Raw genomic sequence first — 70278 nt, forward strand, 5'->3', positions numbered from 1 at the left:
AGACGTACTGCGGTACGAAGCGAGTGTGGAGTCCGGATCCGCGGTTCTGTAGTCCCGCGAGGGGCGCAGCTGGAGAAGGACGAAGCGAAAGGAAGGGGTGTAAGAAAAGTCTGTGTTCAGAATGGGAAATAAGGATTCTAGGCCTAGGAATGAAAAAGGGGATACTACTAAAGACCCTGGGAACATTCCCCCAGACAGTCCTTTAGGGGAGAATGTTGAGGTTTCGGAATGATTCTTCTTGTACATGGGATAAAGGTAGAAAGAAAATGATTTGTTTTGCTCAGACCACATCCTGGAGGGGCCGGGCGTGGATGGGGTGGCCGTGGACATTCTGGGAAGGGTCTCAGGGGTGTCCTAGGGGTCCTGTGTCTGTCTTAGAGGATCCCAGAGGTGTCCCAGGGGGGACATGTTTGCATTTGCATTTGAATTTGTTTGGACCAAAGAACCCATAACACCTCCTAGTATATTTTGGCCCAAATTTGGATCTGATGAAGACTGGGTCTGTCAGACTTTAAACATGTATGTGAATAATAAGGAATAATAAGGAATTAGAAGAAGGTGAATATGCTTTTTGCTGGGTCAAGATGAATAGATTCAGGATTCGGGGATGCCCAAATCCATTTTATATGTTCCCAGCCCAGACTGTCGGTGATGTTTCAATTGACAAAGAAACTGAATCCCCGAAGTGGGACCCCCTAGACTGTTACTTGGGGGCGAGGAAGAGGGGTGAATAACAGGGGACGAGGACTGCCCCGACCACTCCTACCAGCAGCTCGGGGTTCACCGGCAGGGTGTTATCATTGTGGGAAAATAGGCCATTTGAGGCGGGAGTGCTCTGACTTGAGAAGGGAGGAACGAGTGTTGTCGTTGATGGATTTTGATTATGTAGCATAGGGAAGTCAGGGGTTCCCCAGCTCGAGGTCCCACCGGGAACCCTTGATAAATTTAAAGGTGGGACCTCAGGAAGAGGAAGCAGTCGTCTTAGTCGATACTGGAGCTTCTAGAACTTCTTTGAATTTTATACCCCAAGGGGCAAAATTGTCTAATCAATGAATAGTTGTGTCAGGAATAAAGGGTGAAGGTCTCTCAGTCCCTGTTTTTGAACCCATGATTGTGGGAAGCGAAACTGAAAAAGTGATGGGAACTCTGTTATACATACCAGAAGCTGGGAGTAACCTCCTAGGTAGGGATCTTATCACTGGTTTAGAATTAAAGATAGAAACTTTAAGAGAACAGGTAACGGTATCTATGAAGTTGCTAACAGAACAGGATGAGCAAAAGATAAGTCCTGAGGTATGGGTGAGTGAAGGGAACCGAGGAGGGTTAAAAATAGAACCCCTCAGGGTAAAACTCATTCTGCATTCAAATGTGATTCGACAAAAGCAGTACCCAGTTCCCCTTGAGGGAAGGCAAGGGCTGCAGCCAGTAATACAAGCACTAGACAAAGATGGGTTAATAGAACCCTGTATGTTCCCTTTTAACACTCCGATCCTGCCAGTACGAAAAACGGATGGTTCATATCGCTTAGTGCAAGACTTGAGAAAGGTTAATGAAATAGTGCAGGCATGACATCTGGTGGTCCTGAATCCCTATACCCTAATGAGTAAAATTTCTCATCGTCATAAATGGTTTAGTGTAGTGGATTTAAAAGATGCTTTTTGGGCTTGTCCTCTAGATGAAGGGAGCAGAGATCTATTTGCATTTGAATGTGAAGATCCAAATACAGGGAGAAAGCAACAATATAGATGGACAGTGCTACCACAGGGATTTACAGAATCTCCTAATTTGTTTGGGCAAGTGTTAGAACAAGTGCTCGAACAATTCAAACATCCGTCGGGAATAGCCCTGCTTCAGTATGTGGATGATTTGTTAATCTCGGGAGAAGAAGAAAACAAAGTAAAAGAAGCTACCAATGAGTTATTAAATTTTTTAGGTCAGCAGGGGTTAAGAGTCTCAAAAACAAAATCACAGTATGTAGAATCAGAAGTGAAATATTTAGGACATTTGATTAGTGAAGGAAGCCGCAAGATAAGTCCTGAAAGGATTAAAGGAATAGTGGAATTACCCTTGCCTGAGACCAAAAAGGAATTGAGAAAGTTTTTAGGAGTAACCGGGTACTGCAGGCTGTGGATAGAAGGGTATGCACAAAGGACTAAAGGAACGTATTCTAAATTATTAGTAGATGAACCAAATATATTAAGATGGACAGAGGAAGAGAAAAATTTGATATGCGAATTAAAGCAAAGCCTAATAACTGCTCCAGTTTTAGCTTTACCATCCTTGGAGAAACCATTTCAGTTGTTTGTGACTGTAGAAAAAGGGGCTGCACTGGGAATATTATCTCAAGAATGGGGGGATAAATGACAGCCAGTAGCATATTTGTCAAAGCTTCTAGACCCAGTTTCTCGAGGATGGCCCGAATGTGTGCAGGCAGTAGCTGCTACTGCTTTATTAGTAGAAGAAAGCAGGAAGCTTACCTTTGGGGGAATGATAGAAGTTAGCACCTCCCACCAAGTCAAAACCATTTTAGCCCAAACCGTGGGAAAATGGCTAACTGATTCAAGAATACTGAAGTATGAAGGAATTTTAATTGAAAAGGATGATTTGATTTTAACTACCAGCCCTTGCCTTAACCCAGCGAGCTTTTTGTGAAAAAATAGAGGCAAAGGATGAAGAACTTACACACGAATGCATAGATGTAATTGAGTACCAGATGTAATTGAGTACCATACGATCTGACTTAAGGGAAGAACCCCTATCTGGGGGTCTTCATTTGTTCGTAGATGGTTCTTCAAGAGTGAAAGGAGGAAAGAGGTGTAATGGATATGCGGTGGTGCATGGAGTGAGTTAACTGTGGAATTTGGATAATGAGGTGAAGTCTCTGTGCTCAAAGAGCAATTCAGACTGGCTTTGCTATCTCTTGTGCAGCCCAGGGGAGTGAAGGCCTGTCTGGCTATCACAGGATTCATAAATGGTAGTCTTGGGGAGCCAGGACAGCCCTGCTTTTTGTCAGCAGAGACAGTAAAATCAAGATAACAGAGCCACCCCTGTCCCCGCTACGAACCCTCGTGCAAACACCTACCATCATCCATCCCATCCCGCAACCCCCAAATTCCCCTCAAATCCCTCCCCCAACCCCCCATCCCCCATGAACCCTTGTGCAAACACTCGTGTGAGCCCCTCCCCAGCCCCCCAACACTCCCAGCCCCTGACTCTTTGCACGAGGGTTTGCACGAACCCTGATGTGAATCCTCATGTGAGTCTCCTCACCCACCACCCCCCTCTCCCACCCCTAAATCCTCTGCAATTCCCCCCTGAAACCCCTCCCCCACCCTTTCAAACCACCTGCGAACCCTCCTGCAAATCCTCCTCCAAAAGCTCCTCATGTGCCACCCCCTCCCCACCTCCAAAATCCCAAATCCCCCTTCAAAGCCCTCCCCCACCCTTCAATCTCCCAGCCCCCCACAAACCCTTGTGCAAGCCCTTGAATCCTTGAGTGAATCTTTGTGCGAGCCCTTGTGCCAACACCCCCGTGCACCGGCACCCGTCCCCCTCTGCACTCCCCACCCGCCCAGCCCCTCCTCAACCCCTCCCCAACCACCCCCCAGCCCCCTACCACGAGCCCTCCTGGAAATCCTCATTCCAACCCTTGTGAAAAAAGCCCTCACAGGACACCTTCGCCCCTCCCCTTCTCCCAAATCCCCACTAAACCCCCTCCCCCACCACCCCAACCCCCTCCTACAAACCCTCCTGTAAATCCTTGTTCGAACTCCTGTGCAAGTCCTCGTGAAGGCCCTTCATGTGCCACCCCCAAATCCCCCCTTTTCCCACACCTCCAACCTCCCCCACCCGTACGAGCCCCTGTGCAAACCCTCGTGCAAATGCTCGCGTACCATCCTCCACTCCCTCCCCAACCCCTAAATCCCGCCTAACCCCTCCCCCACCCGCCTCCCATCCCTCCCCAGCCCCCTGCAAATCCTTGTGCAAATCCTCGTGTGAGCCCCCTTGTTATAGTTGAATTTAAAATAAATCAAGTCCGAAATAGATTCAATAAATATTTATTGAGGTAGGAAGGCAAAAGCAGCGCTGGGCGGCCGGGGAGTCGCAGCTCCACCAAAGGCTCGCAAATTCAAGCAAGCTGAGCAGCTCTTTTTATCTTCACGGAGGTCGGGTTTCGACATCTTCGGTACGCCCCTCTGTAGCTTCTTGCTTGAGGTAGTTTAGATAAAATGTTGGTCACAGAATCAGCTCAAAACAATACATTCTGATAACATTGTGGTTAAGCTTTTTGTCAAACAAGAGTTCCCATGTTGGTGTAGCAAGGTAATATTGTGGACATGTCTCTTCTGGTAAAACAGGGAGTTCTCAAGACTGCCACAATGGGTTCGTTCCTCTTGCTTAACTTGTTCGATCAGCAAATCACCTTTAGTTACTTATTACAATCCCCCCCTTTTTTTATTTATAAGTGATTTGCTGATCAAACCTAGACAATACCTCACAAGCTGCATCTAATTCAGGATTTTCGTTTGGTATAATTTTCATTTCCAGTTCTGATTGCTTCATCACCATTAGCTGCACTTTTTCTAACCTGCTTTCAACAAAGGTTACAAATTTATTAATGACACAGGGTCCAAAAGTCAGAGCCAATAGCAACATCATGAGGGGTCCCGCCAAAGTAGAAATTACGGTAGTCAGTCATGGTGACTGATTAAACCAAGATTCATTTTCTAAAGTCATGGTAATCAATACCATTAATAGGATACCAGCTTTCATTTCCCCACGGTTTAGTACCTCTCTGCCTTCCTCGTCTACTCCTTTGCAGAGAGCAACGGGATATCAAGATCTTCTCGGCAGCAGCAGATAGTCTTCAGGGGAATTTTGCTGTTATCCTGTCAATAATTTCCAAGGTCTAAAGAGTTAGTTATCTCTCAAATATATTTCCACCTATGTGGTTGTTGTGCCCGTTTCCAGGCGAATCTTATAGCACACTGTCTTAAAACTCCATACCAGTCTGTTTCATGTACTTCCCAAAGTTCAGGTACTGACAGTTCCCACCCACAAAATAATTTACGAATTTCCACTGGATCCTCTGGTCCCCTGGCACGTATCAAATCATTGCGACATTTCATACACTAAGGTTGTCTCTTAAATGAAACACAGGACCAATCTCTATTACAATTTAGACATCGGCAAACAACCCAACATAAATGTCCGGAAGTAGGGTGTTTTAAGCAGGGTATTCCCCAGAGATCTCCTATTCCGGGTGATTCGGGTATCTCCGTCTCTGTTTCACAACAAAATGGAAAAACCTGGGGAGTTCCTGTTAGTTTGTATAATCCACCCCCCCCGTTTGGTCCGGTATCCTTTCTTCACTCCAAGGTGCAAAATATACCTTTCGTAGAGTATTTCCTGGTGGTATTTGGAACCATCGATATAAACTATCTCTTAGTTCCCTTCTGGAGTGGTTCATTTACCAGTCTCGCTTTTCCTTATCTTTACTCGAAGATCTCCTGGTTCCGACGTCACAGTCCACTTCTCTGGGAAGATAGGTCCCTTAATCCTACTAGCGTGAGTCCATCCTTTTTCTGCTGTCCGTACAGCCGTATCTGTGGTAAGTAAAACAACAAAGGGTCCTTCCCAACGGGGTGTTAGGGAGGTTTCTTTCCAGGTTTTGATTAGTACCTGGTCTCCGGGCTGGATTCGGTGTATGGAAATGTCCAAGGGAGGTCTTTGTACTACCAAGCCCTTCTTTCTTAGTTCCTGTCTTCTTTTTGTAAGTTCTAAAATATATTCTGTTAAAAGTTTATCCTCGACTTTTGGGTGTTCCACTAATAACCCAAAGTCATAAGGCATTCCATACAACATTTCAAAGGGGGATATACCAGTATCTGTTCTTGGCTGAGTTCTAATGTAAAGCAAAGCCAATGGTAAACATTTAACCCAATTCATTTTTGTTTCCACCATAAGTTTGGTTAGGTGTTTCTTTATCTCCCCATTCATTCTTTCTACTTTCCCAGAACTCTGTGGGTGCCAGGGAGTATGGTATTCCCATTTTGTACCAAACAATTCAGTTGTCTCTTTAATTACTTTGGATGTGAAATGTGGACCTCGGTCTGAGTCAATTACCACAACAGTCCCATATCTTGGAATAATTTCTTCCAAGAGAATCTTAATAACTGTCTTTGCAGTAGCTCTTACCACTGGAAAGGCTTCTACAAAGTGCGTAAGGTGATCAACCAAGACCAATAAATACTGATATCTCCCCACCTTTGGCAATTCGGTAAAATCCACCTGTATTTTCTCAAAGGGTCTTTTAGCCAATTCACGACCTCCTTGAACCTTTTCCCTAAGTTGTCGTTTATTCACTTTGTGACAGGTTAAACATCCCTCTAAAATCCTTTTAGCTAGACCGTATATTCCGACACAGGCATAGTTTGTCTCAAACTGATCCACTAAAGCTTGAATTCCCCAATGAGTTTTATGGTGTAATTTATTCAGTAATCTCCGAGCTAATCCTTTTGGAAGAATGTCCCTGCCGTCTGGTAGCAGCCATTTATCACCATCTCTTTTTGCTCCAATTTGTTTTAGCTTCTCCAGTTCTTGGAGAGTGAAAGTTTTATCTAATTTTAACCTTTCAGGTTCCTCTCTCAAGGTCTGAAGCATTAATAATGCAGCCCGTTTTGCCTCCACGTCAGCTAGATTGTTTCCTCTTACAGTATGGGTTAGTCCCTTCTGATGTCCTTTTACATGGACTATGGCTATCTTTAGTGGACCTCTTAATGCCTTTAAAACTTCTAAGATTAGCTTTTCATGGACTAATCCTTTTCCCTGGGTGTTAATTAAGCCTCTCTCTTCCCAAATTTTTCCAAAAGTATGTACCACCCCAAAGGTATGCTTTGAATCTGTATAAATAGTTCCAACTTTATTTTCTAAGAGCTTTAATGCCCTTAGCATAGCATATAACTCACACGCTTGTGCGGACCAGGCTTTACTTAATGGTCCTGATTCTTTTATCTTAAAAGTATACCCATCCACAATAGCATAACCTGATTTCCGTTGTCCTTCAACCACTCGTGAGGAGCCGTCCACAAATAATTTTTCTCCTTTGTCTAATTCATCGTCTTCTAAGTCCTCCCTTATTTTAGTCTGCAAATTTATTAGTTGGAGGCAGTCATGTGTCAAATCTTCTTTAGGTTCTCCGTATAAAAATTGGGCAGGATTCTGAATAGAAGTGGTTTCCATTTCTAGTCGAGGGGAGTTAATTAAAATTCCCTCATATTTTAGCAGTCGACTATCTGTAAGCCACTTATCAGCCCGTTGTTGCAATACTCCTCGAATGTTATGGGGGGTGTATACTTTTAGTTCACCTCCCAAGGTGACTTTTCCAACTTCTTCCACTACTAATGCAGTGGCCACTATTGCTTGCAAGCAGGTGGGCCACCCGCGGCTTACAGGATCCAGTATTTTAGAATAATATCCTACAGGCTTTCTCTGCCCTGCCCATCCTTGGGTCAGAACCCCATAAGCTGTCCCGTTATCTACATTGATAAAGAGTTGAAAGGGTTTACGGATATCGGGTAAACTGAGGACAGGTGCTTCTACCAGATCTCTTTTTATATTTTCCCAACGATTCTCATCTTCAGGGGACCATTTTACCAACCCGTTTTTAGTTAATTTTTCGTACAAGAATTTTACTTTACTGCTGTAATTTTCTATCCACTGTCGACAATACCCTAATAATCCTAATAACTGTCTTATCTGTCTTTTATTAGTGGGAGCTGTTAGAGACAAAATTCCTTTTACTCTTTCGGGATCTAATTTCTTGTGTCCCTTTATGAGCCAATGCCCCAAATATTTTACCTCTTCTTCAGTAAACTGTAATTTGGACTTAGAAACCTTTAATCCCTTGAGGCCTAAAAAGTTCAATAATTTGATGCTCTCATTTCTGACTTCTTCTTGAGTTCTTCCAGCGATCAATAAATCATCCACGTATTGTATTAGAATTAGTCCCTGACTTAATTCATAAGATTCCAGTAACTGTTCCAGAGCTTGTCCAAACAGGTTCGGAGACTCTGTAAATCCCTGGGGCAAAACGGTCCACCGTAATTGTTGTTTTCTATGGGTCTTGGGGTTCTCCCACTCGAAAGCAAAATAGTCCCTACATTTTCCTTCTAAGGGACAAGCCCAAAAAGCATCTTTTAAATCTATAACACTATACCATTTATAATCTGGACTTAACTGATTAAGTATAGTGTGCGGGTTAGCCACCACAGGGAACCGGGTAATGGTTCGTTCATTTACGGCTCTCAGATCTTGTACTAAACGATAGGACCCATCCGGCTTCTTTACAGGCAATATGGGAGTATTGTGGGGAGACATACAGGGTTCCAAAAGCCCTTGGGCCAAAAGTCTCTCAATTACTGGCTGCAACCCTTCTCTCCCTTCCCTAGAGATGGGATACTGTTTTATCCTAATTGGCTGGTCTGGGTCTTTTATGGAGACCGTGATCGGTTTGATATTTAATTTTCCCACCGACCCTGGGCTATACCAAGTTTCTGGATTAATCTTGGCTTCATCTTCTGCAGTTAATAAGCATAATCTTACTTTTAATTTCTCTTGCTCTACTTCCAAATTGATTCCTAATTCCACCATCAGGTCTCGTCCCAAGAGGTTATACTCAGCTTCTGGGACCAATAAAAATGTTCCCACTCCATATTTATTTGGGGCTTCTATTGTTACATTCCTTATCAGGGGCACCTTAAAAGGTTCCCCCTTTGCACCAACTACTTGGAGTTTATCCTTTGATTCAACACATCCAGATGGTAACTTTTGGACTGTTGATCTTTCGGCACCCGAGTCCACAAGGAACTCGAACACTTCGTGCTGAGGACCCAATTTCAATTTTATCAAGGGCTCGGTAACCTTAGGGGTCCCCAGCAAATAGAGCCCCTGACCCCCCTAATCTTCCTTAAAAATCTCCTCATCCTGCCTTCTTTTCCGACAATTTCTCTGTAGATGTCCCTTCTTGTGACAATAAAAACATTCTATGTCCTGCGAACTAAATCTTCTTCTTCTCGGTTCTGCTGGGCCCTTCCGGGGACTTTCTCCTCTCCTGCCCTGATTTTGTCCTTCCCTTACAGCTGCCATCAGGATTCTGGCTTGTTTCTTCTGATTTTCTTCCTCCCTTCTCACATACACCTTCTGAGCTTCTCGTAATAATTCATCTAACCCCCTTCCCTGCCAGTCTTCTACTTTCTCTAACTTTCTCCTTATATCTGTCCAAGATTTAGCTACAAATTGAGTTTTCAGCAGGGCTTGACCCACTTGGCTATCGGGGTCTAACCCGGAATATAGCTGTAAACTTTTTCTCAATCTTTCCAGCCATTCAGTGGGGGTTTCATCTTTCTTTTGTTGTTCATTAAAGGCCTTATTAATATTTTGCCCTCTGGGTACAGAATCTCTAATCCCCTGAATTATTATATCCCGGAGATCAATCATGTTATTTCTATGTGCGGGGTCTTGATTGTCCCAATTGGGCCGCTGTAAGGGCCATTTTACATCTCCGGCGGGACCATGCTGATGCCTCTGATCCCAATGCCTCATGCCTGCCGTTCTGATCATTCCTCGTTCTTCGTTTGTGAACAAGATCTTTAAAATAGATTCCATCTCGTCCCAAGTATAAATGTTAGGCCCGAGGAATTGATCAAAACGTTCTGCTACCCCTAATGGGTCCTCTAACAAGTGTCCCATTTCTTTCTTAAATTCCCTCACATCCCCGGAGCTGAGGGGTACAGATACAAATCCAACTCCGGGTTGTGGTCCCCCCATAGCAGTCTCCCTTAAGGGATACAACAAGTTTTCCTCCCTCCTTTCTCTAGTTTGACTTCTAGTTATTCTTTGATTAGAAGGAGGAGCCTCTTCCCCAGGTTCTGTGGGGGCTGTTGGAGGGAGATCTTGCTCAGGACCTTGCGGAGGGGGGACATAGGGTGGGGGAGACGCTGGAGGTTCGTTTACATCCCACCTTTTCTTTTTATCATTTTTCTTTTCTTTTAATGGAAACAAATTAGCGGCCTGAGCCGTGCCCAGGATCCATAAAAAGGCGTATTCACTCTCCTCCTTATTAAATGGTCGTTTGTTGTTAACATATATGTTTAATTGTTGGCATATCCAATCCTCTAAGGATCCATGAATTGGCCAATATAAATCTTTTCTTATCTGTTTTCTTCCCCATACCTCCATACAATAATAGACCAATTTCTCCTTGGATTTCCCTTTTCGAGAAGGGGAACTATCCCAATATCTAATCATTAGGCCTAACGGGCTATCTTGGGGTATATCGGGGAGCCCACCCCCACCCCGTATCTCCTGCATGGAACCAGAAGTCCTACTTTTCTTCTGTCCCATCTTCCGAAAGTGCCTTCTTTCACTCAAAATTCACTCACTTCCCTCCGTTCGTGGCCCACGCCCTTGCGGACAATGGGAACCGCACTATTAGGAGGTCCACACTCACTTCATCTGGTGGGCTACTAAGCCCAGTGGACGTCTCAATCACTCGCACCCGGGTACCCAATCCCCGACCGAACGGAACCGCAATATACTTACTCACTCCCGAGTCTTCGTCTGGCTCTTCGTGCACAAAAATTACGGGGAACTGCAGTATCTCATTTCTCTTTTCTTTTTGCTTTCCTATCTCAGTTCGGAAAATCCAGGTGAGCTAAGTCGGAATCTCCTCCGGGACCATCCAAAGATGGGGCGCCCTCCCAGAGTTGAATTCCGAGTCGGCTGTCTGGATCCGAGTCACGGCACCAAATTTGTTATAGTTGAATTTAAAATAAATCAAGTCCGAAATAGATTCAATAAATATTTATTGAGGTAGGAAGGCAAAAGCAGCGCTGGGCGGCCGGGGAGTCGCAGCTCCACCAAAGGCTCGCAAATTCAAGCAAGCTGAGCAGCTCTTTTTATCTTCACGGAGGTCGGGTTTCGACATCTTCGGTACGCCCCTCTGTAGCTTCTTGCTTGAGGTAGTTTAGATAAAATGTTGGTCACAGAATCAGCTCAAAACAATACATTCTGATAACATTGTGGTTAAGCTTTTTGTCAAACAAGAGTTCCCATGTTGGTGTAGCAAGGTAATATTGTGGACGTGTCTCTTCTGGTAAAACAGGGAGTTCTCAAGACTGCCACAATGGGTTTGTTCCTCTTGCTTAACTTGATGGATCAGCAAATCACCTTTAGTTACTTATTACACCCTTGTTCCCAACCCCCAGCTCCCCAACCCCAAAATCCTGTACCTCTCCCAACCTGCGGCCCCCCCAGCCCCCCGCAAACTCTTGTGCGAGTTGTTGTGCAAGGCCTTGCACAAATTCTCCTGCGAATCCTTGGGAAAGTCCCCTCATGTCCTGCCGTCCACCCCCATTCCCACCCCCGGAGCCCCCTTAACCCCTCTACTACATCCTCCCACCCCCCATGAATCCTCGTGCAAATCCTTGTGCGAGCCCCCTCCTGTGCCATCACTCACCCTGTCCCCCCTCTTCCTCCCCTCGAACCCACCCTCAAACCTCTCCCCCACACCCCCTGAAAAACCCTCATGTGAACCCCCATGCAAAACCTGCTCTTACGCTCTCCACACCCCTCCCCCACCCCTAAAATCCCCCCCAAACCCCTACCCACCCCCAAAACCCCCTCATTCCTCTACGAACCCTTGTTTGAAGCCTCATGCGAATCCTTGTGCAAAATGCCCTAAAGTCTCACCACCCCCTTCCCCCCTCCCCAGCCTCTCAACCCCCCCAAACCCTTGTTTGAACCCACCACCCACCCCCCCATTCCCCAAATCCCCCCAAAGCCCCTCCCCTACCTCCAACCCCCTACAGACCCTTCTGTGAACCCTCGTGCAAATCCTTGTGCGAGCCCCCTCATGTGCCAACACCTGACCTCTCCCCCTCCCCACCCCCAAATCCCCCGTGAAACCCCTCCCCCACCCCTTCAAGCCCCCTGTGGAGCCTTGTGCGAACCCTCGTGCAAACCCTCACGTACCATCATCCACCCCCTCCCCAGGCCTCAAATCCCTGCCAGCCCCTCCCCCCCTCCACCTCCCCATGAACCCTCCTGCAAACCCCCATCCCAGCCCCCACCCCACCAGCCTCCCTGCCCCCTCCCTCCCACAGCCCCTCGCCCAACCCCCATCAACCCTCGTGCAAACCATGGTGGAAGGCCTTGTGTGAACCCTCGCACACCATCATCCACAGTCCTCCCCCTTCCCCCCACCCTCCAAATTGCCTGCAAACCCCTCCCCCAGCCCCCTGCAAGGCCTCGTGCGAATCCTCGTGTGAATCTTTGTGCAAATCCTCATGTGTAAATTGTAGTGCACCACACCCTATCCTCCTCTAAGGTCATGCCCCCCGAAACCCCCCCAACTCCTCCCCAAACCCCCCTGTCACCACGCACACCCCCCCACCCCACTCCCCAAATCCCCCTTCAACCCCCTCCCCCACCCCCCCCACATGCCCACCCCCATCCCCCCGTCCCCCCATCCCCCTGCAACAAGTCATCGTGGAGATCCTCGTGTAAACCCTCGTGCAAAACCCCCTCGTATGACCCCCCCACCCCCAAATTTTCCCTCAGACCCCTCCGCCACTACCCACATGCCCAGCGAGCCCTCACACAAACCTCCATGTGAAGCATCTTGCAAGGCCTTGTGTGAATCATCGTGCAAATCCTCGTACAAGCCCCATCATGTGCTGCCACCCAACCCCCTACCCCCTCCCCAATCCCTCTTCCGCCCCCCAAACCCTTCTGTGAATCCTGGTGCAAGGCCTTGTGCGAATCCTCATGCAATTTCTCGTGTGAAACCCCTCGTGTGCCATAATCCACCCCCTTTCCTCCTCCCCCACCCCCAAATCCAGCATCAATCCCTCCCCCACGCCCCCAGCCCTGTGAAACCCACGAGCGAGGCCTTGTGTGAATCCTCGTGCAAATCTTCATACGAGCCGCCTCGTGTGCCCCCGCCCCCTCCCCCACCTCCCAAATCCCCCCTCAACCCCCCAATCCCCCCCGCGCCCCACAAACCCTCGTGCGGCCCTCCTCGTGCACCACTACCCAAATAAAATCTCCGACACTCCACCTGAAATGCTGCAGCTCGTTATGGAGTCCGCCCGCACCGGGACCGTGCTGGGCACGGCTGGCGATGTTCAGAGTCCAGTGATTGCGGCAGAGCAGCTGAATGTCATGGGCATCGTCAGACCGTGCCACGAGTTCTTAGAATCCCAGCTGAGCTTGGAAAATTGCGTCGGCATCCGGAGACTCACAGATTATTATTAGTACTGCCCCAACCTGCGAGAAGCAGCCCAGGTGTTCACCCTCCGTGGCTTCGAGGAGACGACCAGGGTGTCTGCAGAGTTTCTGGAGCGTTCCGATGGGTGAGTGTGACAGGAGGAGAGATCCCCCGTGCACCCGGTGCTGGAAATAGACTAATGTTGGCTTTCTAAACTACAAACCTAGTTTGGAGAGTGATAGTTTTGTTACGGACTTTGGTAACATCATGAGGTGCCTGGTGCCTGCCCCGTGATGTCACAAAGGGGAGCTCTGACTGCCCCGTGATGTCACAAAGGGGGGTGTTTCTCCCTGCTGTACTGTGGCCAGCTCATCTTGGCTCCTGGGACGGCTCATGGAGGCTCCTACGTTGGCTCCGCAGGGTTCCTAGGGCCGGCTCAGCTCCTGGCGCTATCTCAGCCTCGTTCCGTGTGCCGGCTCGACACGGCTCCTTGGTACAGCTCTGCTTTGCTCCTGGGCCTGCACCAGCTTGGCTCCTGTGATGGACTCGCCTCGGCGTTTGTTGCCAGTGAGGCTCAACCTTGGCACTGTATTTGGCTCACCTCCCGGGACTGCCTCAACTCAGCTCCTGGGATGCCTCTGGAAGGCTCCTGGCCTGGCTCCACATGGCTCCTAGGCCACACTCCACTCAGCTCCTTGGACCAACTCAACTTGCCCCCATGTGCCGCCTCGGCTTGCCTTTTGGAGCCCGCTCAGCTTGGCTCCTTGCACCTACCTACCTTGACTGCTGGTGGCAGCTCAGCTCGGATCCTGAACAGCGCAGCTTGACTTTTGGGGATGCCTCCACTCGGTTCCTTGGACCGACACAGCTCAGCTCCAGGGGCTGGCTGCCCTCAGCATGCTCAGCATCTCAGCATGACTCTTGAGCTGACTCTGCTCAGCCCTCGCAGCAGCCTTGCCTGGTCTTTTGACACAAAGTCAGACGGACTCTTGTGCCAGCTCTGCCCAACTCCTTGGCCAGCTCATCTTGGCTCCTGGGACGGCTCACGAAGGCTCCTATGTTGGCTCCGCAGGGTTCCTAGGGCCAGCTCAGCTCCTGGCGCTATCTCCGCATCCTTCCTTGTCCCCGCTGAGCTCGACTCTTTGGTCCAGCTGTGCTCTGCTCTGCTCCTAGACCTGCATCAGCGTCACTCCTGTGACGGACTTGCCTGGGCGTTTGTGGCCAGCGCAGCTTGATATTTGGGCTCTGTTTGGCACCGTTCCTGCGACGGCCTCAACTCGGCTCCTCAGATGCCTCCAGAAGGCTCCTGGCCTGGCTCCGCATGGCTCCTAGGCCACACTCCACTCAGCTCCTTGGACCAACTCAAATTGCTTCCATGGGCCGCCTTGGCTTGCCTATTGGAGCCGGCTCAGCTTGACTGCTTGGTCCAGTGCTGCTCTGCTCCTAGGCCTGCATCAGCTTCACTCCTGTGACGAACTTGCCTGGGTCTTTGTCACCAGTGCGGCTCGACCTAAGGCCTCTCTTTGGCTCACCTCCTGGGACCGTCTCCACTCGGCTCATGGGAAACCTCTGTAAGGCTCCTGGCCTGGCTCCACATGCCTCCTAGGGAACTCTCAACTCAGCTCCGTGGACCAACTCCACGTGCTTCTATGTGTTGCCTCGGCTTGCCTTTTGGAACCAGGTCAGCTTGATTCCTTGGACTAACCTATCTTGACTCCTGGTGGCAGCACACCTCGGAACCTGAGGCCAGTGAAGCTCAACTTTGGGGCTGCCTCCCCTCGTTTCCTGGGACCAACGCAGCTCAGCTCCGGGGGCTTGCTCGTCCCAGCATCTGTTGCATATCGGCCCGAATCCTTAGCTTACACAGCTCAGCCCTCGCCGCAGCCTTGCCTGGTCTTTTGACACAAAGTCAGATGGGCTCCTGTGGCCAGCTCTGCCCAACTCCTTGGCCAGCTCATCTTGGCTCCTGGGACGGCTCATGGAGGCTCCTACGTTGGCTCCGCAGGGTTCCTAGGGCCAGCTCAGCTCCTGGCGCTATCTCCGCATCCTTCCTTGTCCCCGCTGAGCTCGACTCTTTGGTCCAGCTGTGCTCTGCTCTGCTCCTAGACCTGCATCAGTGTCACTCCTGTGACGGACTTGCCTGGGCATTTGTGGCCAGCGCAGCTTGATATTTGGGCTCTGTTTGGCTCCGTTCCCGTGACCGCCTCACCTCGGCTCCTGGCACGTTGCCATAAGGCTCCTGGCCTGGCTCTGCATGGCTCCTAGGCCACACTCCACTCAGCTCCTTGGACCAACTCAACTTGACCCCATGTGCCGCCTCAGCTCAGCTTTGAAACCAGCTCAGATTGGCTCCTTGGACTAAAACACCATGACAACTGGTGGAAGCTCAGCTCCCATCCTGAGGACAGCGAAGCTTGACTTTTGGGGACGCCTCCATGTGGTTCCTGGGACCGACACAGCTCTGCTCCAGGGGCTTGCTGCGCTCAGCATGCTCGGTATCTCAGCCCACCTCCTGAGCTGACTCCGCTCGGCCCTCGCCGCAGCCTTGCCTGGTCTTATGGCACAAAGTCAGATGGGCTCCTGCGGCCAGCTCTGCCCAACTCCTTGGCCAGCTCATCTTGGCTCCTGGGACGGCTCATGGAGGCTCCTACGTTGGCTCCGCAGGGTTCCTAGGGCCGGCTCAGCTCCTGGCGCTATCTCAGCCTCGTTCCGTGTGCCGGCTCGACACGGCTCCTTGGTACAGCTCTGCTTTGCTCCTGGGCCTGCACCAGCTTGGCTCCTGTGATGGACTCGCCTCGGCGTTTGTTGCCAGTGAGGCTCAACCTTGGCACTGTATTTGGCTCACCTCCCGGGACTGCCTCAACTCAGCTCCTGGGATGCCTCTGGAAGGCTCCTGGCCTGGCTCCACATGGCTCCTAGGCCACACTCCACTCAGCTCCTTGGACCAACTCAAATTGCTTCCATGGGCCGCCTTGGCTTGCCTATTGGAGCCGGCTCAGCTTGACTACTTGGTCCAGTGCTGCTCTGCTCCTAGGCCTGCATCAGCTTCACTCCTGTGACGAACTTGCCTGGGTCTTTGTCACCAGTGCGGCTCGACCTAAGGCCTCTCTTTGGCTCACCTCCTGGGACCGTCTCCACTCGGCTCATGGGAAACCTCTGTAAGGCTCCTGGCCTGGCTCCACATGCCTCCTAGGGAACTCTCAACTCAGCTCCGTGGACCAACTCCACGTGCTTCTATGTGTTGCCTCGGCTTGCCTTTTGGAACCAGGTCAGCTTGATTCCTTGGACTAACCTATCTTGACTCCTGGTGGCAGCACACCTCGGAACCTGAGGCCAGTGAAGCTCAACTTTGGGGCTGCCTCCCCTCGTTTCCTGGGACCAACGCAGCTCAGCTCCGGGGGCTTGCTCGTCCCAGCATCTGTTGCATATCGGCCCGAATCCTTAGCTTACACAGCTCAGCCCTCGCCGCAGCCTTGCCTGGTCTTTTGACACAAAGTCAGATGGGCTCCTGTGGCCAGCTCTGCCCAACTCCTTGGCCAGCTCATCTTGGCTCCTGGGACGGCTCATGGAGGCTCCTACGTTGGCTCCGCAGGGTTCCTAGGGCCGGCTCAGCTCCTGGCGCTATCTCAGCCTCGTTCCGTGTGCCGGCTCGACACGGCTCCTTGGTACAGCTCTGCTTTGCTCCTGGGCCTGCACCAGCTTGGCTCCTGTGATGGACTCGCCTCGGCGTTTGTTGCCAGTGAGGCTCAACCTTGGCACTGTATTTGGCTCACCTCCCGGGACTGCCTCAACTCAGCTCCTGGGATGCCTCTGGAAGGCTCCTGGCCTGGCTCCACATGGCTCCTAGGCCACACTCCACTCAGCTCCTTGGACCAACTCAACTTGCCCCCATGTGCCGCCTCGGCTTGCCTTTTGGAGCCCGCTCAGCTTGGCTCCTTGCACCTACCTACCTTGACTGCTGGTGGCAGCTCAGCTCGGATCCTGAACAGCGCAGCTTGACTTTTGGGGATGCCTCCACTCGGTTCCTTGGACCGACACAGCTCAGCTCCAGGGGCTGGCTGCCCTCAGCATGCTCAGCATCTCAGCATGACTCTTGAGCTGACTCTGCTCAGCCCTCGCAGCAGCCTTGCCTGGTCTTTTGACACAAAGTCAGACGGACTCTTGTGCCAGCTCTGCCCAACTCCTTGGCCAGCTCATCTTGGCTCCTGGGACGGCTCACGAAGGCTCCTACGTTGGCTCCGCAGGGTTCCTAGGGCCAGCTCAGCTCCTGGCGCTATCTCCGCATCCTTCCTTGTCCCCGCTGAGCTCGACTCTTTGGTCCAGCTGTGCTCTGCTCTGCTCCTAGACCTGCATCAGCGTCACTCCTGTGACGGACTTGCCTGGGCGTTTGTGGCCAGCGCAGCTTGATATTTGGGCTCTGTTTGGCACCGTTCCTGCGACGGCCTCAACTCGGCTCCTCAGATGCCTCCAGAAGGCTCCTGGCCTGGCTCCGCATGGCTCCTAGGCCACACTCCACTCAGCTCCTTGGACCAACTCAAATTGCTTCCATGGGCCGCCTTGGCTTGCCTATTGGAGCCGGCTCAGCTTGACTACTTGGTCCAGTGCTGCTCTGCTCCTAGGCCTGCAGCAGCTTCACTCCTGTGACGAACTTGCCTGGGTCTTTGTCACCAGTGCGGCTCGACCTAAGGCCTCTCTTTGGCTCACCTCCTGGGACCGTCTCCACTCGGCTCATGGGAAACCTCTGTAAGGCTCCTGGCCTGGCTCCACATGCCTCCTAGGGAACTCTCAACTCAGCTCCGTGGACCAACTCCACGTGCTTCTATGTGTTGCCTCGGCTTGCCTTTTGGAACCAGGTCAGCTTGATTCCTTGGACTAACCTATCTTGACTCCTGGTGGCAGCACACCTCGGAACATGAGGCCAGTGAAGCTCAACTTTGGGGCTGCCTCCCCTCGTTTCCTGGGACCAACGCAGCTCAGCTCTGGGGGCTTGCTCGTCCCAGCATCTGTTGCATATCGGCCCGAATCCTTAGCTTACACAGCTCAGCCCTCGCCGCAGCCTTGCCTGGTCTTTTGACACAAAGTCAGATGGGCTCCTGTGGCCAGCTCTGCCCAACTCCTTGGCCAGCTCATCTTGGCTCCTGGGACGGCTCATGGAGGCTCCTACGTTGGCTCCGCAGGGTTCCTAGGGCCAGCTCAGCTCCTGGCGCTATCTCCGCATCCTTCCTTGTCCCCGCTGAGCTCGACTCTTTGGTCCAGCTGTGCTCTGCTCTGCTCCTAGACCTGCATCAGCGTCACTCCTGTGACGGACTTGCCTGGGCATTTGTGGCCAGCGCAGCTTGATATTTGGGCTCTGTTTGGCTCCGTTCCCGCGACCGCCTCACCTCGGCTCCTGGCACGTTGCCATAAGGCTCCTGGCCTGGCTCTGCATGGCTCCTAGGCCACACTCCACTCAGCTCCTTGGACCAACTCAACTTGACCCCATGTGCCGCCTCAGCTCAGCTTTGAAACCAGCTCAGATTGGCTCCTTGGACTAAAACACCATGACAACTGGTGGCAGCTCAGCTCGGATCCTGAACAGCGCAGCTTGACTTTTGGGGACGCCTCCACGTGGTTCCTGGGACCGACACAGCTCTGCTCCAGGGGCTTGCTGCGCTCAGCATGCTCGGTATCTCAGCCCATCTCCTGAGCTGACTCCGCTCGGCCCTCGCCGCAGCCTTGCCTGGTCTTATGGCACAAAGTCAGATGGGCTCCTGCGGCCAGCTCTGCCCAACTCCTTGGCCAGCTCATCTTGGCTCCTGGGACGGCTCATGGAGGCTCCTACGTTGGCTCCGCAGGGTTCCTAGGGCCGGCTCAGCTCCTGGCGCTATCTCAGCCTCGTTCCGTGTGCCGGCTCGACACGGCTCCTTGGTACAGCTCTGCTTTGCTCCTGGGCCTGCACCAGCTTGGCTCCTGTGATGGACTCGCCTCGGCGTTTGTTGCCAGTGAGGCTCAACCTTGGCACTGTATTTGGCTCACCTCCCGGGACTGCCTCAACTCAGCTCCTGGGATGCCTCTGGAAGGCTCCTGGCCTGGCTCCACATGGCTCCTAGGCCACACTCCACTCAGCTCCTTGGACCAACTCAACTTGCCCCCATGTGCCGCCTCGGCTTGCCTTTTGGAGCCCGCTCAGCTTGGCTCCTTGCACCTACCTACCTTGACTGCTGGTGGCAGCTCAGCTCGGATCCTGAACAGCGCAGCTTGACTTTTGGGGATGCCTCCACTCGGTTCCTTGGACCGACACAGCTCAGCTCCAGGGGCTGGCTGCCCTCAGCATGCTCAGCATCTCAGCATGACTCTTGAGCTGACTCTGCTCAGCCCTCGCAGCAGCCTTGCCTGGTCTTTTGACACAAAGTCAGACGGACTCTTGTGCCAGCTCTGCCCAACTCCTTGGCCAGGTCATCTTGGCTCCTGGGACGGCTCACGAAGGCTCCTACGTTGGCTCCGCAGGGTTCCTAGGGCCAGCTCAGCTCCTGGCGCTATCTCCGCATCCTTCCTTGTCCCCGCTGAGCTCGACTCTTTGGTCCAGCTGTGCTCTGCTCTGCTCCTAGACCTGCATCAGCGTCACTCCTGTGACGGACTTGCCTGGGCGTTTGTGGCCAGCGCAGCTTGATATTTGGGCTCTGTTTGGCACCGTTCCTGCGACGGCCTCAACTCGGCTCCTCAGATGCCTCCAGAAGGCTCCTGGCCTGGCTCCGCATGGCTCCTAGGCCACACTCCACTCAGCTCCTTGGACCAACTCAAATTGCTTCCATGGGCCGCCTTGGCTTGCCTATTGGAGCCGGCTCAGCTTGACTACTTGGTCCAGTGCTGCTCTGCTCCTAGGCCTGCATCAGCTTCACTCCTGTGACGAACTTGCCTGGGTCTTTGTCACCAGTGCGGCTCGACCTAAGGCCTCTCTTTGGCTCACCTCCTGGGACCGTCTCCACTCGGCTCATGGGAAACCTCTGTAAGGCTCCTGGCCTGGCTCCACATGCCTCCTAGGGAACTCTCAACTCAGCTCCGTGGACCAACTCCACGTGCTTCTATGTGTTGCCTCGGCTTGCCTTTTGGAACCAGGTCAGCTTGATTCCTTGGACTAACCTATCTTGACTCCTGGTGGCAGCACACCTCGGAACCTGAGGCCAGTGAAGCTCAACTTTGGGGCTGCCTCCCCTCGTTTCCTGGGACCAACGCAGCTCAGCTCTGGGGGCTTGCTCGTCCCAGCATCTGTTGCATATTGGCCCGAATCCTTAGCTTACACAGCTCAGCCCTCGCCGCAGCCTTGCCTGGTCTTTTGACACAAAGTCAGATGGGCTCCTGTGGCCAGCTCTGCCCAACTCCTTGGCCAGCTCATCTTGGCTCCTGGGACGGCTCATGGAGGCTCCTACGTTGGCTCCGCAGGGTTCCTAGGGCCAGCTCAGCTCCTGGCGCTATCTCCGCATCCTTCCTTGTCCCCGCTGAGCTCGACTCTTTGGTCCAGCTGTGCTCTGCTCTGCTCCTAGACCTGCATCAGCGTCACTCCTGTGACGGACTTGCCTGGGCATTTGTGGCCAGCGCAGCTTGATATTTGGGCTCTGTTTGGCTCCGTTCCCGCGACCGCCTCACCTCGGCTCCTGGCACGTTGCCATAAGGCTCCTGGCCTGGCTCTGCATGGCTCCTAGGCCACACTCCACTCAGCTCCTTGGACCAACTCAACTTGACCCCATGTGCCGCCTCAGCTCAGCTTTGAAACCAGCTCAGATTGGCTCCTTGGACTAAAACACCATGACAACTGGTGGAAGCTCAGCTCCCATCCTGAGGACAGCGAAGCTTGACTTTTGGGGACGCCTCCACGTGGTTCCTGGGACCGACACAGCTCTGCTCCAGGGGCTTGCTGCGCTCAGCATGCTCGGTATCTCAGCCCATCTCCTGAGCTGACTCCGCTCGGCCCTCGCCGCAGCCTTGCCTGGTCTTATGGCACAAAGTCAGATGGGCTCCTGCGGCCAGCTCTGCCCAACTCCTTGGCCAGCTCATCTTGGCTCCTGGGACGGCTCATGGAGGCTCCTACGTTGGCTCCGCAGGGTTCCTAGGGCCGGCTCAGCTCCTGGCGCTATCTCAGCCTCGTTCCGTGTGCCGGCTCGACACGGCTCCTTGGTACAGCTCTGCTTTGCTCCTGGGCCTGCACCAGCTTGGCTCCTGTGATGGACTCGCCTCGGCGTTTGTTGCCAGTGAGGCTCAACCTTGGCACTGTATTTGGCTCACCTCCCGGGACTGCCTCAACTCAGCTCCTGGGATGCCTCTGGAAGGCTCCTGGCCTGGCTCCACATGGCTCCTAGGCCACACTCCACTCAGCTCCTTGGACCAACTCAACTTGCCCCCATGTGCCGCCTCGGCTTGCCTTTTGGAGCCCGCTCAGCTTGGCTCCTTGCACCTACCTACCTTGACTGCTGGTGGCAGCTCAGCTCGGATCCTGAACAGCGCAGCTTGACTTTTGGGGATGCCTCCACTCGGTTCCTTGGACCGACACAGCTCAGCTCCAGGGGCTGGCTGCCCTCAGCATGCTCAGCATCTCAGCATGACTCTTGAGCTGACTCTGCTCAGCCCTCGCAGCAGCCTTGCCTGGTCTTTTGACACAAAGTCAGACGGACTCTTGTGCCAGCTCTGCCCAACTCCTTGGCCAGCTCATCTTGGCTCCTGGGACGGCTCACGAAGGCTCCTACGTTGGCTCCGCAGGGTTCCTAGGGCCAGCTCAGCTCCTGGCGCTATCTCCGCATCCTTCCTTGTCCCCGCTGAGCTCGACTCTTTGGTCCAGCTGTGCTCTGCTCTGCTCCTAGACCTGCATCAGCGTCACTCCTGTGACGGACTTGCCTGGGCGTTTGTGGCCAGCGCAGCTTGATATTTGGGCTCTGTTTGGCACCGTTCCTGCGACGGCCTCAACTCGGCTCCTCAGATGCCTCCAGAAGGCTCCTGGCCTGGCTCCGCATGGCTCCTAGGCCACACTCCACTCAGCTCCTTGGACCAACTCAAATTGCTTCCATGGGCCGCCTTGGCTTGCCTATTGGAGCCGGCTCAGCTTGACTACTTGGTCCAGTGCTGCTCTGCTCCTAGGCCTGCATCAGCTTCACTCCTGTGACGAACTTGCCTGGGTCTTTGTCACCAGTGCGGCTCGACCTAAGGCCTCTCTTTGGCTCACCTCCTGGGACCGTCTCCACTCGGCTCATGGGAAACCTCTGTAAGGCTCCTGGCCTGGCTCCACATGCCTCCTAGGGAACTCTCAACTCAGCTCCGTGGACCAACTCCACGTGCTTCTATGTGTTGCCTCGGCTTGCCTTTTGGAACCAGGTCAGCTTGATTCCTTGGACTAACCTATCTTGACTCCTGGTGGCAGCACACCTCGGAACCTGAGGCCAGTGAAGCTCAACTTTGGGGCTGCCTCCCCTCGTTTCCTGGGACCAACGCAGCTCAGCTCTGGGGGCTTGCTCGTCCCAGCATCTGTTGCATATCGGCCCGAATCCTTAGCTTACACAGCTCAGCCCTCGCCGCAGCCTTGCCTGGTCTTTTGACACAAAGTCAGATGGGCTCCTGTGGCCAGCTCTGCCCAACTCCTTGGCCAGCTCATCTTGGCTCCTGGGACGGCTCATGGAGGCTCCTACGTTGGCTCCGCAGGGTTCCTAGGGCCAGCTCAGCTCCTGGCGCTATCTCCGCATCCTTCCTTGTCCCCGCTGAGCTCGACTCTTTGGTCCAGCTGTGCTCTGCTCTGCTCCTAGACCTGCATCAGCGTCACTCCTGTGACGGACTTGCCTGGGCATTTGTGGCCAGCGCAGCTTGATATTTGGGCTCTGTTTGGCTCCGTTCCCGCGACCGCCTCACCTCGGCTCCTGGCACGTTGCCATAAGGCTCCTGGCCTGGCTCTGCATGGCTCCTAGGCCACACTCCACTCAGCTCCTTGGACCAACTCAACTTGACCCCATGTGCCGCCTCAGCTCAGCTTTGAAACCAGCTCAGATTGGCTCCTTGGACTAAAACACCATGACAACTGGTGGAAGCTCAGCTCCCATCCTGAGGACAGCGAAGCTTGACTTTTGGGGACGCCTCCACGTGGTTCCTGGGACCGACACAGCTCTGCTCCAGGGGCTTGCTGCGCTCAGCATGCTCGGTATCTCAGCCCATCTCCTGAGCTGACTCCGCTCGGCCCTCGCCGCAGCCTTGCCTGGTCTTATGGCACAAAGTCAGATGGGCTCCTGCGGCCAGCTCTGCCCAACTCCTTGGCCAGCTCATCTTGGCTCCTGGGACGGCTCATGGAGGCTCCTACGTTGGCTCCGCAGGGTTCCTAGGGCCGGCTCAGCTCCTGGCGCTATCTCAGCCTCGTTCCGTGTGCCGGCTCGACACGGCTCCTTGGTACAGCTCTGCTTTGCTCCTGGGCCTGCACCAGCTTGGCTCCTGTGATGGACTCGCCTCGGCGTTTGTTGCCAGTGAGGCTCAACCTTGGCACTGTATTTGGCTCACCTCCCGGGACTGCCTCAACTCAGCTCCTGGGATGCCTCTGGAAGGCTCCTGGCCTGGCTCCACATGGCTCCTAGGCCACACTCCACTCAGCTCCTTGGACCAACTCAACTTGCCCCCATGTGCCGCCTCGGCTTGCCTTTTGGAGCCCGCTCAGCTTGGCTCCTTGCACCTACCTACCTTGACTGCTGGTGGCAGCTCAGCTCGGATCCTGAACAGCGCAGCTTGACTTTTGGGGATGCCTCCACTCGGTTCCTTGGACCGACACAGCTCAGCTCCAGGGGCTGGCTGCCCTCAGCATGCTCAGCATCTCAGCATGACTCTTGAGCTGACTCTGCTCAGCCCTCGCAGCAGCCTTGCCTGGTCTTTTGACACAAAGTCAGACGGACTCTTGTGCCAGCTCTGCCCAACTCCTTGGCCAGCTCATCTTGGCTCCTGGGACGGCTCACGAAGGCTCCTACGTTGGCTCCGCAGGGTTCCTAGGGCCAGCTCAGCTCCTGGCGCTATCTCCGCATCCTTCCTTGTCCCCGCTGAGCTCGACTCTTTGGTCCAGCTGTGCTCTGCTCTGCTCCTAGACCTGCATCAGCGTCACTCCTGTGACGGACTTGCCTGGGCGTTTGTGGCCAGCGCAGCTTGATATTTGGGCTCTGTTTGGCACCGTTCCTGCGACGGCCTCAACTCGGCTCCTCAGATGCCTCCAGAAGGCTCCTGGCCTGGCTCCGCATGGCTCCTAGGCCACACTCCACTCAGCTCCTTGGACCAACTCAAATTGCTTCCATGGGCCGCCTTGGCTTGCCTATTGGAGCCGGCTCAGCTTGACTACTTGGTCCAGTGCTGCTCTGCTCCTAGGCCTGCAGCAGCTTCACTCCTGTGACGAACTTGCCTGGGTCTTTGTCACCAGTGCGGCTCGACCTAAGGCCTCTCTTTGGCTCACCTCCTGGGACCGTCTCCACTCGGCTCATGGGAAACCTCTGTAAGGCTCCTGGCCTGGCTCCACATGCCTCCTAGGGAACTCTCAACTCAGCTCCGTGGACCAACTCCACGTGCTTCTATGTGTTGCCTCGGCTTGCCTTTTGGAACCAGGTCAGCTTGATTCCTTGGACTAACCTATCTTGACTCCTGGTGGCAGCACACCTCGGAACATGAGGCCAGTGAAGCTCAACTTTGGGGCTGCCTCCCCTCGTTTCCTGGGACCAACGCAGCTCAGCTCTGGGGGCTTGCTCGTCCCAGCATCTGTTGCATATCGGCCCGAATCCTTAGCTTACACAGCTCAGCCCTCGCCGCAGCCTTGCCTGGTCTTTTGACACAAAAGTCAGATGGGCTCCTGTGGCCAGCTCTGCCCAACTCCTTGGCCAGCTCATCTTGGCTCCTGGGACGGCTCATGGAGGCTCCTACGTTGGCTCCGCAGGGTTCCTAGGGCCGGCTCAGCTCCTGGCGCTATCTCAGCCTCGTTCCGTGTGCCGGCTCGACACGGCTCCTTGGTACAGCTCTGCTTTGCTCCTGGGCCTGCACCAGCTTGGCTCCTGTGATGGACTCGCCTCGGTGTTTGTTGCCAGCGAGGCTCAACCTTGGCACTGTATTTGGCTCACCTCCCGGGACTGCCTCAACTCAGCTCCTGGGATGCCTCTGGAAGGCTCCTGGCCTGGCTCCACATGGCTCCTAGGCCACACTCCACTCAGCTCCTTGGACCAACTCAACTTGCCCCCATGTGCCGCCTCGGCTTGCCTTTTGGAGCCCGCTCAGCTTGGCTCCTTGCACCTACCTACCTTGACTGCTGGTGGCAGCTCAGCTCGGATCCTGAACAGCGCAGCTTGACTTTTGGGGATGCCTCCACTCGGTTCCTTGGACCGACACAGCTCAGCTCCAGGGGCTGGCTGCCCTCAGCATGCTCAGCATCTCAGCATGACTCTTGAGCTGACTCTGCTCAGCCCTCGCAGCAGCCTTGCCTGGTCTTTTGACACAAAGTCAGACAGACTCTTGTGCCAGCTCTGCCCAACTCCTTGGCCAGCTCATCTTGGCTCCTGGGACGGCTCACGAAGGCTCCTACGTTGGCTCCGCAGGGTTCCTAGGGCCAGCTCAGCTCCTGGCGCTATCTCCGCATCCTTCCTTGTCCCCGCTGAGCTCGACTCTTTGGTCCAGCTGTGCTCTGCTCTGCTCCTAGACCTGCATCAGCGTCACTCCTGTGACGGACTTGCCTGGGCGTTTGTGGCCAGCGCAGCTTGATATTTGGGCTCTGTTTGGCACCGTTCCTGCGACGGCCTCAACTCGGCTCCTCAGATGCCTCCAGAAGGCTCCTGGCCTGGCTCCGCATGGCTCCTAGGCCACACTCCACTCAGCTCCTTGGACCAACTCAAATTGCTTCCATGGGCCGCCTTGGCTTGCCTATTGGAGCCGGCTCAGCTTGACTACTTGGTCCAGTGCTGCTCTGCTCCTAGGCCTGCATCAGCTTCACTCCTGTGACGAACTTGCCTGGGTCTTTGTCACCAGTGCGGCTCGACCTAAGGCCTCTCTTTGGCTCACCTCCTGGGACCGTCTCCACTCGGCTCATGGGAAACCTCTGTAAGGCTCCTGGCCTGGCTCCACATGCCTCCTAGGGAACTCTCAACTCAGCTCCGTGGACCAACTCCACGTGCTTCTATGTGTTGCCTCGGCTTGCCTTTTGGAACCAGGTCAGCTTGATTCCTTGGACTAACCTATCTTGACTCCTGGTGGCAGCACACCTCGGAACCTGAGGCCAGTGAAGCTCAACTTTGGGGCTGCCTCCCCTCGTTTCCTGGGACCAACGCAGCTCAGCTCCGGGGGCTTGCTCGTCCCAGCATCTGTTGCATATCGGCCCGAATCCTTAGCTTACACAGCTCAGCCCTCGCCGCAGCCTTGCCTGGTCTTTTGACACAAAGTCAGATGGGCTCCTGTGGCCAGCTCTGCCCAACTCCTTGGCCAGCTCATCTTGGCTCCTGGGACGGCTCACGAAGGCTCCTACGTTGGTTCCGCAGGGTTCCTAGGGCCAGCTCAGCTCCTGGCGCTATCTCCGCATCCTTCCTTGTCCCTGCTGAGCTCGACTCTTTGGTCCAGCTGTGCTCTGCTCTGCTCCTAGACCTGCATCAGCGTCACTCCTGTGACGGACTTGCCTGGCCGTTTGTGGCCAGCGCAGCTTGATATTTGGGCTCTGTTTGGCTCCGTTCCCGCGACCGCCTCACCTCGGCTCCTGGCACGTTGCCATAAGGCTCCTGGCCTGGCTCTGCATGGCTCCTAGGCCACACTCCACTCAGCTCCTTGGACCAACTCAACTTGACCCCATGTGCCGCCTCAGCTCAGCTTTGAAACCAGCTCAGATTGGCTCCTTGGACTAAAACACCATGACAACTGGTGGAAGCTCAGCTCCCATCCTGAGGACAGCGAAGCTTGACTTTTGGGGACGCCTCCACGTGGTTCCTGGGACCGACACAGCTCTGCTCCAGGGGCTTGCTGCGCTCAGCATGCTCGGTATCTCAGCCCATCTCCTGAGCTGACTCCGCTCGGCCCTCGCCGCAGCCTTGCCTGGTCTTATGGCACAAAGTCAGATGAGCTCCTGCGGCCAGCTCTGCCCAACTCCTTGGCCAGCTCATCTTGGCTCCTGGGACGGCTCATGGAGGCTCCTACGTTGGCTCCGCAGGGTTCCTAGGGCCGGCTCAGCTCCTGGCGCTATCTCAGCCTCGTTCCGTGTGCCGGCTCGACACGGCTCTTTGGTACAGCTCTGCTTTGCTCCTGGGCCTGCACCAGCTTGGCTCCTGTGATGGACTCGCCTCGACGTTTGTTGCCAGTGAGGCTCAACCTTGGCACTGTATTTGGCTCACCTCCCGGGACTGCCTCAACTCAGCTCCTGGGATGCCTCTGGAAGGCTCCTGGCCTGGCTCCACATGGCTCCTAGGCCACACTCCACTCAGCTCCTTGGACCAACTCAACTTGCCCCCATGTGCCGCCTCGGCTTGCCTTTTGGAGCCCGCTCAGCTTGGCTCCTTGCACCTACCTACCTTGACTGCTGGTGGCAGCTCAGCTCGGATCCTGAACAGCGCAGCTTGACTTTTGGGGATGCCTCCACTCGGTTCCTTGGACCGACACAGCTCAGCTCCAGGGGCTGGCTGCCCTCAGCATGCTCAGCATCTCAGCATGACTCTTGAGCTGACTCTGCTCAGCCCTCGCAGCAGCCTTGCCTGGTCTTTTGACACAAAGTCAGACGGACTCTTGTGCCAGCTCTGCCCAACTCCTTGGCCAGCTCATCTTGGCTCCTGGGACGGCTCACGAAGGCTCCTACGTTGGCTCCGCAGGGTTCCTAGGGCCAGCTCAGCTCCTGGCGCTATCTCCGCATCCTTCCTTGTCCCCGCTGAGCTCGACTCTTTGGTCCAGCTGTGCTCTGCTCTGCTCCTAGACCTGCATCAGCGTCACTCCTGTGACGGACTTGCCTGGGCGTTTGTGGCCAGCGCAGCTTGATATTTGGGCTCTGTTTGGCACCGTTCCTGCGACGGCCTCAACTCGGCTCCTCAGATGCCTCCAGAAGGCTCCTGGCCTGGCTCCGCATGGCTCCTAGGCCACACTCCACTCAGCTCCTTGGACCAACTCAAATTGCTTCCATGGGCCGCCTTGGCTTGCCTATTGGAGCCGGCTCAGCTTGACTACTTGGTCCAGTGCTGCTCTGCTCCTAGGCCTGCATCAGCTTCACTCCTGTGACGAACTTGCCTGGGTCTTTGTCACCAGTGCGGCTCGACCTAAGGCCTCTCTTTGGCTCACCTCCTGGGACCGTCTCCACTCGGCTCATGGGAAACCTCTGTAAGGCTCCTGGCCTGGCTCCACATGCCTCCTAGGGAACTCTCAACTCAGCTCCGTGGACCAACTCCACGTGCTTCTATGTGTTGCCTCGGCTTGCCTTTTGGAACCAGGTCAGCTTGATTCCTTGGACTAACCTATCTTGACTCCTGGTGGCAGCACACCTCGGAACCTGAGGCCAGTGAAGCTCAACTTTGGGGCTGCCTCCCCTCGTTTCCTGGGACCAACGCAGCTCAGCTCTGGGGGCTTGCTCGTCCCAGCATCTGTTGCATATCGGCCCGAATCCTTAGCTTACACAGCTCAGCCCTCGCCGCAGCCTTGCCTGGTCTTTTGACACAAAGTCAGATGGGCTCCTGTGGCCAGCTCTGCCCAACTCCTTGGCCAGCTCATCTTGGCTCCTGGGACGGCTCATGGAGGCTCCTACGTTGGTTCCGCAGGGTTCCTAGGGCCAGCTCAGCTCCTGGCGCTATCTCCGCATCCTTCCTTGTCCCCGCTGAGCTCGACTCTTTGGTCCAGCTGTGCTCTGCTCTGCTCCTAGACCTGCATCAGCGTCACTCCTGTGACGGACTTGCCTGGGCATTTGTGGCCAGCGCAGCTTGATATTTGGGCTCTGTTTGGCTCCGTTCCCGCGACCGCCTCACCTCGGCTCCTGGCACGTTGCCATAAGGCTCCTGGCCTGGCTCTGCATGGCTCCTAGGCCACACTCCACTCAGCTCCTTGGACCAACTCAACTTGACCCCATGTGCCGCCTCAGCTCAGCTTTGAAACCAGCTCAGATTGGCTCCTTGGACTAAAACACCATGACAACTGGTGGAAGCTCAGCTCCCATCCTGAGGACAGCGAAGCTTGACTTTTGGGGACGCCTCCATGTGGTTCCTGGGACCGACACAGCTCTGCTCCAGGGGCTTGCTGCGCTCAGCATGCTCGGTATCTCAGCCCATCTCCTGAGCTGACTCCGCTCGGCCCTCGCCGCAGCCTTGCCTGGTCTTATGGCACAAAGTCAGATGGGCTCCTGCGGCCAGCTCTGCCCAACTCCTTGGCCAGCTCATCTTGGCTCCTGGGACGGCTCATGGAGGCTCCTACGTTGGCTCCGCAGGGTTCCTAGGGCCAGCTCAGCTCCTGGCGCTATCTCAGCCTCGTTCCGTGTGCCGGCTCGACACGGCTCCTTGGTACAGCTCTGCTTTGCTCCTGGGCCTGCACCAGCTTGGCTCCTGTGATGGACTCGCCTCGGCGTTTGTTGCCGGTGAGGCTCAACCTTGGCACTGTATTTGGCTCACCTCCCGGGACTGCCTCAACTCAGCTCCTGGGATGCCTCTGGAAGGCTCCTGGCCTGGCTCCACATGGCTCCTAGGCCACACTCCACTCAGCTCCTTGGACCAACTCAACTTGCCCCCATGTGCCGCCTCGGCTTGCCTTTTGGAGCCCGCTCAGCTTGGCTCCTTGCACCTACCTACCTTGACTGCTGGTGGCAGCTCAGCTCGGATCCTGAACAGCGCAGCTTGACTTTTGGGGATGCCTCCACTCGGTTCCTTGGACCGACACAGCTCAGCTCCAGGGGCTGGCTGCCCTCAGCATGCTCAGCATCTCAGCATGACTCTTGAGCTGACTCTGCTCAGCCCTCGCAGCAGCCTTGCCTGGTCTTTTGACACAAAGTCAGACGGACTCTTGTGCCAGCTCTGCCCAACTCCTTGGCCAGCTCATCTTGGCTCCTGGGACGGCTCACGAAGGCTCCTACGTTGGCTCCGCAGGGTTCCTAGGGCCAGCTCAGCTCCTGGCGCTATCTCCGCATCCTTCCTTGTCCCCGCTGAGCTCGACTCTTTGGTCCAGCTGTGCTCTGCTCTGCTCCTAGACCTGCATCAGCGTCACTCCTGTGACGGACTTGCCTGGGCGTTTGTGGCCAGCGCAGCTTGATATTTGGGCTCTGTTTGGCACCGTTCCTGCGACGGCCTCAACTCGGCTCCTCAGATGCCTCCAGAAGGCTCCTGGCCTGGCTCCGCATGGCTCCTAGGCCACACTCCACTCAGCTCCTTGGACCAACTCAAATTGCTTCCATGGGCCGCCTTGGCTTGCCTATTGGAGCCGGCTCAGCTTGACTACTTGGTCCAGTGCTGCTCTGCTCCTAGGCCTGCATCAGCTTCACTCCTGTGACGAACTTGCCTGGGTCTTTGTCACCAGTGCGGCTCGACCTAAGGCCTCTCTTTGGCTCACCTCCTGGGACCGTCTCCACTCGGCTCATGGGAAACCTCTGTAAGGCTCCTGGCCTGGCTCCACATGCCTCCTAGGGAACTCTCAACTCAGCTCCGTGGACCAACTCCACGTGCTTCTATGTGTTGCCTCGGCTTGCCTTTTGGAACCAGGTCAGCTTGATTCCTTGGACTAACCTATCTTGACTCCTGGTGGCAGCACACCTCGGAACCTGAGGCCAGTGAAGCTCAACTTTGGGGCTGCCTCCCCTCGTTTCCTGGGACCAACGCAGCTCAGCTCCGGGGGCTTGCTCGTCCCAGCATCTGTTGCATATCGGCCCGAATCCTTAGCTTACACAGCTCAGCCCTCGCCGCAGCCTTGCCTGGTCTTTTGACACAAAGTCAGATGGGCTCCTGTGGCCAGCTCTGCCCAACTCCTTGGCCAGCTCATCTTGGCTCCTGGGACGGCTCACGAAGGCTCCTACGTTGGCTCCGCAGGGTTCCTAGGGCCAGCTCAGCTCCTGGCGCTATCTCCGCATCCTTCCTTGTCCCTGCTGAGCTCGACTCTTTGGTCCAGCTGTGCTCTGCTCTGCTCCTAGACCTGCATCAGCGTCACTCCTGTGACGGACTTGCCTGGGCATTTGTGGCCAGCGCAGCTTGATATTTGGGCTCTGTTTGGCTCCGTTCCCGCGACCGCCTCACCTCGGCTCCTGGCACGTTGCCATAAGGCTCCTGGCCTGGCTCTGCATGGCTCCTAGGCCACACTCCACTCAGCTCCTTGGACCAACTCAACTTGACCCCATGTGCCGCCTCAGCTCAGCTTTGAAAACAGCTCAGATTGGCTCCTTGGACTAAAACACCATGACAACTGGTGGAAGCTCAGCTCCCATCCTGAGGACAGCGAAGCTTGACTTTTGGGGACGCCTCCACGTGGTTCCTGGGACCGACACAGCTCTGCTCCAGGGGCTTGCTGCGCTCAGCATGCTCGGTATCTCAGCCCATCTCCTGAGCTGACTCCGCTCGGCCCTCGCCGCAGCCTTGCCTGGTCTTATGGCACAAAGTCAGATGGGCTCCTGCGGCCAGCTCTGCCCAACTCCTTGGCCAGCTCATCTTGGCTCCTGGGACGGCTCATGGAGGCTCCTACGTTGGCTCCGCAGGGTTCCTAGGGCCGGCTCAGCTCCCGGCGCTATCTCAGCCTCGTTCCGTGTGCTGGCTCGACACGGCTCTTTGGTACAGCTCTGCTTTGCTCCTGGGCCTGCACCAGCTTGGCTCCTGTGATGGACTCGCCTCGGCGTTTGTTGCCAGTGAGGCTCAACCTTGGCACTGTATTTGGCTCACCTCCCGGGACTGCCTCAACTCAGCTCCTGGGATGCCTCTGGAAGGCTCCTGGCCTGGCTCCACATGGCTCCTAGGCCACACTCCACTCAGCTCCTTGGACCAACTCAACTTGCCCCCATGTGCCGCCTCGGCTTGCCTTTTGGAGCCCGCTCAGCTTGGCTCCTTGCACCTACCTACCTTGACTGCTGGTGGCAGCTCAGCTCGGATCCTGAACAGCGCAGCTTGACTTTTGGGGATGCCTCCACTCGGTTCCTTGGACCGACACAGCTCAGCTCCAGGGGCTGGCTGCCCTCAGCATGCTCAGCATCTCAGCATGACTCTTGAGCTGACTCTGCTCAGCCCTCGCAGCAGCCTTGCCTGGTCTTTTGACACAAAGTCAGACGGACTCTTGTGCCAGCTCTGCCCAACTCCTTGGCCAGCTCATCTTGGCTCCTGGGACGGCTCACGAAGGCTCCTACGTTGGCTCCGCAGGGTTCCTAGGGCCAGCTCAGCTCCTGGCGCTATCTCCGCATCCTTCCTTGTCCCCGCTGAGCTCGACTCTTTGGTCCAGCTGTGCTCTGCTCTGCTCCTAGACCTGCATCAGCGTCACTCCTGTGACGGACTTGCCTGGGCATTTGTGGCCAGCGCAGCTTGATATTTGGGCTCTGTTTGGCTCCGTTCCCGCGACCGCCTCACCTCAGCTCCTGGCACGTTGCCATAAGGCTCCTGGCCTGACTCTGCATGGCTCCTAGGCCACACTCCACTCAGCTCCTTGGACCAACTCAACTTGACCCCATGTGCCGCCTCAGCTCAGCTTTGAAACCAGCTCAGATTGGCTCCTTGGACTAAAACACCATGACAACTGGTGGAAGCTCAGCTCCCATCCTGAGGACAGCGAAGCTTGACTTTTGGGGACGCCTCCACGTGGTTCCTGGGACCGACACAGCTCTGCTCCAGGGGCTTGCTGCGCTCAGCATGCTCGGTATCTCAGCCCATCTCCTGAGCTGACTCCGCTCGGCCCTCGCCGCAGCCTTGCCTGGTCTTATGGCACAAAGTCAGATGGGCTCCTGCGGCCAGCTCTGCCCAACTCCTTGGCCAGCTCATCTTGGCTCCTGGGACGGCTCATGGAGGCTCCTACGTTGGCTCCGTAGGGTTCCTAGGGCCGGCTCAGCTCCCGGCGCTATCTCAGCCTCGTTCCGTGTGCCGGCTCGACATGGCTCCTTGGTACAGCTCTGCTTTGCTCCTGGGCCTGCACCAGCTTGGCTCCTGTGATGGACTCGCCTCGGCGTTTGTTGCCAGTGAGGCTCAACCTTGGCACTGTATTTGGCTCACCTCCCGGGACTGCCTCAACTCAGCTCCTGGGATGCCTCTGGAAGGCTCCTGGCCTGGCTCCACATGGCTCCTAGGCCACACTCCACTCAGCTCCTTGGACCAACTCAACTTGCCCCCATGTGCCGCCTCGGCTTGCCTTTTGGAGCCCGCTCAGCTTGGCTCCTTGCACCTACCTACCTTGACTGCTGGTGGCAGCTCAGCTCGGATCCTGAACAGCGCAGCTTGACTTTTGGGGATGCCTCCACTCGGTTCCTTGGACCGACACAGCTCAGCTCCAGGGGCTGGCTGCCCTCAGCATGCTCAGCATCTCAGCATGACTCTTGAGCTGACTCTGCTCAGCCCTCGCAGCAGCCTTGCCTGGTCTTTTGACACAAAGTCAGACGGACTCTTGTGCCAGCTCTGCCCAACTCCTTGGCCAGCTCATCTTGGCTCCTGGGACGGCTCACGAAGGCTCCTACGTTGGCTCCGCAGGGTTCCTAGGGCCAGCTCAGCTCCTGGCGCTATCTCCGCATCCTTCCTTGTCCCCGCTGAGCTCGACTCTTTGGTCCAGCTGTGCTCTGCTCTGCTCCTAGACCTGCATCAGCGTCACTCCTGTGACGGACTTGCCTGGGCGTTTGTGGCCAGCGCAGCTTGATATTTGGGCTCTGTTTGGCACCGTTCCTGCGACGGCCTCAACTCGGCTCCTCAGATGCCTCCAGAAGGCTCCTGGCCTGGCTCCGCATGGCTCCTAGGCCACACTCCACTCAGCTCCTTGGACCAACTCAAATTGCTTCCATGGGCCGCCTTGGCTTGCCTATTGGAGACGGCTCAGCTTGACTACTTGGTCCAGTGCTGCTCTGCTCCTAGGCCTGCAGCAGCTTCACTCCTGTGACGAACTTGCCTGGGTCTTTGTCACCAGTGCGGCTCGACCTAAGGCCTCTCTTTGGCTCACCTCCTGGGACCGTCTCCACTCGGCTCATGGGAAACCTCTGTAAGGCTCCTGGCCTGGCTCCACATGCCTCCTAGGGAACTCTCAACTCAGCTCCGTGGACCAACTCCACGTGCTTCTATGTGTTGCCTCGGCTTGCCTTTTGGAACCAGGTCAGCTTGATTCCTTGGACTAACCTATCTTGACTCCTGGTGGCAGCACACCTCGGAACCTGAGGCCAGTGAAGCTCAACTTTGGGGCTGCCTCCCCTCGTTTCCTGGGACCAACGCAGCTCAGCTCCGGGGGCTTGCTCGTCCCAGCATCTGTTGCATATCGGCCCGAATCCTTAGCTTACACAGCTCAGCCCTCGCCGCAGCCTTGCCTGGTCTTTTGACACAAAAGTCAGATGGGCTCCTGTGGCCAGCTCTGCCCAACTCCTTGGCCAGCTCATCTTGGCTCGTGGGACGGCTCATGGAGGCTCCTACATTGGCTCCGCAGGGTTCCTAGGGCCGGCTCAGCTCCTGGCGCTATCTCAGCCTCGTTCCGTGTGCCGGCTCGACACGGCTTCTTGGTACAGCTCTGCTTTGCTCCTGGGCCTGCACCAGCTTGGCTCCTGTGATGGACTCGCCTCGGCGTTTGTTGCCAGTGAGGCTCAACCTTGGCACTGTATTTGGCTCACCTCCCGGGACTGCCTCAACTCAGCTCCTGGGATGCCTCTGGAAGGCTCCTGGCCTGGCTCCACATGGCTCCTAGGCCACACTCCACTCAGCTCCTTGGACCAACTCAACTTGCCCCCATGTGCCGCCTCGGCTTGCCTTTTGGAGCCCGCTCAGCTTGGCTCCTTGCACCTACCTACCTTGACTGCTGGTGGCAGCTCAGCTCGGATCCTGAACAGCGCAGCTTGACTTTTGGGGATGCCTCCACTCGGTTCCTTGGACCGACACAGCTCAGCTCCAGGGGCTGGCTGCCCTCAGCATGCTCAGCATCTCAGCATGACTCTTGAGCTGACTCTGCTCAGCCCTCGCAGCAGCCTTGCCTGGTCTTTTGACACAAAGTCAGACGGACTCTTGTGCCAGCTCTGCCCAACTCCTTGGCCAGCTCATCTTGGCTCCTGGGACGGCTCACGAAGGCTCCTACGTTGGCTCCGCAGGGTTCCTAGGGCCAGCTCAGCTCCTGGCGCTATCTCCGCATCCTTCCTTGTCCCCGCTGAGCTCGACTCTTTGGTCCAGCTGTGCTCTGCTCTGCTCCTAGACCTGCATCAGCGTCACTCCTGTGACGGACTTGCCTGGGCGTTTGTGGCCAGCGCAGCTTGATATTTGGGCTCTGTTTGGCACCGTTCCTGCGACGGCCTCAACTCGGCTCCTCAGATGCCTCCAGAAGGCTCCTGGCCTGGCTCCGCATGGCTCCTAGGCCACACTCCACTCAGCTCCTTGGACCAACTCAAATTGCTTCCATGGGCCGCCTTGGCTTGCCTATTGGAGCCGTCTCAGCTTGACTACTTGGTCCAGTGCTGCTCTGCTCCTAGGCCTGCATCAGCTTCACTCCTGTGACGAACTTGCCTGGGTCTTTGTCACCAGTGCGGCTCGACCTAAGGCCTCTCTTTGGCTCACCTCCTGGGACCGTCTCCACTCGGCTCATGGGAAACCTCTGTAAGGCTCCTGGCCTGGCTCCACATGCCTCCTAGGGAACTCTCAACTCAGCTCCGTGGACCAACTCCACGTGCTTCTATGTGTTGCCTCGGCTTGCCTTTTGGAACCAGGTCAGCTTGATTCCTTGGACTAACCTATCTTGACTCCTGGTGGCAGCACACCTCGGAACCTGAGGCCAGTGAAGCTCAACTTTGGGGCTGCCTCCCCTCGTTTCCTGGGACCAACGCAGCTCAGCTCCGGGGGCTTGCTCGTCCCAGCATCTGTTGCATATCGGCCCGAATCCTTAGCTTACACAGCTCAGCCCTCGCCGCAGCCTTGCCTGGTCTTTTGACACAAAGTCAGATGGGCTCCTGTGGCCAGCTCTGCCCAACTCCTTGGCCAGCTCATCTTGGCTCCTGGGACGGCTCATGGAGGCTCCTACGTTGGCTCCGCAGGGTTCCTAGGGCCGGCTCAGCTCCTGGCGCTATCTCAGCCTCGTTCCATGTGCCGGCTCGACACGGCTCCTTGGTACAGCTCTGCTTTGCTCCTGGGCCTGCACCAGCTTGGCTCCTGTGATGGACTCGCCTCGGCGTTTGTTGCCAGTGAGGCTCAACCTTGGCACTGTATTTGGCTCACCTCCCGGGACTGCCTCAACTCAGCTCCTGGGATGCCTCTGGAAGGCTCCTGGCCTGGCTCCACATGGCTCCTAGGCCACACTCCACTCAGCTCCTTGGACCAACTCAACTTGCCCCCATGTGCCGCCTCGGCTTGCCTTTTGGAGCCCGCTCAGCTTGGCTCCTTGCACCTACCTACCTTGACTGCTGGTGGCAGCTCAGCTCGGATCCTGAACAGCGCAGCTTGACTTTTGGGGATGCCTCCACTCGGTTCCTTGGACCGACACAGCTCAGCTCCAGGGGCTGGCTGCCCTCAGCATGCTCAGCATCTCAGCATGACTCTTGAGCTGACTCTGCTCAGCCCTCGCAGCAGCCTTGCCTGGTCTTTTGACACAAAGTCAGACGGACTCTTGTGCCAGCTCTGCCCAACTCCTTGGCCAGGTCATCTTGGCTCCTGGGACGGCTCACGAAGGCTCCTACGTTGGCTCCGCAGGGTTCCTAGGGCCAGCTCAGCTCCTGGCGCTATCTCCGCATCCTTCCTTGTCCCCGCTGAGCTCGACTCTTTGGTCCAGCTGTGCTCTGCTCTGCTCCTAGACCTGCATCAGCGTCACTCCTGTGACGGACTTGCCTGGGCATTTGTGGCCAGCGCAGCTTGATATTTGGGCTCTGTTTGGCTCCGTTCCCGCGACCGCCTCACCTCGGCTCCTGGCACGTTGCCATAAGGCTCCTGGCCTGGCTCTGCATGGCTCCTAGGCCACACTCCACTCAGCTCCTTGGACCAACTCAACTTGACCCCATGTGCCGCCTCAGCTCAGCTTTGAAACCAGCTCAGATTGGCTCCTTGGACTAAAACACCATGACAACTGGTGGAAGCTCAGCTCCCATCCTGAGGACAGCGAAGCTTGACTTTTGGGGACGCCTCCACGTGGTTCCTGGGACCGACACAGCTCTGCTCCAGGGGCTTGCTGCGCTCAGCATGCTCGGTATCTCAGCCCATCTCCTGAGCTGACTCCGCTCGGCCCTCGCCGCAGCCTTGCCTGGTCTTATGGCACAAAGTCAGATGGGCTCCTGCGGCCAGCTCTGCCCAACTCCTTGGCCAGCTCATCTTGGCTCCTGGGACGGCTCATGGAGGCTCCTACGTTGGCTCCGCAGGGTTCCTAGGGCCAGCTCAGCTCCTGGCGCTATCTCAGCCTCGTTCCGTGTGCCGGCTCGACACGGCTCCTTGGTACAGCTCTGCTTTGCTCCTGGGCCTGCACCAGCTTGGCTCCTGTGATGGACTCGCCTCGGCGTTTGTTGCCAGTGAGGCTCAACCTTGGCACTGTATTTGGCTCACCTCCCGGGACTGCCTCAACTCAGCTCCTGGGATGCCTCTGGAAGGCTCCTGGCCTGGCTCCACATGGCTCCTAGGCCACACTCCACTCAGCTCCTTGGACCAACTCAACTTGCCCCCATGTGCCGCCTCGGCTTGCCTTTTGGAGCCCGCTCAGCTTGGCTCCTTGCACCTACCTACCTTGACTGCTGGTGGCAGCTCAGCTCGGATCCTGAACAGCGCAGCTTGACTTTTGGGGATGCCTCCACTCGGTTCCTTGGACCGACACAGCTCAGCTCCAGGGGCTGGCTGCCCTCAGCATGCTCAGCATCTCAGCATGACTCTTGAGCTGACTCTGCTCAGCCCTCGCAGCAGCCTTGCCTGGTCTTTTGACACAAAGTCAGACGGACTCTTGTGCCAGCTCTGCCCAACTCCTTGGCCAGCTCATCTTGGCTCCTGGGACGGCTCACGAAGGCTCCTACGTTGGCTCCGCAGGGTTCCTAGGGCCAGCTCAGCTCCTGGCGCTATCTCCGCATCCTTCCTTGTCCCCGCTGAGCTCGACTCTTTGGTCCAGCTGTGCTCTGCTCTGCTCCTAGACCTGCATCAGCGTCACTCCTGTGACGGACTTGCCTGGGCGTTTGTGGCCAGCGCAGCTTGATATTTGGGCTCTGTTTGGCACCGTTCCTGCGACGGCCTCAACTCGGCTCCTCAGATGCCTCCAGAAGGCTCCTGGCCTGGCTCCGCATGGCTCCTAGGCCACACTCCACTCAGCTCCTTGGACCAACTCAAATTGCTTCCATGGGCCGCCTTGGCTTGCCTATTGGAGCCGGCTCAGCTTGACTACTTGGTCCAGTGCTGCTCTGCTCCTAGGCCTGCATCAGCTTCACTCCTGTGACGAACTTGCCTGGGTCTTTGTCACCAGTGCGGCTCGACCTAAGGCCTCTCTTTGGCTCACCTCCTGGGACCGTCTCCACTCGGCTCATGGGAAACCTCTGTAAGGCTCCTGGCCTGGCTCCACATGCCTCCTAGGGAACTCTCAACTCAGCTCCGTGGACCAACTCCACGTGCTTCTATGTGTTGCCTCGGCTTGCCTTTTGGAACCAGGTCAGCTTGATTCCTTGGACTAACCTATCTTGACTCCTGGTGGCAGCACACCTCGGAACCTGAGGCCAGTGAAGCTCAACTTTGGGGCTGCCTCCCCTCGTTTCCTGGGACCAACGCAGCTCAGCTCCGGGGGCTTGCTCGTCCCAGCATCTGTTGCATATCGGCCCGAATCCTTAGCTTACACAGCTCAGCCCTCGCCGCAGCCTTGCCTGGTCTTTTGACACAAAGTCAGATGGGCTCCTGTGGCCAGCTCTGCCCAACTCCTTGGCCAGCTCATCTTGGCTCCTGGGACGGCTCATGGAGGCTCCTACGTTGGCTCCGCAGGGTTCCTAGGGCCGGCTCAGCTCCTGGCGCTATCTCAGCCTCGTTCCATGTGCCGGCTCGACACGGCTCCTTGGTACAGCTCTGCTTTGCTCCTGGGCCTGCACCAGCTTGGCTCCTGTGATGGACTCGCCTCGGCGTTTGTTGCCAGTGAGGCTCAACCTTGGCACTGTATTTGGCTCACCTCCCGGGACTGCCTCAACTCAGCTCCTGGGATGCCTCTGGAAGGCTCCTGGCCTGGCTCCACATGGCTCCTAGGCCACACTCCACTCAGCTCCTTGGACCAACTCAACTTGCCCCCATGTGCCGCCTCGGCTTGCCTTTTGGAGCCCGCTCAGCTTGGCTCCTTGCACCTACCTACCTTGACTGCTGGTGGCAGCTCAGCTCGGATCCTGAACAGCGCAGCTTGACTTTTGGGGATGCCTCCACTCGGTTCCTTGGACCGACACAGCTCAGCTCCAGGGGCTGGCTGCCCTCAGCATGCTCAGCATCTCAGCATGACTCTTGAGCTGACTCTGCTCAGCCCTCGCAGCAGCCTTGCCTGGTCTTTTGACACAAAGTCAGACGGACTCTTGTGCCAGCTCTGCCCAACTCCTTGGCCAGGTCATCTTGGCTCCTGGGACGGCTCACGAAGGCTCCTACGTTGGCTCCGCAGGGTTCCTAGGGCCAGCTCAGCTCCTGGCGCTATCTCCGCATCCTTCCTTGTCCCCGCTGAGCTCGACTCTTTGGTCCAGCTGTGCTCTGCTCTGCTCCTAGACCTGCATCAGCGTCACTCCTGTGACGGACTTGCCTGGGCATTTGTGGCCAGCGCAGCTTGATATTTGGGCTCTGTTTGGCTCCGTTCCCGCGACCGCCTCACCTCGGCTCCTCGCACGTTGCCATAAGGCTCCTGGCCTGGCTCTGCATGGCTCCTAGGCCACACTCCACTCAACTCCTTGGACCAACTCAACTTGACCCCATGTGCCGCCTCAGCTCAGCTTTGAAACCAGCTCAGATTGGCTCCTTGGACTAAAACACCATGACAACTGGTGGAAGCTCAGCTCCCATCCTGAGGACAGCGAAGCTTGACTTTTGGGGACGCCTCCACGTGGTTCCTGGGACCGACACAGCTCTGCTCCAGGGGCTTGCTGCGCTCAGCATGCTCGGTATCTCAGCCCATCTCCTGAGCTGACTCCGCTCGGCCCTCGCCGCAGCCTTGCCTGGTCTTATGGCACAAAGTCAGATGGGCTCCTGCGGCCAGCTCTGCCCAACTCCTTGGCCAGCTCATCTTGGCTCCTGGGACGGCTCATGGAGGCTCCTACGTTGGCTCCGCAGGGTTCCTAGGGCCAGCTCAGCTCCTGGCGCTATCTCAGCCTCGTTCCGTGTGCCGGCTCGACACGGCTCCTTGGTACAGCTCTGCTTTGCTCCTGGGCCTGCACCAGCTTGGCTCCTGTGATGGACTCGCCTCGGCGTTTGTTGCCAGTGAGGCTCAACCTTGGCACTGTATTTGGCTCACCTCCCGGGACTGCCTCAACTCAGCTCCTGGGATGCCTCTGGAAGGCTCCTGGCCTGGCTCCACATGGCTCCTAGGCCACACTCCACTCAGCTCCTTGGACCAACTCAACTTGCCCCCATGTGCCGCCTCGGCTTGCCTTTTGGAGCCCGCTCAGCTTGGCTCCTTGCACCTACCTACCTTGACTGCTGGTGGCAGCTCAGCTCGGATCCTGAACAGCGCAGCTTGACTTTTGGGGATGCCTCCACTCGGTTCCTTGGACCGACACAGCTCAGCTCCAGGGGCTGGCTGCCCTCAGCATGCTCAGCATCTCAGCATGACTCTTGAGCTGACTCTGCTCAGCCCTCGCAGCAGCCTTGCCTGGTCTTTTGACACAAAGTCAGACGGACTCTTGTGCCAGCTCTGCCCAACTCCTTGGCCAGCTCATCTTGGCTCCTGGGACGGCTCACAAAGGCTCCTACGTTGGCTCCGCAGGGTTCCTAGGGCCAGCTCAGCTCCTGGCGCTATCTCCGCATCCTTCCTTGTCCCCGCTGAGCTCGACTCTTTGGTCCAGCTGTGCTCTGCTCTGCTCCTAGACCTGCATCAGCGTCACTCCTGTGACGGACTTGCCTGGGCGTTTGTGGCCAGCGCAGCTTGATATTTGGGCTCTGTTTGGCACCGTTCCTGCGACGGCCTCAACTCGGCTCCTCAGATGCCTCCAGAAGGCTCCTGGCCTGGCTCCGCATGGCTCCTAGGCCACACTCCACTCAGCTCCTTGGACCAACTCAAATTGCTTCCATGGGCCACCTTGGCTTGCCTATTGGAGCCGGCTCAGCTTGACTACTTGGTCCAGTGCTGCTCTGCTCCTAGGCCTGCATCAGCTTCACTCCTGTGACGAACTTGCCTGGGTCTTTGTCACCAGTGCGGCTCGACCTAAGGCCTCTCTTTGGCTCACCTCCTGGGACCGTCTCCACTCGGCTCATGGGAAACCTCTGTAAGGCTCCTGGCCTGGCTCCACATGCCTCCTAGGGAACTCTCAACTCAGCTCCGTGGACCAACTCCACGTGCTTCTATGTGTTGCCTCGGCTTGCCTTTTGGAACCAGGTCAGCTTGATTCCTTGGACTAACCTATCTTGACTCCTGGTGGCAGCACACCTCGGAACCTGAGGCCAGTGAAGCTCAACTTTGGGGCTGCCTCCCCTCGTTTCCTGGGACCAACGCAGCTCAGCTCCGGGGGCTTGCTCGTCCCAGCATCTGTTGCATATCGGCCCGAATCCTTAGCTTACACAGCTCAGCCCTCGCCGCAGCCTTGCCTGGTCTTTTGACACAAAAGTCAGATGGGCTCCTGTGGCCAGCTCTGCCCAACTCCTTGGCCAGCTCATCTTGGCTCCTGGGACGGCTCATGGAGGCTCCTACGTTGGCTCCGCAGGGTTCCTAGGGCCGGCTCAGCTCCTGGCGCTATCTCCGCATCCTTCCTTGTCCCCGCTGAGCTCGACTCTTTGGTCCAGCTGTGCTCTGCTCTGCTCCTAGACCTGCATCAGCGTCACTCCTGTGACGGACTTGCCTGGGCATTTGTGGCCAGCGCAGCTTGATATTTGGGCTCTGTTTGGCTCCGTTCCCGCGACCGCCTCACCTCGGCTCCTGGCACGTTGCCATAAGGCTCCTGGCCTGGCTCTGCATGGCTCCTAGGCCACACTCCACTCAGCTCCTTGGACCAACTCAACTTGACCCCATGTGCCGCCTCAGCTCAGCTTTGAAACCAGCTCAGATTGGCTCCTTGGACTAAAACACCATGACAACTGGTGGAAGCTCAGCTCCCATCCTGAGGACAGCGAAGCTTGACTTTTGGGGACGCCTCCACGTGGTTCCTGGGACCGACACAGCTCTGCTCCAGGGGCTTGCTGCGCTCAGCATGCTCGGTATCTCAGCCCATCTCCTGAGCTGACTCCGCTCGGCCCTCGCCGCAGCCTTGCCTGGTCTTATGGCACAAAGTCAGATGGGCTCCTGTGGCCAGCTCTGCCCAACTCCTTGGCCAGCTCATCTTGGCTCCTGGGACGGCTCATGGAGGCTCCTACGTTGGCTCCGCAGGGTTCCTAGGGCCGGCTCAGCTCCTGGCGCTATCTCAGCCTCGTTCCATGTGCCGGCTCGACACGGCTCCTTGGTACAGCTCTGCTTTGCTCCTGGGCCTGCACCAGCTTGGCTCCTGTGATGGACTCGCCTCGGCGTTTGTTGCCAGTGAGGCTCAACCTTGGCACTGTATTTGGCTCACCTCCCGGGACTGCCTCAACTCAGCTCCTGGGATGCCTCTGGAAGGCTCCTGGCCTGGCTCCACATGGCTCCTAGGCCACACTCCACTCAGCTCCTTGGACCAACTCAACTTGCCCCCATGTGCCGCCTCGGCTTGCCTTTTGGAGCCCGCTCAGCTTGGCTCCTTGCACCTACCTACCTTGACTGCTGGTGGCAGCTCAGCTCGGATCCTGAACAGCGCAGCTTGACTTTTGGGGATGCCTCCACTCGGTTCCTTGGACCGACACAGCTCAGCTCCAGGGGCTGGCTGCCCTCAGCATGCTCAGCATCTCAGCATGACTCTTGAGCTGACTCTGCTCAGCCCTCGCAGCAGCCTTGCCTGGTCTTTTGACACAAAGTCAGACGGACTCTTGTGCCAGCTCTGCCCAACTCCTTGGCCAGCTCATCTTGGCTCCTGGGACGGCTCACGAAGGCTCCTACGTTGGCTCCGCAGGGTTCCTAGGGCCAGCTCAGCTCCTGGCGCTATCTCCGCATCCTTCCTTGTCCCCGCTGAGCTCGACTCTTTGGTCCAGCTGTGCTCTGCTCTGCTCCTAGACCTGCATCAGCGTCACTCCTGTGACGGACTTGCCTGGGCGTTTGTGGCCAGCGCAGCTTGATATTTGGGCTCTGTTTGGCACCGTTCCTGCGACGGCCTCAACTCGGCTCCTCAGATGCCTCCAGAAGGCTCCTGGCCTGGCTCCGCATGGCTCCTAGGCCACACTCCACTCAGCTCCTTGGACCAACTCAAATTGCTTCCATGGGCTGCCTTGGCTTGCCTATTGGAGCCGGCTCAGCTTGACTACTTGGTCCAGTGCTGCTCTGCTCCTAGGCCTGCATCAGCTTCACTCCTGTGACGAACTTGCCTGGGTCTTTGTCACCAGTGCGGCTCGACCTAAGGCCTCTCTTTGGCTCACCTCCTGGGACCGTCTCCACTCGGCTCATGGGAAACCTCTGTAAGGCTCCTGGCCTGGCTCCACATGCCTCCTAGGGAACTCTCAACTCAGCTCCGTGGACCAACTCCACGTGCTTCTATGTGTTGCCTCGGCTTGCCTTTTGGAACCAGGTCAGCTTGATTCCTTGGACTAACCTATCTTGACTCCTGGTGGCAGCACACCTCGGAACCTGAGGCCAGTGAAGCTCAACTTTGGGGCTGCCTCCCCTCGTTTCCTGGGACCAACGCAGCTCAGCTCCGGGGGCTTGCTCGTCCCAGCATCTGTTGCATATCGGCCCGAATCCTTAGCTTACACAGCTCAGCCCTCGCCGCAGCCTTGCCTGGTCTTTTGACACAAAAGTCAGATGGGCTCCTGTGGCCAGCTCTGCCCAACTCCTTGGCCAGCTCATCTTGGCTCCTGGGACGGCTCATGGAGGCTCCTACGTTGGCTCCGCAGGGTTCCTAGGGCCGGCTCAGCTCCTGGCGCTATCTCCGCATCCTTCCTTGTCCCCGCTGAGCTCGACTCTTTGGTCCAGCTGTGCTCTGCTCTGCTCCTAGACCTGCATCAGCGTCACTCCTGTGACGGACTTGCCTGGGCATTTGTGGCCAGCGCAGCTTGATATTTGGGCTCTGTTTGGCTCCGTTCCCGCGACCGCCTCACCTCGGCTCCTGGCACGTTGCCATAAGGCTCCTGGCCTGGCTCCGCATGGCTCCTAGGCCACACTCCACTCAGCTCCTTGGACCAACTCAACTTGACCCCATGTGCCGCCTCAGCTCAGCTTTGAAACCAGCTCAGATTGGCTCCTTGGACTAAAACACCATGACAACTGGTGGAAGCTCAGCTCCCATCCTGAGGACAGCGAAGCTTGACTTTTGGGGACGCCTCCACGTGGTTCCTGGGACCGACACAGCTCTGCTCCAGGGGCTTGCTGCGCTCAGCATGCTCGGTATCTCAGCCCATCTCCTGAGCTGACTCCGCTCGGCCCTCGCCGCAGCCTTGCCTGGTCTTATGGCACAAAGTCAGATGGGCTCCTGCGGCCAGCTCTGCCCAACTCCTTGGCCAGCTCATCTTGGCTCCTGGGACGGCTCATGGAGGCTCCTACGTTGGCTCCGCAGGGTTCCTAGGGCCGGCTCAGCTCCCGGCGCTATCTCAGCCTCGTTCCGTGTGCCGGCTCGACACGGCTCCTTGGTACAGCTCTGCTTTGCTCCTGGGCCTGCACCAGCTTGGCTCCTGTGATGGACTCGCCTCGGCGTTTGTTGCCAGTGAGGCTCAACCTTGGCACTGTATTTGGCTCACCTCCCGGGACTGCCTCAACTCAGCTCCTGGGATGCCTCTGGAAGGCTCCTGGCCTGGCTCCACATGGCTCCTAGGCCACACTCCACTCAGCTCCTTGGACCAACTCAACTTGCCCCCATGTGCCGCCTCGGCTTGCCTTTTGGAGCCTGCTCAGCTTGGCTCCTTGCACCTACCTACCTTGACTGCTGGTGGCAGCTCAGCTCGGATCCTGAACAGCGCAGCTTGACTTTTGGGGATGCCTCCACTCGGTTCCTTGGACCGACACAGCTCAGCTCCAGGGGCTGGCTGCCCTCAGCATGCTCAGCATCTCAGCATGACTCTTGAGCTGACTCTTCTCAGCCCTCGCAGCAGCCTTGCCTGGTCTTTTGACACAAAGTCAGACGGACTCTTGTGCCAGCTCTGCCCAACTCCTTGGCCAGCTCATCTTGGCTCCTGGGACGGCTCACGAAGGCTCCTACGTTGGCTCCGCAGGGTTCCTAGGGCCAGCTCAGCTCCTGGCGCTATCTCCGCATCCTTCCTTGTCCCCGCTGAGCTCGACTCTTTGGTCCAGCTGTGCTCTGCTCTGCTCCTAGACCTGCATCAGCGTCACTCCTGTGACGGACTTGCCAGGGCGTTTGTGGCCAGCGCAGCTTGATATTTGGGCTCTGTTTGGCACCGTTCCTGCGACGGCCTCAACTCGGCTCCTCAGATGCCTCCAGAAGGCTCCTGGCCTGGCTCCGCATGGCTCCTAGGCCACACTCCACTCAGCTCCTTGGACCAACTCAAATTGCTTCCATGGGCCGCCTTGGCTTGCCTATTGGAGACGGCTCAGCTTGACTACTTGGTCCAGTGCTGCTCTGCTCCTAGGCCTGCATCAGCTTCACTCCTGTGACGAACTTGCCTGGGTCTTTGTCACCAGTGCGGCTCGACCTAAGGCCTCTCTTTGGCTCACCTCCTGGGACCGTCTCCACTCGGCTCATGGGAAACCTCTGTAAGGCTCCTGGCCTGGCTCCACATGCCTCCTAGGGAACTCTCAACTCAGCTCCGTGGACCAACTCCACGTGCTTCTATGTGTTGCCTCAGCTTGCCTTTTGGAACCAGGTCAGCTTGATTCCTTGGACTAACCTATCTTGACTCCTGGTGGCAGCACACCTCGGAACCTGAGGCCAGTGAAGCTCAACTTTGGGGCTGCCTCCCCTCGTTTCCTGGGACCAACGCAGCTCAGCTCCGGGGGCTTGCTCGTCCCAGCATCTGTTGCATATCGGCCCGAATCCTTAGCTTACACAGCTCAGCCCTCGCCGCAGCCTTGCCTGGTCTTTTGACAGAAAGTCAGACGGGCTCCTGTGGCCAGCTCTGCCCAGCTCCTTGGCCAGCTCATCTTGGCTCCTGGGACGGCTCATGGAGGCTCCTACGTTGGCTCCGCAGGGTTCCTAGGGCCGGCTCAGCTCCTGGCGCTATCTCCGCATCCTTCCTTGTCCCCGCTGAGCTCGACTCTTTGGTCCAGCTGTGCTCTGCTCTGCTCCTAGACCTGCATCAGCGTCACTCCTGTGACGGACTTGCCTGGGCATTTGTGGCCAGCGCAGCTTGATATTTGGGCTCTGTTTGGCTCCGTTCCCGCGACCGCCTCACCTCGGCTCCTGGCACGTTGCCATAAGGCTCCTGGCCTGGCTCTGCATGGCTCCTAGGCCACACTCCACTCAGCTCCTTGGACCAACTCAACTTGACCCCATGTGCCGCCTCAGCTCAGCTTTGAAACCAGCTCAGATTGGCTCCTTGGACTAAAACACCATGACAACTGGTGGAAGCTCAGCTCCCATCCTGAGGACAGCGAAGCTTGACTTTTGGGGACGCCTCCACGTGGTTCCTGGGACCGACACAGCTCTGCTCCAGGGGCTTGCTGCGCTCAGCATGCTCGGTATCTCAGCCCATCTCCTGAGCTGACTCCGCTCGGCCCTCGCCGCAGCCTTGCCTGGTCTTATGGCACAAAGTCAGATGGGCTCCTGCGGCCAGCTCTGCCCAACTCCTTGGCCAGCTCATCTTGGCTCCTGGGACGGCTCATGGAGGCTCCTACGTTGGCTCCGTAGGGTTCCTAGGGCCGGCTCAGCTCCCGGCGCTATCTCAGCCTCGTTCCGTGTGCCGGCTCGACACGGCTCCTTGGTACAGCTCTGCTTTGCTCCTGGGCCTGCACCAGCTTGGCTCCTGTGATGGACTCGCCTCGGCGTTTGTTGCCAGTGAGGCTCAACCTTGGCACTGTATTTGGCTCACCTCCCGGGACTGCCTCAACTCAGCTCCTGGGATGCCTCTGGAAGGCTCCTGGCCTGGCTCCACATGGCTCCTAGGCCACACTCCACTCAGCTCCTTGGACCAACTCAACTTGCCCCCATGTGCCGCCTCGGCTTGCCTTTTGGAGCCCGCTCAGCTTGGCTCCTTGCACCTACCTACCTTGACTGCTGGTGGCAGCTCAGCTCGGATCCTGAACAGCGCAGCTTGACTTTTGGGGATGCCTCCACTCGGTTCCTTGGACCGACACAGCTCAGCTCCAGGGGCTGGCTGCCCTCAGCATGCTCAGCATCTCAGCATGACTCTTGAGCTGACTCTGCTCAGCCCTCGCAGCAGCCTTGCCTGGTCTTTTGACACAAAGTCAGACGGACTCTTGTGCCAGCTCTGCCCAACTCCTTGGCCAGCTCATCTTGGCTCCTGGGACGGCTCACGAAGGCTCCTACGTTGGCTCCGCAGGGTTCCTAGGGCCAGCTCAGCTCCTGGCGCTATCTCCGCATCCTTCCTTGTCCCCGCTGAGCTCGACTCTTTGGTCCAGCTGTGCTCTGCTCTGCTCCTAGACCTGCATCAGCGTCACTCCTGTGACGGACTTGCCTGGGCGTTTGTGGCCAGCGCAGCTTGATATTTGGGCTCTGTTTGGCACCGTTCCTGCGACGGCCTCAACTCGGCTCCTCAGATGCCTCCAGAAGGCTCCTGGCCTGGCTCCGCATGGCTCCTAGGCCACACTCCACTCAGCTCCTTGGACCAACTCAAATTGCTTCCATGGGCCGCCTTGGCTTGCCTATTGGAGACGGCTCAGCTTGACTACTTGGTCCAGTGCTGCTCTGCTCCTAGGCCTGCATCAGCTTCACTCCTGTGACGAACTTGCCTGGGTCTTTGTCACCAGTGCGGCTCGACCTAAGGCCTCTCTTTGGCTCACCTCCTGGGACCGTCTCCACTCGGCTCATGGGAAACCTCTGTAAGGCTCCTGGCCTGGCTCCACATGCCTCCTAGGGAACTCTCAACTCAGCTCCGTGGACCAACTCCACGTGCTTCTATGTGTTGCCTCAGCTTGCCTTTTGGAACCAGGTCAGCTTGATTCCTTGGACTAACCTATCTTGACTCCTGGTGGCAGCACACCTCGGAACCTGAGGCCAGTGAAGCTCAACTTTGGGGCTGCCTCCCCTCGTTTCCTGGGACCTACGCAGCTCAGCTCCGGGGGCTTGCTCGTCCCAGCATCTGTTGCATATCGGCCCGAATCCTTAGCTTACACAGCTCAGCCCTCGCCGCAGCCTTGCCTGGTCTTTTGACACAAAGTCAGACGGGCTCCTGTGGCCAGCTCTGCCCAACTCCTTGGCCAGCTCATCTTGGCTCCTGGGACGGCTCATGGAGGCTCCTACGTTGGCTCCGCAGGGTTCCTAGGGCCGGCTCAGCTCCTGGCGCTATCTCCGCATCCTTCCTTGTCCCCGCTGAGCTCGACTCTTTGGTCCAGCTGTGCTCTGCTCTGCTCCTAGACCTGCATCAGCGTCACTCCTGTGACGGACTTGCCTGGGCATTTGTGGCCAGCGCAGCTTGATATTTGGGCTCTGTTTGGCTCCGTTCCCGCGACCGCCTCACCTCGGCTCCTGGCACGTTGCCATAAGGCTCCTGGCCTGGCTCTGCATGGCTCCTAGGCCACACTCCACTCAGCTCCTTGGACCAACTCAACTTGACCCCATGTGCCGCCTCAGCTCAGCTTTGAAACCAGCTCAGATTGGCTCCTTGGACTAAAACACCATGACAACTGGTGGAAGCTCAGCTCCCATCCTGAGGACAGCGAAGCTTGACTTTTGGGGACGCCTCCACGTGGTTCCTGGGACCGACACAGCTCTGCTCCAGGGGCTTGCTGCGCTCAGCATGCTCGGTATCTCAGCCCATCTCCTGAGCTGACTCCGCTCGGCCCTCGCCGCAGCCTTGCCTGGTCTTATGGCACAAAGTCAGATGGGCTCCTGCGGCCAGCTCTGCCCAACTCCTTGGCCAGCTCATCTTGGCTCCTGGGACGGCTCATGGAGGCTCCTACGTTGGCTCCGTAGGGTTCCTAGGGCCGGCTCAGCTCCCGGCGCTATCTCAGCCTCGTTCCGTGTGCCGGCTCGACACGGCTCTTTGGTACAGCTCTGCTTTGCTCCTGGGCCTGCACCAGCTTGGCTCCTGTGATGGACTCGCCTCGGCGTTTGTTGCCAGTGAGGCTCAACCTTGGCACTGTATTTGGCTCACCTCCCGGGACTGCCTCAACTCAGCTCCTGGGATGCCTCTGGAAGGCTCCTGGCCTGGCTCCACATGGCTCCTAGGCCACACTCCACTCAGCTCCTTGGACCAACTCAACTTGCCCCCATGTGCCGCCTCGGCTTGCCTTTTGGAGCCCGCTCAGCTTGGCTCCTTGCACCTACCTACCTTGACTGCTGGTGGCAGCTCAGCTCGGATCCTGAACAGCGCAGCTTGACTTTTGGGGATGCCTCCACTCGGTTCCTTGGACCGACACAGCTCAGCTCCAGGGGCTGGCTGCCCTCAGCATGCTCAGCATCTCAGCATGACTCTTGAGCTGATCTGCTCAGCCCTCGCAGCAGCCTTGCCTGGTCTTTTGACACAAAGTCAGACGGACTCTTGTGCCAGCTCTGCCCAACTCCTTGGCCAGCTCATCTTGGCTCCTGGGACGGCTCACGAAGGCTCCTACGTTGGCTCCGCAGGGTTCCTAGGGCCAGCTCAGCTCCTGGCGCTATCTCCGCATCCTTCCTTGTCCCCGCTGAGCTCGACTCTTTGGTCCAGCTGTGCTCTGCTCTGCTCCTAGACCTGCATCAGCGTCACTCCTGTGACGGACTTGCCAGGGCGTTTGTGGCCAGCGCAGCTTGATATTTGGGCTCTGTTTGGCACCGTTCCTGCGACGGCCTCAACTCGGCTCCTCAGATGCCTCCAGAAGGCTCCTGGCCTGGCTCCGCATGGCTCCTAGGCCACACTCCACTCAGCTCCTTGGACCAACTCAAATTGCTTCCATGGGCCGCCTTGGCTTGCCTATTGGAGACGGCTCAGCTTGACTACTTGGTCCAGTGCTGCTCTGCTCCTAGGCCTGCATCAGCTTCACTCCTGTGACGAACTTGCCTGGGTCTTTGTCACCAGTGCGGCTCGACCTAAGGCCTCTCTTTGGCTCACCTCCTGGGACCGTCTCCACTCGGCTCATGGGAAACCTCTGTAAGGCTCCTGGCCTGGCTCCACATGCCTCCTAGGGAACTCTCAACTCAGCTCCGTGGACCAACTCCACGTGCTTCTATGTGTTGCCTCAGCTTGCCTTTTGGAACCAGGTCAGCTTGATTCCTTGGACTAACCTATCTTGACTCCTGGTGGCAGCACACCTCGGAACCTGAGGCCAGTGAAGCTCAACTTTGGGGCTGCCTCCCCTCGTTTCCTGGGACCAACGCAGCTCAGCTCCGGGGGCTTGCTCGTCCCAGCATCTGTTGCATATCGGCCCGAATCCTTAGCTTACACAGCTCAGCCCTCGCCGCAGCCTTGCCTGGTCTTTTGACAGAAAGTCAGACGGGCTCCTGTGGCCAGCTCTGCCCAGCTCCTTGGCCAGCTCATCTTGGCTCCTGGGACGGCTCATGGAGGCTCCTACGTTGGCTCCGCAGGGTTCCTAGGGCCGGCTCAGCTCCTGGCGCTATCTCCGCATCCTTCCTTGTCCCCGCTGAGCTCGACTCTTTGGTCCAGCTGTGCTCTGCTCTGCTCCTAGACCTGCATCAGCGTCACTCCTGTGACGGACTTGCCTGGGCATTTGTGGCCAGCGCAGCTTGATATTTGGGCTCTGTTTGGCTCCGTTCCCGCGACCGCCTCACCTCGGCTCCTGGCACGTTGCCATAAGGCTCCTGGCCTGGCTCTGCATGGCTCCTAGGCCACACTCCACTCAGCTCCTTGGACCAACTCAACTTGACCCCATGTGCCGCCTCAGCTCAGCTTTGAAACCAGCTCAGATTGGCTCCTTGGACTAAAACACCATGACAACTGGTGGAAGCTCAGCTCCCATCCTGAGGACAGCGAAGCTTGACTTTTGGGGACGCCTCCACGTGGTTCCTGGGACCGACACAGCTCTGCTCCAGGGGCTTGCTGCGCTCAGCATGCTCGGTATCTCAGCCCATCTCCTGAGCTGACTCCGCTCGGCCCTCGCCGCAGCCTTGCCTGGTCTTATGGCACAAAGTCAGATGGGCTCCTGCGGCCAGCTCTGCCCAACTCCTTGGCCAGCTCATCTTGGCTCCTGGGACGGCTCATGGAGGCTCCTACGTTGGCTCCGTAGGGTTCCTAGGGCCGGCTCAGCTCCCGGCGCTATCTCAGCCTCGTTCCGTGTGCCGGCTCGACACGGCTCCTTGGTACAGCTCTGCTTTGCTCCTGGGCCTGCACCAGCTTGGCTCCTGTGATGGACTCGCCTCGGCGTTTGTTGCCAGTGAGGCTCAACCTTGGCACTGTATTTGGCTCACCTCCCGGGACTGCCTCAACTCAGCTCCTGGGATGCCTCTGGAAGGCTCCTGGCCTGGCTCCACATGGCTCCTAGGCCACACTCCACTCAGCTCCTTGGACCAACTCAACTTGCCCCCATGTGCCGCCTCGGCTTGCCTTTTGGAGCCCGCTCAGCTTGGCTCCTTGCACCTACCTACCTTGACTGCTGGTGGCAGCTCAGCTCGGATCCTGAACAGCGCAGCTTGACTTTTGGGGATGCCTCCACTCGGTTCCTTGGACCGACACAGCTCAGCTCCAGGGGCTGGCTGCCCTCAGCATGCTCAGCATCTCAGCATGACTCTTGAGCTGACTCTGCTCAGCCCTCGCAGCAGCCTTGCCTGGTCTTTTGACACAAAGTCAGACGGACTCTTGTGCCAGCTCTGCCCAACTCCTTGGCCAGCTCATCTTGGCTCCTGGGACGGCTCACGAAGGCTCCTACGTTGGCTCCGCAGTGTTCCTAGGGCCAGCTCAGCTCCTGGCGCTATCTCCGCATCCTTCCTTGTCCCCGCTGAGCTCGACTCTTTGGTCCAGCTGTGCTCTGCTCTGCTCCTAGACCTGCATCAGCGTCACTCCTGTGACGGACTTGCCTGGGCGTTTGTGGCCAGCGCAGCTTGATATTTGGGCTCTGTTTGGCACCGTTCCTGCGACGGCCTCAACTCGGCTCCTCAGATGCCTCCAGAAGGCTCCTGGCCTGGCTCCGCATGGCTCCTAGGCCACACTCCACTCAGCTCCTTGGACCAACTCAAATTGCTTCCATGGGCCGCCTTGGCTTGCCTATTGGAGACGGCTCAGCTTGACTACTTGGTCCAGTGCTGCTCTGCTCCTAGGCCTGCATCAGCTTCACTCCTGTGACGAACTTGCCTGGGTCTTTGTCACCAGTGCGGCTCGACCTAAGGCCTCTCTTTGGCTCACCTCCTGGGACCGTCTCCACTCGGCTCATGGGAAACCTCTGTAAGGCTCCTGGCCTGGCTCCACATGCCTCCTAGGGAACTCTCAACTCAGCTCCGTGGACCAACTCCACGTGCTTCTATGTGTTGCCTCAGCTTGCCTTTTGGAACCAGGTCAGCTTGATTCCTTGGACTAACCTATCTTGACTCCTGGTGGCAGCACACCTCGGAACCTGAGGCCAGTGAAGCTCAACTTTGGGGCTGCCTCCCCTCGTTTCCTGGGACCTACGCAGCTCAGCTCCGGGGGCTTGCTCGTCCCAGCATCTGTTGCATATCGGCCCGAATCCTTAGCTTACACAGCTCAGCCCTCGCCGCAGCCTTGCCTGGTCTTTTGACACAAAGTCAGACGGGCTCCTGTGGCCAGCTCTGCCCAACTCCTTGGCCAGCTCATCTTGGCTCCTGGGACGGCTCATGGAGGCTCCTACGTTGGCTCCGCAGGGTTCCTAGGGCCGGCTCAGCTCCTGGCGCTATCTCCGCATCCTTCCTTGTCCCCGCTGAGCTCGACTCTTTGGTCCAGCTGTGCTCTGCTCTGCTCCTAGACCTGCATCAGCGTCACTCCTGTGACGGACTTGCCTGGGCATTTGTGGCCAGCGCAGCTTGATATTTGGGCTCTGTTTGGCTCCGTTCCCGCGACCGCCTCACCTCGGCTCCTGGCACGTTGCCATAAGGCTCCTGGCCTGGCTCTGCATGGCTCCTAGGCCACACTCCACTCAGCTCCTTGGACCAACTCAACTTGACCCCATGTGCCGCCTCAGCTCAGCTTTGAAACCAGCTCAGATTGGCTCCTTGGACTAAAACACCATGACAACTGGTGGAAGCTCAGCTCCCATCCTGAGGACAGCGAAGCTTGACTTTTGGGGACGCCTCCACGTGGTTCCTGGGACCGACACAGCTCTGCTCCAGGGGCTTGCTGCGCTCAGCATGCTCGGTATCTCAGCCCATCTCCTGAGCTGACTCCGCTCGGCCCTCGCCGCAGCCTTGCCTGGTCTTATGGCACAAAGTCAGATGGGCTCCTGCGGCCAGCTCTGCCCAACTCCTTGGCCAGCTCATCTTGGCTCCTGGGACGGCTCATGGAGGCTCCTACGTTGGCTCCGTAGGGTTCCTAGGGCCGGCTCAGCTCCCGGCGCTATCTCAGCCTCGTTCCGTGTGCCGGCTCGACACGGCTCTTTGGTACAGCTCTGCTTTGCTCCTGGGCCTGCACCAGCTTGGCTCCTGTGATGGACTCGCCTCGGCGTTTGTTGCCAGTGAGGCTCAACCTTGGCACTGTATTTGGCTCACCTCCCGGGACTGCCTCAACTCAGCTCCTGGGATGCCTCTGGAAGGCTCCTGGCCTGGCTCCACATGGCTCCTAGGCCACACTCCACTCAGCTCCTTGGACCAACTCAACTTGCCCCCATGTGCCGCCTCGGCTTGCCTTTTGGAGCCCGCTCAGCTTGGCTCCTTGCACCTACCTACCTTGACTGCTGGTGGCAGCTCAGCTCGGATCCTGAACAGCGCAGCTTGACTTTTGGGGATGCCTCCACTCGGTTCCTTGGACCGACACAGCTCAGCTCCAGGGGCTGGCTGCCCTCAGCATGCTCAGCATCTCAGCATGACTCTTGAGCTGATCTGCTCAGCCCTCGCAGCAGCCTTGCCTGGTCTTTTGACACAAAGTCAGACGGACTCTTGTGCCAGCTCTGCCCAACTCCTTGGCCAGCTCATCTTGGCTCCTGGGACGGCTCACGAAGGCTCCTACGTTGGCTCCGCAGGGTTCCTAGGGCCAGCTCAGCTCCTGGCGCTATCTCCGCATCCTTCCTTGTCCCCGCTGAGCTCGACTCTTTGGTCCAGCTGTGCTCTGCTCTGCTCCTAGACCTGCATCAGCGTCACTCCTGTGACGGACTTGCCTGGGCATTTGTGGCCAGCGCAGCTTGATATTTGGGCTCTGTTTGGCTCCGTTCCCGCGACCGCCTCACCTCGGCTCCTGGCACGTTGCCATAAGGCTCCTGGCCTGGCTCTGCATGGCTCCTAGGCCACACTCCACTCAGCTCCTTGGACCAACTCAACTTGACCCCATGTGCCGCCTCAGCTCAGCTTTGAAACCAGCTCAGATTGGCTCCTTGGACTAAAACACCATGACAACTGGTGGAAGCTCAGCTCCCATCCTGAGGACAGCGAAGCTTGACTTTTGGGGACGCCTCCACGTGGTTCCTGGGACCGACACAGCTCTGCTCCAGGGGCTTGCTGCGCTCAGCATGCTCGGTATCTCAGCCCATCTCCTGAGCTGACTCCGCTCGGCCCTCGCCGCAGCCTTGCCTGGTCTTATGGCACAAAGTCAGATGGGCTCCTGCGGCCAGCTCTGCCCAACTCCTTGGCCAGCTCATCTTGGCTCCTGGGACGGCTCATGGAGGCTCCTACGTTGGCTCCGCAGGGTTCCTAGGGCCGGCTCAGCTCCTGGCGCTATCTCAGCCTCGTTCCGTGTGCCGGCTCGACACGGCTCCTTGGTACAGCTCTGCTTTGCTCCTGGGCCTGCACCAGCTTGGCTCCTGTGATGGACTCGCCTCGGCGTTTGTTGCCAGTGAGGCTCAACCTTGGCACTGTATTTGGCTCACCTCCCGGGACTGCCTCAACTCAGCTCCTGGGATGCCTCTGGAAGGCTCCTGGCCTGGCTCCACATGGCTCCTAGGCCACACTCCACTCAGCTCCTTGGACCAACTCAACTTGCCCCCATGTGCCGCCTCGGCTTGCCTTTTGGAGCCCGCTCAGCTTGGCTCCTTGCACCTACCTACCTTGACTGCTGGTGGCAGCTCAGCTCGGATCCTGAACAGCGCAGCTTGACTTTTGGGGATGCCTCCACTCGGTTCCTTGGACCGACACAGCTCAGCTCCAGGGGCTGGCTGCCCTCAGCATGCTCAGCATCTCAGCATGACTCTTGAGCTGACTCTGCTCAGCCCTCGCAGCAGCCTTGCCTGGTCTTTTGACACAAAGTCAGACGGACTCTTGTGCCAGCTCTGCCCAACTCCTTGGCCAGCTCATCTTGGCTCCTGGGACGGCTCATGGAGGCTCCTACCTTGGCTCCGCAGGGTTCCTAGGGCCGGCTCAGCTCCTGGCGCTATCTCCGCATCCTTCCTTGTCCCCGCTGAGCTCGACTCTTTGGTCCAGCTGTGCTCTGCTCTGCTCCTAGACCTGCATCAGCGTCACTCCTGTGACGGACTTGCCTGGGCATTTGTGGCCAGCGCAGCTTGATATTTGGGCTCTGTTTGGCTCCGTTCCCGCGACCGCCTCACCTCGGCTCCTGGCACGTTGCCATAAGGCTCCTGGCCTGGCTCTGCATGGCTCCTAGGCCACACTCCACTCAGCTCCTTGGACCAACTCAACTTGCCCCCATGTGCCGCCTCAGCTCAGCTTTGAAACCAGCTCAGATTGGCTCCTTGGACTAAAACACCATGACAACTGGTGGAAGCTCAGCTCCCATCCTGAGGACAGCGAAGCTTGACTTTTGGGGACGCCTCCACGTGGTTCCTGGGACCGACACAGCTCTGCTCCAGGGGCTTGCTGCGCTCAGCATGCTCGGTATCTCAGCCCATCTCCTGAGCTGACTCCGCTCGGCCCTCGCCGCAGCCTTGCCTGGTCTTATGGCACAAAGTCAGATGGGCTCCTGCGGCCAGCTCTGCCCAACTCCTTGGCCAGCTCATCTTGGCTCCTGGGACGGCTCATGGAGGCTCCTACGTTGGCTCCGCAGGGTTCCTAGGGCCGGCTCAGCTCCTGGCGCTATCTCAGCCTCGTTCAGCGTGCCGGCTCGACACGGCTCCTTGGTACAGCTCTGCTTTGCTCCTGGGCCTGCACCAGCTTGGCTCCTGTGATGGACTCGCCTCGGCGTTTGTTGCCAGTGAGGCTCAACCTTGGCACTGTATTTGGCTCACCTCCCGGGACTGCCTCAACTCAGCTCCTGGGATGCCTCTGGAAGGCTCCTGGCCTGGCTCCACATGGCTCCTAGGCCACACTCCACTCAGCTCCTTGGACCAACTCAACTTGCCCCCATGTGCCGCCTCGGCTTGCCTTTTGGAGCCCGCTCAGCTTGGCTCCTTGCACCTACCTACCTTGACTGCTGGTGGCAGCTCAGCTCGGATCCTGAACAGCGCAGCTTGACTTTTGGGGATGCCTCCACTCGGTTCCTTGGACCGACACAGCTCAGCTCCAGGGGCTGGCTGCCCTCAGCATGCTCAGCATCTCAGCATGACTCTTGAGCTGACTCTGCTCAGCCCTCGCAGCAGCCTTGCCTGGTCTTTTGACACAAAGTCAGACGGACTCTTGTGCCAGCTCTGCCCAACTCCTTGGCCAGCTCATCTTGGCTCCTGGGACGGCTCACGAAGGCTCCTACGTTGGCTCCGCAGGGTTCCTAGGGCCAGCTCAGCTCCTGGCGCTATCTCCGCATCCTTCCTTGTCCCCGCTGAGCTCGACTCTTTGGTCCAGCTGTGCTCTGCTCTGCTCCTAGACCTGCATCAGCGTCACTCCTGTGACGGACTTGCCTGGGCGTTTGTGGCCAGCGCAGCTTGATATTTGGGCTCTGTTTGGCACCGTTCCTGCGACGGCCTCAACTCGGCTCCTCAGATGCCTCCAGAAGGCTCCTGGCCTGGCTCCGCATGGCTCCTAGGCCACACTCCACTCAGCTCCTTGGACCAACTCAAATTGCTTCCATGGGCCGCCTTGGCTTGCCTATTGGACACGGCTCAGCTTGACTACTTGGTCCAGTGCTGCTCTGCTCCTAGGCCTGCAGCAGCTTCACTCCTGTGACGAACTTGCCTGGGTCTTTGTCACCAGTGCGGCTCGACCTAAGGCCTCTCTTTGGCTCACCTCCTGGGACCGTCTCCACTCGGCTCATGGGAAACCTCTGTAAGGCTCCTGGCCTGGCTCCACATGCCTCCTAGGGAACTCTCAACTCAGCTCCGTGGACCAACTCCACGTGCTTCTATGTGTTGCCTCGGCTTGCCTTTTGGAACCAGGTCAGCTTGATTCCTTGGACTAACCTATCTTGACTCCTGGTGGCAGCACACCTCGGAACCTGAGGCCAGTGAAGCTCAACTTTGGGGCTGCCTCCCCTCGTTTCCTGGGACCAACGCAGCTCAGCTCCGGGGGCTTGCTCGTCCCAGCATCTGTTGCATATCGGCCCGAATCCTTAGCTTACACAGCTCAGCCCTCGCCGCAGCCTTGCCTGGTCTTTTGACACAAAGTCAGACGGGCTCCTGTGGCCAGCTCTGCCCAACTCCTTGGCCAGCTCATCTTGGCTCCTGGGACGGCTCATGGAGGCTCCTACGTTGGCTCCGCAGGGTTCCTAGGGCCGGCTCAGCTCCTGGCGCTATCTCCGCATCCTTCCTTGTCCCCGCTGAGCTCGACTCTTTGGTCCAGCTGTGCTCTGCTCTGCTCCTAGACCTGCATCAGCGTCACTCCTGTGACGGACTTGCCTGGGCATTTGTGGCCAGCGCAGCTTGATATTTGGGCTCTGTTTGGCTCCGTTCCCGCGACCGCCTCACCTCGGCTCCTGGCACGTTGCCATAAGGCTCCTGGCCTGGCTCTGCATGGCTCCTAGGCCACACTCCACTCAGCTCCTTGGGCCAACTCAACTTGACCCCATGTGCCGCCTCAGCTCAGCTTTGAAACCAGCTCAGATTGGCTCCTTGGACTAAAACACCATGACAACTGGTGGAAGCTCAGCTCCCATCCTGAGGACAGCGAAGCTTGACTTTTGGGGACGCCTCCACGTGGTTCCTGGGACCGACACAGCTCTGCTCCAGGGGCTTGCTGCGCTCAGCATGCTCGGTATCTCAGCCCATCTCCTGAGCTGACTCCGCTCGGCCCTCGCCGCAGCCTTGCCTGGTCTTATGGCACAAAGTCAGATGGGCTCCTGCGGCCAGCTCTGCCCAACTCCTTGGCCAGCTCATCTTGGCTCCTGGGACGGCTCATGGAGGCTCCTACGTTGGCTCCGTAGGGTTCCTAGGGCCGGCTCAGCTCCTGGCGCTATCTCAGCCTCGTTCCGTGTGCCGGCTCGACACGGCTCCTTGGTACAGCTCTGCTTTGCTCCTGGGCCTGCACCAGCTTGGCTCCTGTGATGGACTCGCCTCGGCGTTTGTTGCCAGTGAGGCTCAACCTTGGCACTGTATTTGGCTCACCTCCCGGGACTGCCTCAACTCAGCTCCTGGGATGCCTCTGGAAGGCTCCTGGCCTGGCTCCACATGGCTCCTAGGCCACACTCCACTCAGCTCCTTGGACCAACTCAACTTGCCCCCATGTGCCGCCTCGGCTTGCCTTTTGGAGCCCGCTCAGCTTGGCTCCTTGCACCTACCTACCTTGACTGCTGGTGGCAGCTCAGCTCGGATCCTGAACAGCGCAGCTTGACTTTTGGGGATGCCTCCACTCGGTTCCTTGGACCGACACAGCTCAGCTCCAGGGGCTGGCTGCCCTCAGCATGCTCAGCATCTCAGCATGACTCTTGAGCTGATCTGCTCAGCCCTCGCAGCAGCCTTGCCTGGTCTTTTGACACAAAGTCAGACGGACTCTTGTGCCAGCTCTGCCCAACTCCTTGGCCAGCTCATCTTGGCTCCTGGGACGGCTCACGAAGGCTCCTACGTTGGCTCCGCAGGGTTCCTAGGGCCAGCTCAGCTCCTGGCGCTATCTCCGCATCCTTCCTTGTCCCCGCTGAGCTCGACTCTTTGGTCCAGCTGTGCTCTGCTCTGCTCCTAGACCTGCATCAGCGTCACTCCTGTGACGGACTTGCCTGGGCGTTTGTGGCCAGCGCAGCTTGATATTTGGGCTCTGTTTGGCTCCGTTCCCGCGACCGCCTCACCTCGGCTCCTGGCACGTTGCCATAAGGCTCCTGGCCTGGCTCTGCATGGCTCCTAGGCCACACTCCACTCAGCTCCTTGGACCAACTCAACTTGACCCCATGTGCCGCCTCAGCTCAGCTTTGAAACCAGCTCAGATTGGCTCCTTGGACTAAAACACCATGACAACTGGTGGAAGCTCAGCTCCCATCCTGAGGACAGCGAAGCTTGACTTTTGGGGACGCCTCCACGTGGTTCCTGGGACCGACACAGCTCTGCTCCAGGGGCTTGCTGCGCTCAGCATGCTCGGTATCTCAGCCCATCTCCTGAGCTGACTCCGCTCGGCCCTCGCCGCAGCCTTGCCTGGTCTTATGGCACAAAGTCAGATGGGCTCCTGCGGCCAGCTCTGCCCAACTCCTTGGCCAGCTCATCTTGGCTCCTGGGACGGCTCATGGAGGCTCCTACGTTGGCTCCGCAGGGTTCCTAGGGCCGGCTCAGCTCCTGGCGCTATCTCAGCCTCGTTCCGTGTGCCGGCTCGACACGGCTCCTTGGTACAGCTCTGCTTTGCTCCTGGGCCTGCACCAGCTTGGCTCCTGTGATGGACTCGCCTCGGCGTTTGTTGCCAGTGAGGCTCAACCTTGGCACTGTATTTGGCTCACCTCCCGGGACTGCCTCAACTCAGCTCCTGGGATGCCTCTGGAAGGCTCCTGGCCTGGCTCCACATGGCTCCTAGGCCACACTCCACTCAGCTCCTTGGACCAACTCAACTTGCCCCCATGTGCCGCCTCGGCTTGCCTTTTGGAGCCCGCTCAGCTTGGCTCCTTGCACCTACCTACCTTGACTGCTGGTGGCAGCTCAGCTCGGATCCTGAACAGTGCAGCTTGACTTTTGGGGATGCCTCCACTCGGTTCCTTGGACCGACACAGCTCAGCTCCAGGGGCTGGCTGCCCTCAGCATGCTCAGCATCTCAGCATGACTCTTGAGCTGACTCTGCTCAGCCCTCGCAGCAGCCTTGCCTGGTCTTTTGACACAAAGTCAGACGGACTCTTGTGCCAGCTCTGCCCAACTCCTTGGCCAGCTCATCTTGGCTCCTGGGACGGCTCACGAAGGCTCCTACGTTGGCTCCGCAGGGTTCCTAGGGCCAGCTCAGCTCCTGGCGCTATCTCCGCATCCTTCCTTGTCCCCGCTGAGCTCGACTCTTTGGTCCAGCTGTGCTCTGCTCTGCTCCTAGACCTGCATCAGCGTCACTCCTGTGACGGACTTGCCTGGGCGTTTGTGGCCAGCGCAGCTTGATATTTGGGCTCTGTTTGGCACCGTTCCTGCGACGGCCTCAACTCGGCTCCTCAGATGCCTCCAGAAGGCTCCTGGCCTGGCTCCGCATGGCTCCTAGGCCACACTCCACTCAGCTCCTTGGACCAACTCAAATTGCTTCCATGGGCTGCCTTGGCTTGCCTATTGGAGCCGGCTCAGCTTGACTACTTGGTCCAGTGCTGCTCTGCTCCTAGGCCTGCATCAGCTTCACTCCTGTGACGAACTTGCCTGGGTCTTTGTCACCAGTGCGGCTCGACCTAAGGCCTCTCTTTGGCTCACCTCCTGGGACCGTCTCCACTCGGCTCATGGGAAACCTCTGTAAGGCTCCTGGCCTGGCTCCACATGCCTCCTAGGGAACTCTCAACTCAGCTCCGTGGACCAACTCCACGTGCTTCTATGTGTTGCCTCGGCTTGCCTTTTGGAACCAGGTCAGCTTGATTCCTTGGACTAACCTATCTTGACTCCTGGTGGCAGCACACCTCGGAACCTGAGGCCAGTGAAGCTCAACTTTGGGGCTGCCTCCCCTCGTTTCCTGGGACCAACGCAGCTCAGCTCCGGGGGCTTGCTCGTCCCAGCATCTGTTGCATATCGGCCCGAATCCTTAGCTTACACAGCTCAGCCCTCGCCGCAGCCTTGCCTGGTCTTTTGACACAAAGTCAGATGGGCTCCTGTGGCCAGCTCTGCCCAACTCCTTGGCCAGCTCATCTTGGCTCCTGGGACGGCTCATGGAGGCTCCTACGTTGGCTCCGCAGGGTTCCTAGGGCCGGCTCAGCTCCTGGCGCTATCTCCGCATCCTTCCTTGTCCCCGCTGAGCTCGACTCTTTGGTCCAGCTGTGCTCTGCTCTGCTCCTAGACCTGCATCAGCGTCACTCCTGTGACGGACTTGCCTGGGCATTTGTGGCCAGCGCAGCTTGATATTTGGGCTCTGTTTGGCTCCGTTCCCGCGACCGCCTCACCTCGGCTCCTGGCACGTTGCCATAAGGCTCCTGGCCTGGCTCTGCATGGCTCCTAGGCCACACTCCACTCAGCTCCTTAGACCAACTCAAATTGCTTCCATGGGCCGCCTTGGCTTGCCTTTTCGAGCCCGCTCAGCTTGGCTCCTTGCACCTACCTACCTTGACTGCTGGTGGCAGCTCAGCTCGGATCCTGAACAGCGCAGCTTGACTTTTGGGGATGCCTCCACTCGGTTCCTTGGACCGGCACAGCTCAGCTCCAGGGGCTGGCTGCCCTCAGCATGCTCAGCATCTCAGCATGACTCTTGAGCTGACTCTGCTCAGCCCTCGCAGCAGCCTTGCCTGGTCTTTTGACACAAAGTCAGATGGGCTCCTGTGGCCAGCTCTGCCCAACTCCTTGGCCAGCTCATCTTGGCTCCTGGGACGGCTCACGAAGGCTCCTACGTTGGCTCCGCAGGGTTCCTAGGGCCGGCTCAGCTCCTGGCGCTATCTCAGCCTCGTTCCGTGTGCCGGCTCGACACGGCTCCTTGGTACAGCTCTGCTTTGCTCCTGGGCCTGCACCAGCTTGGCTCCTGTGATGGACTCGCCTCGGCGTTTGTTGCCAGTGAGGCTCAACCTTGGCACTGTATTTGGCTCACCTCCCGGGACTGCCTCAACTCAGCTCCTGGGATGCCTCTGGAAGGCTCCTGGCCTGGCTCCACATGGCTCCTAGGCCACACTCCACTCAGCTCCTTGGACCAACTCAACTTGCCCCCATGTGCCGCCTCGGCTTGCCTTTTGGAGCCCGCTCAGCTTGGCTCCTTGCACCTACCTACCTTGACTGCTGGTGGCAGCTCAGCTCGGATCCTGAACAGCGCAGCTTGACTTTTGGGGATGCCTCCACTTGGTTCCGTGGACCGACACAGCTCAGCTCCAGGGGCTGGCTGCCCTCAGCATGCTCAGCATCTCAGCATGACTCTTGAGCTGACTCTGCTCAGCCCTCGCAGCAGCCTTGCCTGGTCTTTTGACACAAAGTCAGACGGACTCTTGTGCCAGCTCTGCCCAACTCCTTGGCCAGCTCATCTTGGCTCCTGGGACGGCTCACGAAGGCTCCTACGTTGGCTCCGCAGGGTTCCTAGGGCCGGCTCAGCTCCTGGCGCTATCTCCGCATCCTTCCTTGTCCCCGCTGAGCTCGACTCTTTGGTCCAGCTGTGCTCTGCTCTGCTCCTAGACCTGCATCAGCGTCACTCCTGTGACGGACTTGCCTGGGCGTTTGTGGCCAGCGCAGCTTGATATTTGGGCTCTGTTTGGCTCCGTTCCCGCGACCGCCTCACCTCGGCTCCTGGCACGTTGCCATAAGGCTCCTGGCCTGGCTCTGCATGGCTCCTAGGCCACACTCCACTCAGCTCCTTGGACCAACTCAACTTGCCCCCATGTGCCGCCTCAGCTCAGCTTTGAAACCAGCTCAGATTGGCTCCTTGGACTAAAACACCATGACAACTGGTGGAAGCTCAGCTCCCATCCTGAGGACAGCGAAGCTTGACTTTTGGGGACGCCTCCACGTGGTTCCTGGGACCGACACAGCTCTGCTCCAGGGGCTTGCTGCGCTCAGCATGCTCGGTATCTCAGCCCATCTCCTGAGCTGACTCCGCTCGGCCCTCGCCGCAGCCTTGCCTGGTCTTATGGCACAAAGTCAGATGGGCTCCTGCGGCCAGCTCTGCCCAACTCCTTGGCCAGCTCATCTTGGCTCCTGGGACGGCTCACGAAGGCTCTTACGTTGGCTCCGCAGGGTTCCTAGGGCCAGCTCAGCTCCTGGCGCTATCTCCGCATCCTTCCTTGTCCCCGCTGAGCTCGACTCTTTGGTCCAGCTGTGCTCTGCTCTGCTCCTAGACCTGCATCAGCGTCACTCCTGTGACGGACTTGCCTGGGCATTTGTGGCCAGCGCAGCTTGATATTTGGGCTCTGTTTGGCACCGTTCCTGCGACGGCCTCAACTCGGCTCCTCAGATGCCTCCAGAAGGCTCCTGGCCTGGCTCCGCATGGCTCCTAGGCCACACTCCACTCAGCTCCTTGGACCAACTCAAATTGCTTCCATGGGCCGCCTTGGCTTGCCTTTTCGAGCCCGCTCAGCTTGGCTCATTGCACCTACCTACCTTGACTGCTGGTGGCAGCTCAGCTCGGATCCTGAACAGCGCAGCTTGACTTTTGGGGATGCCTCCACTCGGTTCCGTGGACCGACACAGCTCAGCTCCAGGGGCTGGCTGCCCTCAGCATGCTCAGCATCTCAGCATGACTCTTGAGCTGACTCTGCTCAGCCCTCGCAGCAGCCTTGCCTGGTCTTTTGACACAAAGTCAGATGGACTCTTGTGCCAGCTCTGCCCAACTCCTTGGCCAGCTCATCTTGGCTCCTGGGACGGCTCACGAAGGCTCCTACGTTGGCTCCGCAGGGTTCCTAGGGCCAGCTCAGCTCCTGGCGCTATCTCCGCATCCTTCCTTGTCCCCGCTGAGCTCGACTCTTTGGTCCAGCTGTGCTCTGCTCTGCTCCTAGACCTGCATCAGCGTCACTCCTGTGACGGACTTGCCTGGGCATTTGTGGCCAGCGCAGCTTGATATTTGGGCTCTGTTTGGCTCCGTTCCCGCGACCGCCTCACCTCGGCTCCTGGCACGTTGCCATAAGGCTCCTGGCCTGGCTCTGCATGGCTCCTAGGCCACACTCCACTCAGCTCCTTGGACCAACTCAACTTGACCCCATGTGCCGCCTCAGCTCAGCTTTGAAACCAGCTCAGATTGGCTCCTTGGACTAAAACACCATGACAACTGGTGGAAGCTCAGCTCCCATCCTGAGGACAGCGAAGCTTGACTTTTGGGGACGCCTCCACGTGGTTCCTGGGACCGACACAGCTCTGCTCCAGGGGCTTGCTGCGCTCAGCATGCTCGGTATCTCAGCCCATCTCCTGAGCTGACTCCGCTCGGCCCTCGCCGCAGCCTTGCCTGGTCTTATGGCACAAAGTCAGATGGGCTCCTGCGGCCAGCTCTGCCCAACTCCTTGGCCAGCTCATCTTGGCTCCTGGGACGGCTCATGGAGGCTCCTACGTTGGCTCCGTAGGGTTCCTAGGGCCGGCTCAGCTCCTGGCGCTATCTCAGCCTCGTTCCGTGTGCCGGCTCGACACGGCTCCTTGGTACAGCTCTGCTTTGCTCCTGGGCCTGCACCAGCTTGGCTCCTGTGATGGACTCGCCTCGGCGTTTGTTGCCAGTGAGGCTCAACCTTGGCACTGTATTTGGCTCACCTCCCGGGACTGCCTCAACTCAGCTCCTGGGATGCCTCTGGAAGGCTCCTGGCCTGGCTCCACATGGCTCCTAGGCCACACTCCACTCAGCTCCTTGGACCAACTCAACTTGCCCCCATGTGCCGCCTCGGCTTGCCTTTTGGAGCCCGCTCAGCTTGGCTCCTTGCACCTACCTACCTTGACTGCTGGTGGCAGCTCAGCTCGGATCCTGAACAGCGCAGCTTGACTTTTGGGGATGCCTCCACTCGGTTCCTTGGACCGACACAGCTCAGCTCCAGGGGCTGGCTGCCCTCAGCATGCTCAGCATCTCAGCATGACTCTTGAGCTGACTCTGCTCAGCCCTCGCAGCAGCCTTGCCTGGTCTTTTGACACAAAGTCAGACGGACTCTTGTGCCAGCTCTGCCCAACTCCTTGGCCAGCTCATCTTGGCTCCTGGGACGGCTCACGAAGGCTCCTACGTTGGCTCCGCAGGGTTCCTAGGGCCAGCTCAGCTCCTGGCGCTATCTCCGCATCCTTCCTTGTCCCCGCTGAGCTCGACTCTTTGGTCCAGCTGTGCTCTGCTCTGCTCCTAGACCTGCATCAGCGTCACTCCTGTGACGGACTTGCCTGGGCGTTTGTGGCCAGCGCAGCTTGATATTTGGGCTCTGTTTGGCACCGTTCCTGCGACGGCCTCAACTCGGCTCCTCAGATGCCTCCAGAAGGCTCCTGGCCTGGCTCCGCATGGCTCCTAGGCCACACTCCACTCAGCTCCTTGGACCAACTCAAATTGCTTCCATGGGCCGCCTTGGCTTGCCTATTGGAGACGGCTCAGCTTGACTACTTGGTCCAGTGCTACTCTGCTCCTAGGCCTCCAGCAGCTTCACTCCTGTGACGAACTTGCCTGGGTCTTTGTCACCAGTGCGGCTCGACCTAAGGCCTCTCTTTGGTTCACCTCCTGGGACCGTCTCCACTCGGCTCATGGGAAACCTCTGTAAGGCTCCTGGCCTGGCTCCACATGCCTCCTAGGGAACTCTCAACTCAGCTCCGTGGACCAACTCCACGTGCTTCTATGTGTTGCCTCGGCTTGCCTTTTGGAACCAGGTCAGCTTGATTCCTTGGACTAACCTATCTTGACTCCTGGTGGCAGCACACCTCGGAACCTGAGGCCAGTGAAGCTCAACTTTGGGGCTGCCTCCCCTCGTTTCCTGGGACCAACGCAGCTCAGCTCCGGGGGCTTGCTCGTCCCAGCATCTGTTGCATATCGGCCCGAATCCTTAGCTTACACAGCTCAGCCCTCGCCGCAGCCTTGCCTGGTCTTTTGACACAAAGTCAGATGGGCTCCTGTGGCCAGCTCTGCCCAACTCCTTGGCCAGCTCATCTTGGCTCCTGGGACGGCTCACGAAGGCTCCTACGTTGGTTCCGCAGGGTTCCTAGGGCCAGCTCAGCTCCTGGCGCTATCTCCGCATCCTTCCTTGTCCCTGCTGAGCTCGACTCTTTGGTCCAGCTGTGCTCTGCTCTGCTCCTAGACCTGCATCAGCGTCACTCCTGTGACGGACTTGCCTGGGCATTTGTGGCCAGCGCAGCTTGATATTTGGGCTCTGTTTGGCTCCGTTCCCGCGACCGCCTCACCTCGGCTCCTGGCACGTTGCCATAAGGCTCCTGGCCTGGCTCTGCATGGCTCCTAGGCCACACTCCACTCAGCTCCTTGGACCAACTCAACTTGACCCCATGTGCCGCCTCAGCTCAGCTTTGAAACCAGCTCAGATTGGCTCCTTGGACTAAAACACCATGACAACTGGTGGAAGCTCAGCTCCCATCCTGAGGACAGCGAAGCTTGACTTTTGGGGACGCCTCCACGTGGTTGCTGGGACCGACACAGCTCTGCTCCAGGGGCTTGCTGCGCTCAGCATGCTCGGTATCTCAGCCCATCTCCTGAGCTGACTCCGCTCGGCCCTCGCCGCAGCCTTGCCTGGTCTTATGGCACAAAGTCAGATGGGCTCCTGCGGCCAGCTCTGCCCAACTCCTTGGCCAGCTCATCTTGGCTCCTGGGACGGCTCATGGAGGCTCCTACGTTGGCTCCGTAGGGTTCCTAGGGCCGGCTCAGCTCCCGGCGCTATCTCAGCCTCGTTCCGTGTGCCGGCTCGACACGGCTCCTTGGTACAGCTCTGCTTTGCTCCTGGGCCTGCACCAGCTTGGCTCCTGTGATGGACTCGCCTCGGCGTTTGTTGCCAGTGAGGCTCAACCTTGGCACTGTATTTGGCTCACCTCCCGGGACTGCCTCAACTCAGCTCCTGGGATGCCTCTGGAAGGCTTCTGGCCTGGCTCCACATGGCTCCTAGGCCACACTCCACTCAGCCCCTTGGACCAACTCAACTTGCCCCCATGTGCCGCCTCGGCTTGCCTTTTGGAGCCCGCTCAGCTTGGCTCCTTGCACCTACCTACCTTGACTGCTGGTGGCAGCTCAGCTCGGATCCTGAACAGCGCAGCTTGACTTTTGGGGATGCCTCCACTCGGTTCCTTGGACCGACACAGCTCAGCTCCAGGGGCTGGCTGCCCTCAGCATGCTCAGCATCTCAGCATGACTCTTGAGCTGACTCTGCTCAGCCCTCGCAGCAGCCTTGCCTGGTCTTTTGACACAAAGTCAGACGGACTCTTGTGCCAGCTCTGCCCAACTCCTTGGCCAGCTCATCTTGGCTCCTGGGACGGCTCACGAAGGCTCCTACGTTGGCTCCGCAGGGTTCCTAGGGCCAGCTCAGCTCCTGGCGCTATCTCCGCATCCTTCCTTGTCCCCGCTGAGCTCGACTCTTTGGTCCAGCTGTGCTCTGCTCTGCTCCTAGACCTGCATCAGCGTCACTCCTGTGACGGACTTGCCTGGGCGTTTGTGGCCAGCGCAGCTTGATATTTGGGCTCTGTTTGGCACCGTTCCTGCGACGGCCTCAACTCGGCTCCTCAGATGCCTCCAGAAGGCTCCTGGCCTGGCTCCGCATGGCTCCTAGGCCACACTCCACTCAGCTCCTTGGACCAACTCAAATTGCTTCCATGGGCCGCCTTGGCTTGCCTATTGGAGCCGGCTCAGCTTGACTACTTGGTCCAGTGCTGCTCTGCTCCTAGGCCTGCAGCAGCTTCACTCCTGTGACGAACTTGCCTGGGTCTTTGTCACCAGTGCGGCTCGACCTAAGGCCTCTCTTTGGCTCACCTCCTGGGACCGTCTCCACTCGGCTCATGGGAAACCTCTGTAAGGCTCCTGGCCTGGCTCCACATGCCTCCTAGGGAACTCTCAACTCAGCTCCGTGGACCAACTCCACGTGCTTCTATGTGTTGCCTCGGCTTGCCTTTTGGAACCAGGTCAGCTTGATTCCTTGGACTAACCTATCTTGACTCCTGGTGGCAGCACACCTCGGAACCTGAGGCCAGTGAAGCTCAACTTTGGGGCTGCCTCCCCTCGTTTCCTGGGACCAACGCAGCTCAGCTCCGGGGGCTTGCTCGTCCCAGCATCTGTTGCATATCGGCCCGAATCCTTAGCTTACACAGCTCAGCCCTCGCCGCAGCCTTGCCTGGTCTTTTGACACAAAAGTCAGATGGGCTCCTGTGGCCAGCTCTGCCCAACTCCTTGGCCAGCTCATCTTGGCTCCTGGGACGGCTCATGGAGGCTCCTACATTGGCTCCGCAGGGTTCCTAGGGCCGGCTCAGCTCCTGGCGCTATCTCAGCCTCATTCCGTGTGCCGGCTCGACACGGCTTCTTGGTACAGCTCTGCTTTGCTCCTGGGCCTGCACCAGCTTGGCTCCTGTGATGGACTCGCCTCGGCGTTTGTTGCCAGTGAGGCTCAACCTTGGCACTGTATTTGGCTCACCTCCCGGGACTGCCTCAACTCAGCTCCTGGGATGCCTCTGGAAGGCTCCTGGCCTGGCTCCACATGGCTCCTAGGCCACACTCCACTCAGCTCCTTGGACCAACTCAACTTGCCCCCATGTGCCGCCTCGGCTTGCCTTTTGGAGCCCGCTCAGCTTGGCTCCTTGCACCTACCTACCTTGACTGCTGGTGGCAGCTCAGCTCGGATCCTGAACAGCGCAGCTTGACTTTTGGGGATGCCTCCACTCGGTTCCTTGGACCGACACAGCTCAGCTCCAGGGGCTGGCTGCCCTCAGCATGCTCAGCATCTCAGCATGACTCTTGAGCTGACTCTGCTCAGCCCTCGCAGCAGCCTTGCCTGGTCTTTTGACACAAAGTCAGACGGACTCTTGTGCCAGCTCTGCCCAACTCCTTGGCCAGCTCATCTTGGCTCCTGGGACGGCTCACGAAGGCTCCTACGTTGGCTCCGCAGGGTTCCTAGGGCCAGCTCAGCTCCTGGCGCTATCTCCGCATCCTTCCTTGTCCCCGCTGAGCTCGACTCTTTGGTCCAGCTGTGCTCTGCTCTGCTCCTAGACCTGCATCAGCGTCACTCCTGTGACGGACTTGCCTGGGCGTTTGTGGCCAGCGCAGCTTGATATTTGGGCTCTGTTTGGCACCGTTCCTGCGACGGCCTCAACTCGGCTCCTCAGATGCCTCCAGAAGGCTCCTGGCCTGGCTCCGCATGGCTCCTAGGCCACACTCCACTCAGCTCCTTGGACCAACTCAAATTGCTTCCATGGGCCGCCTTGGCTTGCCTATTGGAGCCGGCTCAGCTTGACTACTTGGTCCAGTGCTACTCTGCTCCTAGGCCTGCAGCAGCTTCACTCCTGTGATGAACTTGCCTGGGTCTTTGTCACCAGTGCGGCTCGACCTAAGGCCTCTCTTTGGTTCACCTCCTGGGACCGTCTCCACTCGGCTCATGGGAAACCTCTGTAAGGCTCCTGGCCTGGCTCCACATGCCTCCTAGGGAACTCTCAACTCAGCTCCGTGGACCAACTCCACGTGCTTCTATGTGTTGCCTCGGCTTGCCTTTTGGAACCAGGTCAGCTTGATTCCTTGGACTAACCTATCTTGATTCCTGGTGGCAGCACACCTCGGAACCTGAGGCCAGTGAAGCTCA

The sequence above is a fragment of the Chroicocephalus ridibundus genome, chromosome 27, assembly GCF_963924245.1.
Source record: "Chroicocephalus ridibundus chromosome 27, bChrRid1.1, whole genome shotgun sequence".
In the NCBI taxonomy this organism is placed as follows: Eukaryota; Metazoa; Chordata; class Aves; order Charadriiformes; family Laridae; genus Chroicocephalus; species Chroicocephalus ridibundus.